General features: G+C 32.4%; 3 protein-coding genes across 3 annotated transcripts in view; 2 read left to right on the top strand and 1 right to left on the bottom strand.

The window, feature by feature from the left end:
• Positions 1-1,464, top strand: part of LOC8263726 (argininosuccinate synthase, chloroplastic) — a 4,599-nt gene extending 3,135 nt beyond the window's left edge. The window contains exons 9-10 of the mRNA XM_002528758.4: positions 541-629; positions 720-1,464. Coding sequence (XP_002528804.1) covers positions 541-629; positions 720-1,272 — 642 coding nt within the window. The 3' untranslated portion in view covers positions 1,273-1,464. The remainder of the gene's footprint in view (positions 1-540; positions 630-719) is intronic.
• Positions 1,465-31,809: 30,345 nt separating this feature from the next.
• LOC125370943 (protein DOWN-REGULATED IN DIF1 11-like) lies at positions 31,810-32,214 on the top strand. The gene has a single exon (XM_048378407.1). The coding sequence runs from the start codon at positions 31,810-31,812 to the stop codon at positions 32,212-32,214; it is 405 nt and encodes a 134-aa protein (XP_048234364.1).
• A 13,998-nt stretch (positions 32,215-46,212) lies between these two features.
• Positions 46,213-63,152, bottom strand: LOC125370942 (protein PFC0760c-like). The gene is made up of 3 exons (XM_048378406.1): positions 62,983-63,152; positions 61,600-61,780; positions 46,213-46,698 (listed from the first exon to the last, which is right to left on the bottom strand). Exons 1-3 carry the CDS (start codon positions 63,150-63,152, stop codon positions 46,213-46,215), a joined length of 837 nt encoding a protein of 278 aa, XP_048234363.1.
• Between the last annotated feature and the right edge of the window lie 8,937 nt (positions 63,153-72,089).

The raw sequence follows: 72,089 nt of genomic DNA, 5'->3' as shown, positions 1-72,089 counted from the left end.
GCTTTCTTAGACAGGATGCTGACATTTCCTATCTGCATTATTATTTAACTTAGTAATTAAAATGTTCAAAAGGCAATCTTTTTGTTTGTTTTTCTTTCTTTCGTCATACAGTTTCTATCCTCTTGTATTCTTATGAAGGTATTCCTTGATGAATGAATCTAGATTGATATTCTATTATCATTTAGTTATTGCAAATATTTATGTCTAAGAATTTCCTTGTAACCAACCTGATTTCTTTCAAATTTTTTAACATTTTAGTGAATTACTTATGGTTTATATAAGTTACTGCGTGTAGGAGGTCAGCTTTTGTAAATAATCATGGAATGTCATTAGCTTTGGAATCAGCACTCCAATTGCAAAAGCTTCCATACAAATTCAATTTTGGTATTGGCCTAAATATTAGTGAATTTTTACCTCACTTGTCAAGACCATCTAATGAAGTCATTTTATTTTAGTTATTAAAACATTGCTAAAATCCTTAGTTAGATATAAATTGGTTATTTTGCGCATCTTTTATATTTTATCGGCTTGTCTGTAAAGGGTGACATCTTGGAAGACCCAGCTAATGAGCCAAATAAAGACATGTACATGATGAGTGTTGATCCAGAAGATGCACCTAATCAACCTGAGTAAGTAGTTATATTTTCAGATCAACAAATCTTAGTCTATCTCTGATTGTATTGCTCAATTACATTTTATTTTCCATGCACTTACTCCAGATATATAGAAATTGGGATAGTATCAGGCCTCCCTGTTTCAGTTAATGGGAAGCAGCTTTCCTCAGCTTCTCTTCTTTCTCAGCTTAATGAGATTGGTGGAAGGCATGGTATTGGCCGTATTGACATGGTTGAAAATCGACTTGTTGGTATGAAAAGCCGTGGAGTCTATGAAACTCCTGGAGGAACCATTCTCTTCACCGCTGCACGTGAACTGGAGTCATTAACACTAGATAGAGAAACGATGCAAGTTAAAGATTCGCTTGCCCTCAAGTATGCTGAGCTAGTGTATGCAGGTAGGTGGTTTGACCCATTGCGCGAATCCATGGATGCATTCATGGAGAAGATCTCAGAGAAAACAACTGGTTCTGTGACTCTTAAGTTGTACAAGGGTTCTGTCTTGGTAACTAGTCGGACAAGTCCATATAGCCTGTACAGGCAAGATATCTCGTCCTTTGAGAGTGGGAAGATATATGATCAGGCTGATGCAGCTGGCTTCATCCGGCTTTATGGTCTTCCAATGAAGGTTAGGGCAATGCTTGAGAACGGAATCTGATGATTTTTTTTCCGCTCGTAATAAATGATGCATGCAGTAAATCATGCAATGTTTCTCGTGAGAGTAGTTTTTTAGTCCTTATTTTTGTAATGGACTTGGGCATACAATCCTGTTTCAACTTATTTCTACAGTTTTCTTTTATGTAATTATCTTCTTTAGTGAACTTAATCATATGCAGCTTAAATTCCATCACCTTCATTGACTGTCTTACATTTGAAAGTGACAATTCCATTACCAAGTACGTTATAATTAGGTTCAATGCACAATTACATTTGAAAGTGACAATTACATCAATGCTGTTTCTGCTTTTCTTGATTCTGATATTTCCATGTCTGAATAAGTGAGTTCTTTTTCTTTGGTAAATCAAGTGTCTAATCAGAGATCATGTCTTTTTTTTTCCTTTTTCTTTTAAACCAAATTCATTTTAATATTTTGAATGTTGACAGAAATATATATATATTTTTCATATTGATAATTTAACATGTAGATTTTGGAAAAGAAGGTAGGAGATACGCATGCCACATTAGCTTTTTATATTTGTTAACTGCATGAATTACAAGATATTTTTTTGTCACTGGAAAATTGTATTGAACCTTAATCTCAAAAAAAAAAAAAAAAAAAAAAAAAAGGAAAGAAACAGCCCTATCCAACCGAAGAAGATCTATTAATAAAGAATATTTCCTTTCCAAGAAGATCGTAGTAAAAAAGAAAAAAGAAAACAAAATTGTGTAGAAGAAGTGATAAAACGTGCTACATCAAAGCTGAATATATTAATACCATCAATCATTTTATAAAGGCCTAATTGCATATTTAAGCACCATCTTTTGCGTATTTTGTAATTTTAACAATGTCCTTCAATTTTGACAAATCGAGTCATGTGCTTGATTCGACTATAGTTTCGGCGTGAAATTGGCTACGTGTGAGGGAAGACCTATAATTATTTGTCATGCTGTCATTTTCATTAAACAGATAAGATGTCATTTTCATTTAAACATCTGGTTAAAGCAAAACGCACCTTTAATAATTTGGAGATTTAATAATTTGAAATCAAGAAATCCTAAATTGGTGTTCTCCTCCCTATTTCTTCTTTATTGGTTCCATCTTCATAATCTTAAGAGCAGGAGCTTAAAGAATCAAACATCAAGCTCCAATTTGAAAGATGTCATCCACAACCCCTCAAACCCCAAACTCAAGCTCACGAGCATCATATACGAGCTCGACGCAATTACCCTTTTGTATTGGGCATGATATGCATGTCGATATTCTGACATCCTAGACTGATGAGAACTCGACAAGACGTTTCTTTAGAGGCCATGTTAAAAAGGTGAGTTTATGTGAGTGTATTCTAAAATGATATTTTATTTGTGGGTTTTAGCATAACGATTGTGAGCATTTTGAATGGCTCGATCTGAGTTTTTTACCATTTCAGAAGGGTTGTTTTCTAAGGTTAAAGATTCAAAGAGATGGTCTACAAGAGCAGTTAAAGTGCAAGTAGAAATGAAAAAATTATTATATGAGAGAATTGATATGCAAAAAGCTGACATAGAGAGGACGAATGAACAACACAAAGAAGCTCTAAAAGTAGTCGATCAGTTGATTGAGGATAATGAGAAGTTGAAGCAAAGCAATACAACTTTGAAAAACATGGAAGGTAATTTTGCTACTTCTCTTAATGGTGGTCACTTTCTCTTCTACAATTAGTAAAGCAGCTATTGGTAGTGGGAATAAGTTGAAGCTAATGTAGCTAATGTTAGCCTGTAGCTATTTAGGGGTTAGTTATGATATTGTTTAGTGCGTATGTACTGGTGTAATGAAAATTATGAAATTTATGACATTGCTTGTTATCATTTTTATAATGAGAATTATGATAACTGTTTATGTGAGTTTATAAAGTCAAATACCAAATCTAAAAGTCAAATACAATCCAAAAATTTAACAAAATGAAATATTCCATACCTGAAGGTAGTTGAACATTGTTTTGGCTATTCAAGCCTATACAAAAACAATATAGTACCTACTGTGCTATAAGGCAACTCAAATTAAAACTGGTACATATGGTTTTACCAATTCATAAAAGACTGTCAACAAAAAATATACTATCTTTTAAACCAAGTCCAAATACATAGTTAACATTTTCCTATCAAATATTGCTCTCTTAAGTCCCTAGATTGCATTGTGTTTCTTCCTCCCCTTACAGACCTGCCACCTCTACCACTTCTTCCACCTCTATTAGTAGGGTAAAGTGGCTATGAAGATGTTGTATGCTTTGCTAATTTGGCTCAGGTGATGATGATGAAGTAGCCTTTCCAGAAGTTGATACTGCCTTAGCTACACCCTTTGCAGAATGAACTACATTCACACTCTTTTGTTGTGGCATCTGCATACATGTAATATATGTCAATTTTCACTCACATTTATATGTCAAGTAATGTATTTATAACCTTACCCTCATGTAAATGTTTTTAGTTTCTTCAAAAACCTAACACTATATCCATGTCTCACCAATGCTCTTTCTTTTGCTGTAACAGATTGATGTGTCAGTTGGCTTCCATTAGGTGGCATTTAGGTTTTCTTTCTAGTGGTCATTTTGTGTCTTCCTGTACTTTTTATCCCACTTGGTGTGGTGGTACCAATTACAGTTCCAGATGTGCCTGTAATACCCGAAATTTTTATATTAATAATGAGTTTTTATTTAAGTTAATTTTAGCTTCATTTTTATTTGGTTTAATTTGAAAAGATTTAATGGAAATTTTAATATTAGTCAATTGAATGAATTATTTTTCTATACCCAATTAGTTTGAAATTTTAAGAATTAATTAAGTAAATTATTTGAGAAATGATTATATTTTGGTTATTCAAATTTTCCCCAAATGCATATTTATATAAGTAAAATTATATATTGAAAAATTTTGAAAGAAATTGTAAAGGATGTTTTTATAAAAGAATTTTGGGAAAATTGGTATTTTAATTGATTAGTGGTATTAAATTTTAAGTTGGAAATTTATAATTTAAATTAATTTTGTGTTAGGACTAAATTGAAAATTTATTTTGGAATAAGGATTGTAAGTAATTAAGAAAGTTGAGGGACCAAATTGTAATAAGAAAAAGTTCAGGGGTCAAATGTTGATATTGAAAGAAAGGAAAGAAGAAAAGGGAGAGAGAAGCGGGGAGAGAGAGGGAGACGTCGGGAAGAGGAAGGAAGAAGCCGCAGTCGAGGTCGAGGCCGGGCGCGGAGCGCAGTCGCGTCAAGGCAGCAAGGCGTCGGCATGGAAAGCGCAAGAAAGCGGCTTCCGAGCGTCATTCCGACTGTTTCCGGCCGATCTCGGTGGCGATCGGCTCCCCTTGGAGAGAGCTTCCTTTTGGCGGTGACGGCGTCAGTTTTGGTGGCCGGAGGAGGGAGTTCCGGCGAAGTGGTGGCAGCCATGTTTTCTGAATTTTTCGGCGAGCTCCGACGGAGGATGGACGATCAGAGGACATATCCCGACTCTCCTCAGCTCAAGCTTCGCAATGGCACCGGTTTCGTGGCGATCGGGCTCCGTTTGCAAATTGACGGCTGAGATCGTCCGCAAATCTCTCCGGACGATCGGGTGTCAGATCGGAAAATTGGAAGTAGGGATCGTCGTCAGCGCGTCATTTCGAGTTCGATGGTGAGTTTGGATCGTCGATCGGACTCTGGCGTCCGGAGTCGAGTCCGTTGATCTTGGAAATCCTTTGATTTAAAATTGTGCTTATTATTTTGTGTTGAGTATTTAATATTTGTGAGTCAAAAAAATAATTGTCTGTCAGTTGCCTGCCTCGTGTTTTGTACTGTGTAGCGGAGTCGGGAAAATAGTGAAGTTTGGGGGACCCGACTCAAAATTGTTGGATATTTGAAGTGTTTTTCTGGCAGGTCCTGGACTCGTTTTACGGGGGGTAAATGTCCGTGTTGTAGGGGAGGTTCTGCCGAATTTTCGGTAGAATTTACCCGAGTCGAGATTCTTAGACAGTCAGTACTAGGAGTCTAGACCTAGGATTAATGATCGATTCTTTCAGCGTAATTGATAAATTGTTTTTCCGTGATTAGATGATCTGTCTGTTCGGCTCGCTCCAACCGAGGCACCGGAGCAGAGCTAGGAGGTCGCCCAATTCTGTGAGTTAAAGTCATTTAATCATTGCACTATTGCTAAGTCTGATTTTAATATGCTGTTTTAGAATTTGTGCTTAATATGATTATTAGTATCGCAAAATAAATGATTTCACTTGATTATTAATTATTGAAAATAATATAAATATTATTATTAGTAATGTTATAATAATACAAACGTTATTATTTTCCCTAACGAATTGCACGTTGCTATACCCTAAATGTTTAATCTTTACTTCGATAGGTGTTGGATGATTTCATTAGACAATGATATTTATTAAATGTGATGATTGCGACTTGGGAATGTGGCTTTCATAGAACATGCCACCTGATGGGTTACATCAGGACCGGTGCACACCGGTGATGATCATGGACGGGTAATAAGATTTTTATGAGTTCGCCCTGGTCGAGCATGGCTCTCTGGGCTGATTTGAGTAAATTGCGGTAATAAGATTATTATGAGTTTTGCCCTGGTCGAGCATGGCTCTCTGGGCCGATTTAAGTGAGATGCCAGAGTAAAGGACCCTGGTCGAGCTTCGCTCTTTGGGCGCCGGCTTATTTGAATATTAAGTGACCGGACTGGAGTTAAGGGCCCAAGTCGAGCTTCGCTCTCTGGGCGCCAGTCCTATTGGAATGAGATGCCGGAGTAAAGGTCCCTGGTCGAGCATTGCTCTCTGGGCGCCGGCTTATTTGGATACTTAAGTGACCAGACTAGAGGTAAGATCCCTGGTCGAGCATTGCTCTCTAGGCACTAGTCTTATTGGATCAAGAGAGCCAAAAGGCTACTAGAATTTGGGGATTAGGGTTCTACTGAGCCACTCGTCCCGTAAAAGTAAAAATATATTTTATTTATTTATTTATTTGGTATGATTATAATATGAGTTGTATTTACGTGCATGGTTTGATATTACTGATTCGAATAATTAATATTTTCTGTGAAGACTGCAATAGTCTCTAGATTATTTGATTTTAACTCACTCTCGAGACTGACAGTCTCCATTTACTGTTTTTCAGATTCGTGACTGTTAGTCTTCCCACGACTCTTATTCAGTAACCCGATTCCTTCATCATCGGGTGGTGTTTGATTTGGTATGTAAATTGTAAAAATCTTATATCCTCCGCAGTAGTAATAGTAGGGATATCAGTGGTAATTTTCTGTAGTTTCGGGTCTCGCCTAATTCTTCTGGCAGACCGATTTAATTGTGTTAAATTTAATGTTACTGTAAATTGTGATATTAATAATAGTAAAATTTGAGTTGAGATTTGTTTGAGTTGTGAGTATCAGGCTTATTACGGGATTCGGTGGCCTTACGCCTACCCATTCCCTAGTGCCGGTCACGGGCCCACAGGTGGGGTCGTGACAGTGCCTGCGGTAGTTGTTGAATCTTGGTGACCACCTCTCTTTGGTGGTCTTCCTCTCCTTACATATGACAAATTTAATGACTAAATGAACATTCAAAACCAAAATTGCATGTATACAATTACAAAAGAAATATCAATACTTACACTTACTTTGGGTGGTCTTATACTTGGTAGATTGATACAACTCCTCTTGTTGCGGCCTACTTGGATGCACTTTTAACTAGTCATTAGTATGTCGATACTTCTCAATTTCTTTGCATTCTTAGGCTCTTCTTTAAGTGCCCTTTTCCTACTCTTTTTGGGCCTTCTTGGCATTTTTCTGAATGGGGGTGGTTGGATTGGATTGTCAGGGGCTTCTGGCCATATCTTCTTACTATTTAATGGCTCTAAAGCATTCTGATATGTTTCAATGTACTTGTTTACTGTGTAATAAGGGTCCTAAAGTCTACAAGATCTTTTTCATGAAGTGTATACATGAACATGCACGAATACAAAGGATGCCAGTTATATCCTAAGATCTATAGGTGCATATGCATTTGTTTAAGTCAACCACAAATTGGTCATCACCTATGACTACTTTGAATTTGTACCCAATTGTTGGCTTAGAAAAACACAACCTACTGTTGAACTTATTTTGCTCTAACTTAGCGCTAATCCTAGGAACAATAGAGTTTTTGGTACTACTCATTTGCATTAATTTTGTATGTTGCCTTTCCATTAATGCAGTCATAATGTCCTCAAGGATATCAATTATAGGTCTACCTATAGCTTTTACTATATAACCATTGAAGTTTTCACTCACATTATTATCGATCATATCACATTTAGGTAAGGTAGAAATGAAAGCCTTACAAAATTTGGATGGGTCTCTTTCTTGAAAATTCAAGTATGCAGCCTCATTTTCTGCCTTCAATTCATCAAGAGCTATCTTCAACTCAGCCTCATAAGTGCATTTAGCAGCTCTCCAAAATATATACTTCAGTGCTTGGACTTGAACTCCTTTTTCCAATTACAAAAAATATGCCTCGCACAATTTCTATGTTCATCATAGGGAGTCAAATCTCTGATTGCATTTATGAGTCCCTAAAAATAAAAAAAGCAGTCATTAATATTCAATTGGTACATAAAGTAGCAAAACCTATAATAGACAATAAGTGAATTAAGTCACTGACAAAAGTCCAGCCTAGCCCATCTGTAATATTCAATTCTTCCAATAATATCTTTAAGAACCAAGACCATAAAACTCGTTCTCAAACTGGACTACTGCCCTAGCAATTGGGAAGATCTGGTTGTTCCTATCCTTGGCAATAGCATACAATAAGGCCCTTACTAAGAAAAGTCTTAAGGAAACACCCATCAAAGCCAATAATGGTCTACATCCCTTTAAGAAATCCTTCCTAAGTGCACTAAAACCAATAAAAAGGAGCTCTAAATACAACTATCATTCTCTAGCAGAAAGTTAAACCTCCCTTCTCTATCCACCCTAATAAACTCAGCCTTATAGCTCCTCAAACCAGCATAGTGATCATAGTCTGACTCTCTTAATAGCTCTATTGCCTTAGATTTGGCTCTATAAAGTTTTTACTTTGATAGTTGAATAATATACTTCTCCATTACATCATCTTCCAAATTCTGAATAGTCCACTTTGGATTTCTTTTAAATCGATTTAGATACTCCTCTGTAATCCAAGCTGAAGTAGCTTGTCTGTTCTTCATTTCTCTATGGCACATAAGATCACCATTATATGTTTTAATTGCAAATGAGTTCTCCCTTGGTATCATACTACCATACAATCTCTAACTACATCCTACAACATACTTAGCTTTCAACTAGTTCGTGTTACTCCTTACTATTTGTATATTGTGCCCATTTAATATTACATGTCTTTATACAGCTGCTTTACACTAGTTTCCATCTTCAAATTTCATCCTAAGCACAAAATTTAGTGCCTTATGATCACATTTAGGATCATAAGTAACCTTTTTTTTCTTCTTCATCTTACTTGACCCCTTTTCGTCTGCATCTTCATCAGTTGTTCAGTCTGAGTTGATATCAACGTTAGAATCTTCATACTCTGATTGCCATTTCTTATCATAATCAGCTTCAGTATTTTCATTAGCTTTCTTTGACAGAAAACCATTGAAGTTATTGACTCTACCTGTAACTTCATCTACAACCACATATTTCCTATGCTTTGCCTTATATTGCCTAGCTTCTATATATTCTTCATCATCTGAAGCTAGGTCATGATTAAATAGACCATCATCAGTATCACTTACACCAATTGAGTTATAGCCCAGATCTTCTTGTTCATCTTCTCCGTGTTTATTACAAACATCTCCCTCATCATTGTCACACTCACCTTCTTATGCCACATCAACATCAACTCCTTCATACTCCCTTTCCAATTCAATTCCTCAGCCTCATCAACATTATTGATTGTCTCCATATTACTAGGAACTGTCTTCTCTATAAACTTTCCACCTTCTACAAACAAGTTTATCATCATATATTTTTACAAACTGAGTAATATTGTTGAGTTATTCAATTAATTATAAAAAATATATTTTTATTAAAAAAATAAAACAATTGTCTTTTCTCTGTAAAGCAGTCCATTAGAATATTACTTTATAGGAAATCTTTCAGTAATTAAAAATCTTGATATATAAAGAGTGCTAATAGAGGTGTGTTTTCTTAAATATGCTATAAAGATTGCATTGGACTGAAACAAAATTTTTTACTCTTAATATTTAAGTATTTCTTAAAATTCTTGTTCTTTAAAATAAAGCGTACAAGCTTTGAGAAGTCTTCTACAACTTAAAAAAATTGGAAGTTGTGAGTTTGAGATGTCTTATACAACCTAAAACTAAATTTAAAGGGAACTTCGAGATATCTTATGCAACCCAAAAAGAAATTGAAACATGTGATTTGAGATGTTTTATATATCCTAAAAATAAGTTATAACCCGTCGACATACTGAGACACGTATCCTTATATGCTTATGTAAGCATTTTAATTTATGTATATGTATTGAGATGAATGAAAATAAGCTACTACTTGTCATCTCAAAATTATTCGACAACTAACTTATCTTGCTAAGGTTATTAGAAAATTATTCGAAAACTAAATTATCTTATTGAGATATTCAATTAATAATATAAATATATTTTCATTAAGAATTAAATAATTTGCCTTTTTCTCTATAAAGCAGTCCATTAGAATCTTACATTATAGGAAGTCTATTAGTAATTAAAGAACTTGATATATAAGTATAATTTGAAATGTTTTATACAGCATAAAAAATAAATTTAAAGACCACATACTTCGAGATATCTTATGCAACCTAAAAAGAAACTTTAATATGTGATCTTGAGATGTTTTATGCAACCTAAAAAGAAATTAAAAACCGTGGATGTACAGATATACATATCCTTATATGCTTATATGAGTACTTTAATTTATGTACGTGCATTGAGATGAATGAAAATAAACTACTACTTGTCATCTGAAAATTATTCAAAAACTGAATTATCTTGCTGAATTATTGAATTATTAGTAATAAATATATTTTCATTAAGAATTAAATAATTTTTCTTTTCTTTATAAAGCAGTCCATTAGAATATTACTTTATAAGAAGCCTTTCAGTAATAAAAAAAACTTGATATATAAAGAATGTAATGGAGGTGTGTTTTATTGGATATGCTCTAAAGATTGCTTTGGATGGAAACAAAATTTTTAACTCTTAATATTTAAGTATTTCTTAAAATTCTTGCTCTTTAAAGTGAAGAGCACAAACTTTGAAAATCTTATTCAACCTAAAAGAATTGGAAGTTGGGAGTTTTAGATATCTGATGCAACCTAAGAATAAATTTATAGAGCACAAACTTCGAGATATCTTATACAATCTAAAAAGAATATGTAACATGTGATTTTGAGATGTTTAATGCAACCTAAAAAGAAGTTATAAACCGTTGACGCATAAATACACGTATCCTTATATGCTTATATGAGCACTTTAATTTATGCATGTGTACTAAGATGAATGAAAATAAACTACTACTTGTCATCTGAAAATTATTCAAAAACTGAATTATCTTATTGAGATCATCTAAAACTTATTCGAAAACTGAATTTTTTTGTTGAGTTATTCAACTAATAATACTAAATATATTTTTATTAAGAATTAAATAATTTTCCTTTTCTCTATAAAGCAGTCAATTAGAATCTTACTTATAGGAAGTCTTTTAGTAATTAAAAAACTTGATATATAAAGAATGTAATGAGTTGTGTTTTTTTTGGAGACGCTCTAAAGATTGCAGTGTACTGAAACAAGACTTTTTACTCTTAAAAGTTTAAGTAGTTCTTACAATTCTTGCTCTTTAAAATAAAAAGTACAAACTTTGAGAAGTCTTATACAACCTAGAAAGAAATTATAACCTGTGAGTTTGAGATGTTTTATAGAGCATAAAAATAAATTTAAAGAGTTTGAGATGTCTTATGCAACCTAAAAAGATATGATAACTTGTGATTTTGAAATGTCTCATAAAATAATAAAATAAATTGTAACCTGTCGATGCACAAATGCATTTATTCTTATATGCTTATATGAGTATTTAATTTATGTACGTGTATTTAGCTGAATGAAAATAAGCTAATATTTGTTATCTGAAAATTATTCTAAAACTAAATAATATTGCCGAGTGATTCAATTAATTATAACAAATATATTTTCATTAAGAATTAAAACATTTGCCTTTTCTCTGTAAAGCAGTCCATTAAAATATTACTTTATAGGAAGCCTTTTAGTAATTAAAAGACTTGATATATAAAGAGTGTTAATGGAGGTGTATTTTCTTGAATATGCTCTAAAGATTGCATTGGATTGAAATAAAACTTTTTACTCTTAATAGTTAGGTATTTCTTAAAATCCTTGCTCTTTAAAATAAAGAGCACAAGCTTTGAGAAGTCTTCTACAACCTAAAAGAATTGGAAGTTATGAGTTTGAGATGTCTTATACAACCTAAAAATAAATTTAAAGAGCACAAACTTTGAGATATCTTATGCAACCTAAAAAGAAACTGCAACATGTGATTTTGAGATGTTTAATGCAACCTAAAAAGAAGTTATAAACCGTTGACGCACAGACACACGTATCTTTATATGCTTATATGAGCACTTTAATTTATGCATGTGTACTAAGATGAATGAAAATAAACTACTACTTGTCATCTGAAAAATATTCAAAAATTGAATTATCTTGCTGATGTCATCTGAAAATTATTCAAAAACTAAATTATTTTGTTGAGTTACTCAACTAATAGTATTAAATATGTTTTTATTAAGAATTAAATAATTTACCTTTTCTCTATAAAGATTGCAAGTACTAAAACAAGACTTTTTACTCTTAAAAGTTTAAGTAGTTTTTACAATTCTTGCTTTATAAAATAAAAAGTACAAACTTTGAGAAGTCTTATACAACCTAAAAAGAAATTATAACATGTGAGTTTGAAATGTTTTATACAACATAAAAATAAATTTAAAGACCACATACTTTGAGATGTGTTATGCAACTTAAAAAGATATTGTAACCTGTGATTTTGAAATATCTTATAAAAGCAAAAAAGAAAAAATTGTAACTAGTCGATGCAAAAATACACGTATTGTTATATGCTTATATGGGTATTTAATTATGTACATATTTATTTAGCTGAATGAAAATAATCTAATACTTGTTATTTGAAAATTATTCAAAAACTAAATCTTCTTGCTGAGTTATTCATATAATAATAATAATAATTTTAATAATAATAATAATAATATATTTTTTATTTAAAATTAAAAAATGTCTTTTCAGTATAAAGCAGCCCATTATAATCTTACTCTACACAAAGTCTTTTAGTAATTAAAAGCTTGATATATAAAGAATGTAATGAAGTTGTGTTGTTTTGGAATGCTCAAAAGATTGCATTTGATTGAAATAAAACTTTTTACTCTTAATAACTACTTCCAATTCCTGCTCTTTAAAATAAGGAGCACACACACATTGAGAAATCTTATACAACCGAAAAACAAATTATAACCTTTGAGTTTGAGATGTTTTATACACATCAAAATAAATTTAAAGAGCATATACTCTGAGATGTCTTTTGCAACCTGAAAAGATATTGTAACCCGTAATTTGAAAATATCTTATAAAATCAAAAAAGAAATTGCAACACGTCGATATATAAATACATGTATTCTTATATGTTTATATGAGTATTTAATTTATGTATATATATTTAGCTAAATGAAAATAAGCTAATACTTGTTATTTAAAAATTATTTCAAAACTGAATCATCTTGCTGAGTTATTCAATTAATAATAATAAATATACTTTCATTAAGAATTAAAACATTTGCCTTTTCTCTATGAAGCAGTCCATTAGAATCATACTTTATAGGAAGCCTTTTAGTAATTAAAAAGCTTGATGTATAACGAACGTAATGGAGGTGTGTTTTCTCGAATATGCTCTAAAGATTAGATTGGACTAAAATAAAACTTTTTAATCTTAATATTTAAGCATTTCTTAAAATTTTTGCCTTATAGAGCACAAACTTTGAGAACTCTTATATGACCTAAAAAAATTGTAACTTGTGAGTTTGGGATGTCTTATACAACCTAAAAATAAATTTAAAAAGCACAAACTTTGAGATGTCTTTTACAACCTAAAAAGAACCTGTAACATGTGAATTTGAGATATTTTATGCAACCTAAAAAGAAATTATGACCCATTGACGCACCAATATACGTACATTTATATGCTTATATAAGAATTTTAATTTATGTACGTGTATTCATATGAATGAAAATAAGCTACTATTTGTTATCTGATAATTATTCAAAAACTGAATTATCTTCCCGAGTTATTGAAATAATAACAATAAATATATTTTGATTAAGAATTCATAATTTTCCATTTCTCTATAAAACAGTTCATTAGAATCTTACTTTATAGGAAGTGTTTTAGTAATTAAATAATTTGATATATAAAGAATGTAATGGAGTTGGGTTTCTTTGGAGATGTTCTAAAAATTACATTGTACTAACATAAAACTTTTCACTCTTAATATTTAAGTATTTCTTAAGTATTTAAGTGTTTCTTTGGAGATGCTCTAAAGATGCTTTCTAAAATTTTTCCTTTCTTAACTTTGAGAATTCTTATACAACCTAAAAGAAATTATAACCTGTGAGTTTGAGATATTTTATACAGCATAAAAATAAATTTAAAGAGCACATACTTTGAGATATCTGATGCAACCTAAGAATATATTCTAATGTGTGATTTTGAAATATCTTATAAAATAAAAGAATTTACAACCCGTCGATGCACAAATACATATATCCTTATATGCTTATATAAATATTTAATTTATGTATGTGTATTTAGTTGAATGAAAATAAGCAATACTTATTATCAGAAAATTACTCGAAAATTGAATTATCTTGTTGAGTTATTCAAAAAATAATAATAAATATATTTTTTATTAAGAATTAAAATATTTGCCTTTTCTCTGTAAAGCAGTCCATTAGAATATCTTACTTTATAGGAAATCTTTCAGTAATTAAAAAACTTGATATATAAAGAATATAATGGAGGTATGTTTTCTTGGATATGCTCTAAAGATTGCATTAGATGGAAATAAGACTTTTTACTCTTAATATTTATATATTTCTTAAAATACTTGCTCTTTAAAATAAAGAGCACAAACTTTGAGAAGTCTTATTCAAACTAAAAGAAATTGTAACCTGTGAGTTTGAGATGTTTTATACAGCATAAAAAATAAATTTAAAGAGCACATACTTCGAGATATCTTATGCAACCTAAAAAGAAACTTTAACATGTCATTTTGAGATGTTTTATACAACCTAAAAAGAAATTATAAACTGTGGACGCACAGATACACATATCCTTATATGTTTATATGAGTACTTTAATTTATGTACGTGTATTGAGATGAATGAAAATAAACTACTACTTATCATCTGAAAATTATTCAAAAACCGAATTATCTTGCTGAATTATTAAATTATTAGTAATAAATATATTTTCATTAAGAATTAAATAATTTTTCTTTTCTCTATAAAGCAGTCCATTAGAATATTACTTTATAAGAAGCCTTTCAGTAATAAAAAAAACTTGATATATAAAGAATGTAATGGAGGTGTGTTTTATTGGATATGCTCTAAAGATTGCTTTGGATGGAAGCAAAATTTTTAACTCTTAATATTTAAGTATTTCTTAAAATTCCTGCTCTTTAAAGTAAAGAGCACAAACTTTGAGAAGCCTTATTCAACCTAAAAGAATTTGAAGTTGTGAGTTTTAGATGTGTGATACAACCTAAAAATAAATTTAAAGAGCACAAACTTCGAGACATCTTATGCAATCTAAAAAGAAGTTATAAACCGTTGACGCACAAATACACATTTACTTATATGCTTATATGAGCACTTTAATTTATGCATGTGTACTAAGCTGAATGAAAATAAACTACTTGTCATCTGAAAATTATTCAAAAACTGAATTATCTTGCTGAGATCATCTAAAACTTATTCGAAAACTTAATTATTTTGTTGAGTTATTGAACTAGTAATACTAAATATGTTTTTATTAAGAATTAAATAATTTACCTTTTCGCTATAAAGCAGTCAATTAGAATCTTACTTTATAGGAAGTCTTTTAGTAATTAAAAAACTTGATATATAAAGAATGTAATGAATTGTGTTTAAACATTGCATTATACTGAAACAAGACTTTTTACTCTTAAAAGTTTAAGTAGTTCTTACAATTCTTGCTCTTTAAAATAAAAAGTACAAACTTTGAGAAGTCTAATACAATCTAAAAAGAAATTATAACTTGTGAGTTTGAGATGTTTTATACAGCATAAAAACAAATTTAAAGGTCACACACTTTGATATGTCTTATGCAACTTAAAAAGATATTATAACCTGTGATTTTGAAATGTCTTATAAAAGCAAAAAAAAAAAAATTGTTACTCGTCGATGCACAAATACACGTATAGTTATATGCTTATATGAGTATTTAATTTATGTACGTGTATTTAGCTGAATGAAAATAAGCTAATACTTGTTATCTGAAAATTATTTAAAAACTGAATCTTCTTGGTGAGTTATTCAATTAATAATAGTAAAATATATTTTTAGTAAAAGTTAAAAAAGTTGCCTTTTCTGTATAAAGCAGTCCATTAGAATCTTACTTTATATGAAATCTTTTAGTAATTAAAAACTTGATATATAAACAATATAATGAAGTTGTGCTGATTTGGAATGCTCTAAAGATTGCATTTGACTGAAACAAAACTTTTTAGTCTTAATATTTAAGCAGTTCTTACAGTTCTTGCTCTTTAAAATAAGGAGCACAGACTTTGAGAAGTCTTATAGTTTATTGTGGCAAATTAGAGATTGATTGTTTTAAACCAATATTGCCTTAAAACTTTATTATGTTGGTGCCATTTGACGATATGAATACATATTAGCAGTATTACAGCTCGCCATATATCATGACCATGTAAGCAGTCAGCTAGAAGGCCCTAATGACCTCATGTGTGTATGGCTCCCATATAATCTATTAAGAAAGATGGAATGTTAAAAAGATAATTTATAATCAAATACACAATACAAATATACTTAAATATTGTAGGAATGCAAGACTATAAGTTTGAACACACCTCATCTCTGCGAGATACATTAAACCTAAATCGGATCTCATGGATCACATGTATGGCTACTCTATGAACTATGTGATCACCGATCCATCTAGATTTTATTATGTAGGTAGAATTATCAAATATGTATATAAATAATTGGGTACACAATTTAAAAATGAGTAAAGTTAAATTGGGGGTGATGCAATATTGGTGCAATGAATGGAAATCTCTTCCATGCCTATAATTGCAATAGAAAGAGTGCACCCCCAAGTTATGAAACAAGAGGATATCTTGATACAGTACACAACTCTTTGTACAAAAATGTCAAACATGCACCTCCCCAACTGTATTGATGAATAGTCCCAATATTTTCTAAATATAGTAAGTAGACTAATGATACTCGTCCGATACTTTTATCTCAAAATAGGGTCCCCAAAATGAGCTGTAAGATGTAAGCCCTAGCATGACAATGAACTGTTTCCTCATTAGCTTCATATGGTATATTGCCAAAGTTAGCGCGAATCCATGACAGTCGAAGCCGTGACCCTTTAATTGACTTTGCAGTTGGGCGCAACCCAAGCAGTCTCTCACATTATGCAGGCCAATCATATCTATTAGACCCAATCAATGCATAACCGTCAATAGAAAATCTAGTTAAAATGGTTACATCTTGCAATATTATAGTACATTCCTCATCTAGGAGATGGAAGGTATGAGTTTCCAGCCTCTATCTCTCTACAGGTGCTGTTATTAGGTGCCAATCTAATTGAAAAAATTCCAACTGGACTAATCCATATAAAGCCGTTTGTTTGAGTATATCCTGTAAACGGTCGTTAAGCTCAGGTCCATCATTTAATTTATGTGTAACTTTATTGTTACGTCTACAGCTAGCACCTCATCCTCAACTTGTATAGTTAAAAGATAAAGTTATATAAAAAAAGAATTCATGAAAATAATATTAAAAGTCACCGTATGTATATTTTAATGTATACCTCATCGAGCCATATGGCTTGTGACCTGTGTTGTGCCTGTAAATATAATAATGATGGATCGAGCAGACCAAGCTTGATGTAATCATGTTGATGAGCTGCCATACCTACAATACCAACAAAAAAATATCACATTCACTGATGCGTAACTATTAGTTTGACAAGACTACACATCACTATGATGACTTCACTATATATAAATTATTTGATATGACTACGCAATAGATTTATTTCATATAATACATTATTGTCCTTATGGATTCCTTTTCTATGATATATTTACAAAAGTTCACATGACATTCATGCCTATATTATTGTCCTTATGGATTTCTTTTCGATAATAATTTAAAGAAGTCACATTAAATTTATGACTGTATTATTCTCTTTATGGATTCCTTTTCAATAGTATAAAACCATATTGCAACCAAATCCTAAATATCATATTGAATTTGAGTATGGGTGGTTCGTCAGGTTATAGAAAAACTGAAAGAGTTTGGGTTCTATCGCAATTTGATGAGCAATATCATTTTGAGAATATATAGATCCGAAAGAGTATTATGCTGGTTTGTGTCGTGAATGGAACTTTAGAGCAGTGTGGAGTTCAAAGATAGTATCATGTGAATTTTATAAAGCTCTAAATATTCTAGCTTGTTGGTGATCCCCATCTTCAATGGCCTTATTACTCGCTGACGAAAATACTCTCTATTAAGAGGAATTTTAATTTGATTATTCTCTTTCCTAATGCGATATAAAGCAGTGTGGAGTTCAAAGATAGTAGATCAACTTATATTAATAGCAATCGCACGCGGTACTCTTATTTGAAGTTCCAATGCTTCTTCACATAGAATTTACGATTGACGTAATCTAAATTCCCACTCGTTCATTAGTTGATTGCGTACCTCCTTACTATTATACTTTTCTAGATCCATTGGATATAAAAAAGCATCATCTAGTGCTCAATGACATCCAGTTCCTCTAGATATGTCACCAAGATGTACACATTGGTCATGCTACCTACTAGTAAAATTATTAACATTGTTAGAATATTAAATAAAATATCCTTTAACAATATTTGGGTAAACATGAAGGAAGATATTTGATAAAGTTATTGTCATCAGTATCACTATAATTTAAAACACCCTCTTCATCTAAAGGTATTGCAATAGTAATTGGAAGTTCCATCCTAAATGGATCATGCTTATTGTGGTATTGTTTTAATCGATAATTCATTAGGTTAATCTCCCTCCTTAGTTGTTCCATCACAACTCTAACTTCTTCTGAAGTATGTCTAGGTAACGTTGCTAAAATAGCTCGTGGTATTGGTAGATCATGATATCCGCAATATCCCTCTATCCTACACCTTATTTAACAAAGTTTACTCCATTTTAATTCTTAACTAACAATCACATTACCAAGCTCTTTCAAGTTAGTTGTGTGACGACCTACAAAAATATGATTTGCACAACTCTGATTCAATGTTGCATGAGTTTGTTGATTTACAAATGATCTCTTCTTACCATACCAAACATTGCCACCAAGATCTGTATATTTATCAAACCACAACCACAGTATGAAACTCTTGTTTACTAGTGCTACTTCCTTCATCCTTCTTTCATTTCATTATAGAAATATAACCTAGTAATTGATTACAACAATAATGTGGCCTAAATATTCAGTGATAAAAATATAAAATTATCTTACCAATACAAAGTAAAATATATAAAATAATATAGCAATACTTAAAAAACTAGTAAATAAATTAAGATGTACGACATGTTCTAGCATTATGCCTAGTTTGACCCCATTTGCTACAAAAATTGGTTCTTGCATCTTCTATATTTTTCCAATCCATTTCATTCTAAATCCTTTTTTTTTTGTCTCCCTTTCTTTCGCTTCCATTCAGGGTTAGGCACTAAAGGGAGTTCAGTGAATTTTTGCCAGTAATCTTGATGTCCAAGGTGTACAAAATTGATAGATCAACATTGAAGTGCCTCTTGTAGATTGTACCACTTTTCAATGAACATTATGTAATCAATTCCAAGTTTTATGCATGCAGCAAATGCATTTGAGCACGGTATTTGACTTTGTTTAAATTTTCCGCATGTATAGGTTTGTTATACTAGGTTAACCGTTTGATTATGTCTGCCTTTTCTTTGCATCATTATATACAGTAGTAATCGAGCACATACTAGTCTCCCTATTAAAGGTTCTAACTTGATGTCCATTTGCCTTCTACACATGATGCTCCAATATTCAGCAATTGCATCAGTATACTTTATTTGGTGCTTATTAAACATGTTGAGCAACTTTAGAAACAGCCCATGCATCATAGTTGTTATAGGCATTCCCCTTATAGGTCTTAAAGTAGAGTTTAAAGATTCAGTATAGTTAGTTGTCATAACATCATTGTCGATGGTCTTCATCAAATGACAACGTCCATTTTTTCTTTGGTATACTATCAAGCCATATAGCTGTCTTTGGATGCCTAGCTTTAATTTTTTTCCATTCACCTCTTAAATTTTCTCTTTTGATGTTTGCAACCTTTCCATAAGTCAAACTGCGATTACAGAAATACTATTATGACTAAAAAGATAGAATATATTAATCTCATCATAGAAAATTACAATAATATATTATGTACCTGATTTCTCAACAATTGTTTTATTCCCAGATTCTTGGATTTTGTGTTGCAGTTGCTGGCAATATCGATGCAGATTTTCACGCTACAACTAATGTGACATTGCATGTTTTATACTAATATGGCGATTCGAAATGACTCAAATATCATCTCGATCATCACATATATGATATCGAACCATCATCATGAAATACTCCCAGTTATCCTTGCTTTCCTTTTCAACAATAGCAAAGGCAATTGGTAATATCTTGTTATTACCATATATTACTTCAGTAGTAAGTAATACGCTCTTGTATTTTCCAAACAAGAATGTACCGTCAATATAGAATACAGGCTTACAGTGCTTGAATCCTTCAATGCAGGGCTTGTATGACCAAAAGATCCTCTTAAACTGTTTGACACTACGAATTAGTCGATTATTCATGCAATGCTCCTTACTTTCAATGTCCCATACAGACCTTTTATTCAAGGTCACTGAGATGTATTTTTTCATCGAGATTCAACTCAAATCACGACGACATTATCTTGTTCCTGAATGGGTTTCTTCAATTCTTTTAGGTTTGTGCTCTACTCCGAGTGAAGATTTGCCCGATTTTTATTTGCACATCTTGTATTTGTATCTTATAAAATCTTTTAAGAGAGATAAAATTGAAATTTAAATGCTAGAAATGAAACCCTTCTACTTCTAATATTTAATTACTTCTAATATTTAATCGAATATTTATTTTTAAATAGAGTTATAGGATTAGGGGCGAATGTAGCCAAGTGGATCAAGGCAGTGGATTGTGAATCCACCATGCGCGGGTTCAATTCCGGTCATTCGCCTATAGTCATAATTTTTTTAATGTTATAAATAAAGTAATAATTTTAATGGATGCGAAAAGTCAGAAAAAGTGCATGAAGTCACAGAGTTTCTTTTATGACTCATTCCAGTCTCCGAAAGCATTAGCAATAACCTTTTGCTTTGCTTTCCATACTTTCTTATATGTTGCCGTTATACTAAATCTTTTTACCAAATGTGCTAGTATAACTTTCACCTTAATATCTGGCTGTTCGACTAACATATTTTGAATATATCCTAATATCAAATATGAGTCAAAATTTCTATGATCTTGTGATTTAGCTGGGGCACTACATGTGTGTGGGCCATTTATATCTAGTAATCTCCCAAAATCCACTTACTTTCTTTGCTATTGCACGTAATCTCCATGAGCAGCTTTCCGAACAATTGCAAATTATTGTAATGGTGTTGTTCTTCTCTAAACTTTGAAATTGTCAGTGTACTCCCATTGAGTATATTTTTGCAACTGCTTTTACCGCATCTCTTGATTCAAAAAACATGCCAGTATAAAATTTAAATGACGGATCCCACAGCACACCATCTGCATCTGATCCATCGTGAGGGAGAGTCGCCTCTTGTATATTGACGCTTTTAAACCAGTTTAGATACATTTGTTTACTCATACTTTTGAAGCTTTGTGAACTTGTACCAATATGGTCATACAATACTATTGTCATATTGTCATCATCTTCTTCGTCCTCATCGTAGTAGTTTTCTTCATCGTCCTCATCTACTATTTCATTTTCATAACTACCACCATCCTCATCCTCCTCATTAATCGCGTTACATTCAGTCTTAGAATTTTCATCATCATCTGAATCGTCATCAATGTCCTCATCCTCGTTATTATTCCCAGCGTTAGATTTGACTACAACCACCCATTTCACTAAGATTACGGCGTGGAGGTTCACCTGGTTGTACTACTTATTTTGTATATCCGCCATCGTTATATTTGAAAAATAACTCCACAAATTACAACCTTGAAAATTGATTAGCAGTATGATGGATAATCGCAATATCATCTTCCATCCAAATTTGACATGTTGTAAATATAAAATTCCCACCATATTTAAAATATAATACTCTAAATAAAATTTTAGTAATTTTTCGCATTGCGAGTGAGTTACATAACAATACAATAAAATTTAGCTCTTAATAAAGCATCAACACTTTTTCATATTCATTAACAAAACACGCACCTGTTGGAGTATAAATGATATCACCACCTCAATAAATATGCGTCATGTAATTTTTTATGAATTTAACTACGCTTTCAAATATGTATCAAATATAAATTATTTCAAACATAACATACTTTATTAACATAAACATGATAACGATTACAAATCCATTCTATGGACAGGAATTGATTTTTTCTAATCTATCCTTATTTTTCTCGGGCAACCTTTGATATAGGGTATCATGACATATTTCACTTGCCAATAGAATAATTAGATGTCTTCCGTGCTACCTAATTCACATACTCTTTAATAAATTCTTTAACAAGTATTCTATAAGTCCCTCTACCTTCATAGTTATTACATAGACAATCAAGAATACTTTGTTCATTTGGATAACATAAATATGTTCTAAGGACTTTATATTTTTTATTATTTGTCCTTAAACCTCCTTTTCAAACGATCTCTTGTATACAATTATTAATTAGTACCGAACCTTTGATTAAAGTTATATTTTTTAAATATTTTAAAACCGAAAATAGCACCGAATCGAACTGTATTGAACCGTAAAATTAGTACAATACGGTATTGGATCCTTTTATGTTTGGTATGGTACTGGTACCTTCAATTTTAAAATAACCGAGGTTTGGTATGGTACTGGTGATTTATAAATAACCGAATTGTACTGATCCGTACTCAGCCCTAGCGGACATGACCAAAATTATTTTTTTGACTTTTAAAAATATCCTAAAAATAGATTTATTTCTAAAATTACTCTAAATTCAGAATTTTGATTGTTTCTACCCTACAATAATAATTTTTTTCCAAATACAGTAAATTAAGAAAAATCCCCAACTATATTCCCCACATCATCAGATAACCAATGAATTTTATTCCTAGCTCTCCTTTGGGAAGCTTTCCTATGAAAGAAACATGTATTGCGATCTCCCTCCTTCGGCCAAAGAGCCTTGGAACGTTGCATCCACATCACACCTTCACTCTGTGAAAGGTCAACAATTTCGGACTCAATCTGTTTACCTTGCACGATAACGTCATGAGTGGGCTGCCTTTTTTAGATATTAATCAACCTTCGTCGTTTTATATCAATATTAAGCCTTACATTGCCAAATTATTTTCTATTCCAATGGTGAAGTCCCACTAAACAACTGTTTATTTTATTACAAAGACTTGAAACACCAACTTCAGCGTTGCCATCCACCCACAAACTGTAACACCCTTAGTTGTAATAATAATCCTATATATATATATATATATATATATATATTAAAAAAAAAATCTCTTTTTTCTCCTCCCTCTCTCTCTTTCCTTCCTCCCTCTTCCTCTCCCCTTCCCCCCATTTTCTTCTCTTCCCGCTAGCAGCCCACTCTTCCCCGCCGCAGCCGCCGCCTTCCTCCCTTCCTGCCGCCTGCCTCCTTCCCTTTCCTCCTTTCCGTCGGGCGTTGTCAAGAAATTTCTCGCTTCGTGTGTTTTCGGCGATCCGACATCGGAAACGAGTTCCTCACCCCCAAAACCCCGGAAGCAACCCTCCTCCGTCGGAAAATCCTTGCCGGCAGCCTTGGAAAGTGTCGCGTGAGCAGCGACTTTTCGGCCCCGACCGCCACTTCAAAACTCTTGTACTTCCCGACTCCCGCAACTTGAGCTTCACAGAGGCGCTCCGGACCCACCCCTGTTTTCTCGACGCTGAATATTTTAATTTTTAACTCGTATAATTTTATTAGACTCGAAAATTTTGTTATAATATTAGAAAGTTATTGTGGCTATTAATTGCTTGTGTTGGGTAGTTAAAAATAAATCAAATTAAATTGTTTGGGTTGTGGTGTTTTGGAGTCGGAAAATATTAGTGCGATTCTTGTGGCCTCCTGTTATTAAATTCCAAAGCATGTCCGATATGTTTTTGGCAGTCCCGGACCCGTTTTACGGGGGGTAAATATCCGTAATTTAGGAGGTTTCACAAATTTTCGATGTAATCCTCGAGTCCAATTTAATTCTAAAATGACCTTGTAGGGTCTAAGTTTAGGAAAAATTTCGAATGTCTATTAATTGTATGTCTTTTGTTATTAGATAATTCAGCCTTCCCGCCAGCTCCACCCGAGGCGAAGATCGCGAACGCTAGATCGATGAGTTAAAGTCATTTAATCATTGCACTATTGCTAAGTCCGATTTAATATGCTATTTTGAAAGTTCATGCATAATATGATTATTAGTATCGCAAAATAAATGATTTCACTTGATTATTAATATTTGAAATAATATAAATATTATTATTAGTATGTTATAATAAGATAAACGTTATTATTTTTCCCTCACAAATTTCACGTTGTTTTACCTTAAATCTTTAATCTTTATTTCCGATATGTGTTGGTTGAGTTCATCGGATAATAATATTTATTATATGTGATGATTGCGAATTGGGAAATGAGGCTTGTAGAACATGCCACCGACGGGTTACATCAGATCCGCACCTAAGAATGATCATGGATATAAGGTTATTATGAATTTGTCTGCCCTGATCGAGCTTGCTCTCTAGGCTGAGTTCAGTTGATTGCCGGAGTTAAGGTCCCTGATCGAGCAATGCTCTCTGGGCGCCGGCTTATTTGGAATTCAAGTGTTCAGGCTGGAGGTAAGGACCCTGATCGAGCTTGCTCTCCGGGCTTGCACTGTTGGATTAAGAGAGCCGAAAGGCTACTAGAATTTGGGGTTTAGGGTTCTACCGAGCCACTCGTCCCGAAAAGAAAAGAAACAAAGATATTTTTTATTTATTTATTTATTTATTTATTTCATTATGGTATGATGACATCATGATTTCTGTTTATGTTCAGGGTTTGATATATGGACTCAAATAATTAATATTTCCTGTGAAGACTGCAATAGTCTCTAGATTATTTGATTTTATCTCACTCTAGACCCATACCCCGCTTGTAATTTTTTTCAGGTGATAGTTAAAGACCTTCGCCATCGCACATCTCGACAGTCCGACTTCTTCTTCTTGGACTTTTGTAATTATCTTGTACTTATATACTTGTCATTTTTACTCTGGGAGTATCCGCAGAGGAAATTTTAAAATTTATATAACTATTCCGACTCCCGCTGGTAGTATGATGATGTATTATGCAAGACAATTATGACTACTTTATATTTGGTTAATTGTATATATGGATTTACGGGTTGGTAAGGCTTACTACGGGTTTCGGTGGCCTTAAGCCTACCCATTCCCTAGTGCTGGGCCACGGGCCCCCAAAGTGGGTCATGACAAAGTTGGTATCGGAGCTTAGGATTAGTTTTTCCTTCGACCTAGGTTAGCTTTCTAAACTACCGCGAAACTAGGATAAATTGAGTATGTCCCTTGCATGTGTCGTTGATTCTAGTATCCGCGCTATCGTTACAGTAGTCTGTTGGGTTAATAGCTTGTTGTTCATTTTCGGCTCTTGCCAATGCCGAGAACCCGAGCGACCGTACTGCAAAGATCGGCCCGTGAAGGCGAAGATGAGTTTTCTGCTCGGACGGCTCCTCCCTGGACCCGACCCATGGTACCGGCGAGGTAGGCCTCGAGCAACGCCCAACCGGATCGTGGCGAGGCTCGGGAGGTACATGGTGCCGGCAGTGAAATTCCAAAGGAGGCTTTTGTGTCCGGATGACCGGGATGCAGAGGGCTTTAGAGCATTGCTAGCCTTTCAAGAGAAGAGCAGGTCCTGAGCGGTGAAGTCGTGCTAGTGGGTCCTAGATAGGAATCCGGACGATGTCCCTATGTCTGAGTATACCAAGTTAAGACCTGTGGAGTTTGATGGGACAGCTGGAGACCCTCTGGACTTTTTGGATGAGGTTGAAAAGAGGGCGTCTGATTTGCACTGTTCTGACAGGAGGACCATCGAGATGGCCGGGTTTTCCTTGAAGGGAATAGCATCCCAGTGGTTCAGAGATTATATCCGCCCTTTTCTGGATGGGTTGTCGTGGAGGCAATTCAGAGACAGATTCGAAGAGTACTTCATCCCTTTCAGTGTAAGGCAGGAGTACAGGGAGAGGTTTGAAAGGTTAGTCAAGGGAGAATCATCTGTGGCTGAGTACACCAGGCAATTTGTTCAGCTGAGTAGGTATGCACCATATGCTGTGGGGACTGAGGAGCAGAAGAACAACAAATACATTTCAGGGCTCGGCCCAGAGTTTGTTTCCTTGGTTCAATCTAGGAGGAGCAGCTTCCTAGAAGTTACTGACATGGCGAGGCAGATGGAGATGACGCTACGAGGGTTTAGTCAAGGGACTGACGATTGTAGGAAGAAGAAAACTGTGGTTGAGGGTCACCCGGCACTGTCAGGCCGTACTATGGTAGTGGAAGTTACAGGTATCGACTGTGCACTGCATGAGAGGTCACCATGTCCAAAGAAAGGGTAGGCATAATCGGAGGAGTAATCGAGTATTTCGACTCGGTCGTGGCTTCAGTGGGCGTAGTTGCTACAAGCTGCAAAGAAGACTAGTTCTCCGGGGCCGCACTTGCCTGATGTGTGGTAGGTCATATCAGGGACCGTGCCTAACGTCCAGTGGAGCCTGTTTTAGGTGTGGTGAGATGGGACATATGGCTCGAGAGTGTCCTCGCTATTTCGACCGACTTTTCCGCGAAGGCTCGTCCGCGACCCGACCAGCTTTTCTTGCAACCCCGGGACATTTTCAAGATAGATCTCAGTTTGTTGGCCAGCAGGGCCGTAGTTTTGGAGGTAGATCTTCAGGAGGCCGGTCTGGGGGCAGGGTTCAAGGTCGAGCTCTGTGGTCTCAACAAATGGGGGGCAAGCTAGAGTGTTCACCCTCACTCCTCAAGATGCGCGAGCCTCAAATGCTGTGGTGTCAGGTACTATTCTTGTTTGTCATTCTGAGGCTAGAGTTTTGTTAGACCCTGGGGCTACCCATTCTTTCGTGATCGCCTAGTTTTGCCTTAAGATTGGATGTCCATTGCTAGGGCTTCCGGTCCGATCGTCACTACGCCAAGTCGAGGCCTTGAGACCGATGTCGTATCCGCCGGTCCTGTCCGCTGAGGGTCGAGATTTGGTTCACGACCTAATTCTTTTTAGATGTGATGGATTTTGATGTGATTTTGGGAATGGATTGGTTAGCTTTGCATTTCGCCATGTTGGACTGCCGGGAGAAACAAGTGACTTTTCGAATTCCCCGGAGACTCGAGTTCTATTTTAAAGGTGAGGATACCTTCTCCCACCGAATCTCGTGTCAAGGACATACTAAGCGGATGCTTCGCCCTCGGATGTCGGGGATATTTGGCTTTGGTTAGGGATACCTCGCAAGGAAAGGTTGCGTCAAGACGCTCCTATGGTTCATGAGTTTCCCGATGTGTTTCCGGAAGAACTACACCGGATTGCCACCCAATAGAGAGATAGAATTCTGTATCGACGTGATACCGGGTACAACACCTATTTCTTTACCGCCCTATCGAATGGCACCGGCCGAGTTAAGAGAGCTAAAGGAGCAGTTGCAAGACCTCCTAGGTAAGGGTTTCATTAGACCTAGCACGTCTCCTTGGGGTGCTCCTGTTCGCTCAGAAGAAGAAGGATGGTACCTTGCGCTCTGCATCGATTATCTAAGAATCGAATAAGGCGATGATTCGTAACCGGTATCCGCTTCCTCGCATCGATGACCTATTCGATCAGCTTCAGGGAGCTGTGTATTTCTCCAAGATTGATTTGCGATCGGGGTATCACCAGTTGAGGATCCGTGGTGAAGACGTGCCAAAGACGGCGTTCAGGACGCGTTATGGGCATTATGAGTTTCTGGTGATGTCGTTTGGACTCACTAATGCCCCTGTGGCTTTTATGGATTTGATGAATCGAGTGTTCAAGGAATTTCTGGATCGTTTTGTCATCGTATTCATTGATGATATCTTGGTTTATTCCAAAAGCGAAGAGGAGCACGCGTGGCACTTGAGGATAGTACTTCAGACTTTGAGGGAACATCAATTGTACGCTAAGTTCTCCAAGTGCGAGTTCACGGGAAAGCGTTGTTTTCTCGGGGCACATAGGTGTCTAAAGAGGGTATTCGTGCAGACCCTAAGAAAGTGGAGGCGATCGATTGGCAGAGGCCAACTCTGGGATCAAGTACTCTAGGAGTCGTGCTACTACCGTCGATTTGTGCAAGACTTTTCGAGGATAGCGCCTTTGACTAAGTTGACTCGGGAAGAATGTCGCTCAAAGGATCACGCGTGTGAGAGAAGCTTTCAAAAGTTGAAGGACTGTTTGACTTCAGCTCCGGTGTTGACCTTACCTTCTGGGACTGGTGGATTCACGGTGTATTGCGACGCTTCTAGAGTGGGTTTGGGTTGTGTTCTGATGCAAAATGGAAAGGTAATAGCTTATGCGTCTAGGCAATTGAAGAAGCATGAACAAAATTACCCGACCCACGATTTGGAGATGGCAGCAGTAATTTTTGCATTAAAGATTTGGAGGCACTATCTCTATGGAGAGACGTGCGAGATTTATACGGATCATAAAAGCTTAAAGTATATTTTTCAACAAAAGGATTTGAACCTGAGGCAGAGAAGGTGGTTAGAGCTTCTGAAGGACTATGATTGTAATATTCTCTACCACCCGGGTAATGCGAATGTTGTGGCTGATGCTTTAAGCAGGAAGTCGGTAGAGAAGAGACCGCTGGCTGAAGGGTTGCATAAACTGTATGATCAAGGGTTTCAGGTGGAAATATTAGAATCGGGTGTGTTGTTAGCACATTTCAGGGTTAGGTCTCAGGCTTGCGTCGTGATTCAGATGGCTCGAATCGGGACCCACATGCAGTAAAATCTTGGAAGATGTGCGAGCGGTCGAGCTAATAACTTTGTTATAAATGATGATGGCACCCTCATGATGGGCTCTAGGCTGTGTGTTCCCGATGTGGATAATCTCAGGAAGGAGATTTTAGAAGAAGCTCACTGTACAACTTACAGCGTGCATCCGGGCTCCACAAAGATGTACCATGATTTGAAAGGAAATTATTGGTGGAGCGGGATGAAGAGAGATGTAGCAGAGTTTGTAAGGTTATTATGAATTTGTCTGCCCTGATCGAGCTTGCTCTCTGGGCTGAGTTCAGTTGATTGCCGGAGTTAAGGTCCCTGATCGAGCAATGCTCTCTGGGCGCCGGCTTATTTGGAATTCAAGTGTTCAGGCTGGAGGTAAGGACCTTGATCGAGCTTGCTCTCTGGGCGCCAGACCTGTTGGATTAAGAGAGCCGAAAGGCTACTAGAATTTGGGGTTTAGGGTTCTACTGAGCCACTCGTCCCGAAAAGAAAAGAAACAAAGATATTTTTTATTTATTTATTTATTTCATTATGGTATGATGACATCATGATTTCACATTTATGTTCGGGGGTTTGATATGTGGACTCGAATAATTAATATTTCCTGTGAAGACTGCAATAATCTCTAGATTATTTGATTTTATCTCACTCTCGGTGACCCAGTCTACCCTCGGCTTGTAATTTTTTCAGGTGATAGTTAAAGACCTTCGCTATCGCATTCGACAGTCCACTTCTTCTTCTTGGACTTTTGTAATTATCTTGTACTTATATACTTGTCATTTTTACTCTAGAGTATCCATGATAGAGGAAATTTTAAAATTTATATAACTATTCCGACTCCCTGTTGGTAGTATGATGATGTATTATGCAAGACAATTATGACTACTTTATATTTGGTTAATTGTATATATGGATTTGCGGGTTGGTAAGGCTTACTACGGGTTTCGGTGGCCTTAAGCCTACCTATTCCCTAGTGCCGGTCACGGGCCCCCAAAGTGGGCGTGACACAAACGTTTAATCTCTTGTTCACATTCCACATGTCGAGCTCACGTAGCTTCGGATCTTCATGGTTTAGCAGTCTTTTTCACAGGTAAATGCATGTCCACCGAATCATTCAACAATAATGGTGCATGGTCTGACCATTCACAGGCTAAAATATCAACTGAAAAATTAGGAAATAATTCACACCATTTGTCATTCCCAAATATACGGTCCAACCTCTCTATTATGGCCCATACCTCCACTGCAACCCCTAGCCCAAGTAAATTTATTACCCAAAAAGCCTAAATCACGAAGACCCACTCTATTAGAAGCATCATAGAAATAGAGCATCATGTGTGGATCTCTGGACAGCCTTCCCATCTGCTCATCACTACTCATGATTTCATTAAAATCATCTCCTTACATTTAGTCTGAACACTTGATTTCCAACTAAGCCGACCAGAAACCTTTCTCCCAAGAAATAACTTTCATGTACCGGAGAGTTATACTTGACCAGGGCAAAAATCCATAATAACCTTGTTACCTATCTCTAATCATTAATGCAGACACGCCAGTCCCGATGTAACCCATCAGGTCGCATGTTCTACTATAGCCTTATCTCAATATCACAATCAACACATATATATTAATCATAGTCTAACATAATCATTCAACACATACCGAAATAAAGATTTTAAAATTTGGGGAAAGCAAACATACAGTTTGTGTGTAGAAAAAATAATAATAATTGTATTAATATAACGTTAAGTATGATATCAAAATATCGATATAACATCGCTGATAATAATATTAAAATTATTCTTAATAATTAATAATTAAATAAATCACAAAAGAGCGTGGAAAAGAAATTTTAACTTCGCGAGTAATTCCCCACAAACAGAATCCGCATTATATAAGGATCCTATATTCTATTTTTTTTCATCTTCCTAAATGATTTACTCTTACCGAAGATCCTTTAATATTTAATATATTTACTACTATTGACGATATCCAGATAGAAAAGAAATTACAGTTTATACGATCGAAAGATATTTATGCAATATTCGTAGTCCAATAAAGCTTTTCAAAAGGACTAAATGATAAGGTGAATGTTACCGAAGTTAGTTATTCAACTGTATTTAAAATTTTAAGACATCGTTTTAAATTTTAACTCAAGTCTCTAAAATATTTTCGAGATGAAAGTAACAAAGAATGATTATTAAATACATCAAAGCTATAGATAGAATGTCATTTATCCAAGCTTAGCTTTTAAAAAATTTATTTATTATAACTTGTTTGTCCGCTAATTTATTTTCCTTAATTTCTTATAATTTACAGAACGCTGATTTTCTTTTTCCGTTGTAGCTTGAAAAAATAACTCACCAGAATATTTATTCTTTTTACACATACTATCTTTGTATAATGGTAAAAGAATATATAATCCAGTACGGCATGAAGGCGATGCAACTGATACCTATCACGTCCACCACTTGGGTAATTACAATTACTCTAAACTTTGGAAGTGTAACTTTAATAGTAGTGTATAAGTAAATGAAATGTTAATTCCAAATGTAACATACTCTCTATTAGCGTAATGGAATATGAATTTTTCCTTAAAAAGAATCTATTAGTGAATAAAAGAATTGAATTTCGTGCACCATAATAAAAGCATCAGTTATAAAACAAACTCATGCTCAAGAAAGTTTGAGTTTAATTTCTACTGTTCAATTATTAATGTTTTAGTGTCATATAAATGTCCTTAACTTATTAGAAAACTGAATAAAAATCTTGATTAATTCTTTTATAACTTGTTACGTCATGTGACTATAAATGCATGCTTCACTAACTATTCAACTCCACCAACAAACATATCTTTATAAAACCGAGAAGAAAATAATTTCCATCGATTCGCAATGGCAAGACGTAACAACATTTTTATCTCGGTACTTTTGATCCAAGCTAGTGTTGCAATAATCAATATTTCAAAGTTTGCATCTGCACTTGATTTTGGAGCACCAACGCCGTCACAAGAGCCGCTCCCGGGACTATATAAATTTTTGGATGAATGTGAAAAACAAATCACAAAAGAGTATGGAAAAGAAATTTTCAAGTCAGTATTCTTGAAGGGTATTGTTGCTAATGATTGTTGTGTTGAACTAGTTTCGATGGGAGAAACCTGCCATAATGAAATGGTGAAGTACATTGCCCATGGACCACAATTCAAAGCACAGTTAGAAATGTATTTAGCTAAGGGTGAGGAAGTGTACAAGAACTGCGTTGGTACACCTGTACGACTTGCGCGCTCAATCAAAATCTAGAAAGTTTACTATTGCCGGATCTATTGATAATGCGTGACGATCGATTAGTGTCATCGCCTCGAATAAGGAATTGAAATAATTGTACTAGAAGATTAACATCACAGATGTTCAAAATATTTTTCATATCCTTGTTTGATAGGGAATTATGAATCTCATTTTCTTAGTTTGGTCCTTATATTCATATTGTTATTTCCACGTAATTCTCTTTTTCTCTCTTAGAACTAATATGCACGTGCGCTACATATACGTCCAATTACTTTTCATTGGGTGTAGAAAAAGACAAATGTTATTAGACATTGCTACTCTAGCAGTGATTTGCATCCATTCTTAGATAAGTAAAATAAAAAAATTGCAGTATAAATAGTTTTGAAAATTATAAGTTTTTATGTTTCCAAAATGGCTTATTATCTGAGAAAAAATATAAGAGAAGTTTAACATAATATAAACATAATGAGAACGGAAATAAGAAAAATAATGTGGGCATTGGCGACTCTGGTGCCATTATTCAGTGGGGATAAAGTGAGAAAAATAAGAAAAACTAACATACATGAGATATAAAGAAGAACAATTAATACATAAATGAGGCAAACTTAAAAATATTTTTAAGGGCTTGAATTGATTGTTTTAAGTAATTGATAGGACATTACATAAAAATTGGAGCGAACTTGCACAAACTATTAAGGTATTAAATTTTAACTTCGAGAGTAATTCCCCGCAAATAGAATCGCCATTATATAAGGATCCTATATTCTATTTTTTTTTCATTTTCCTAAATGATTTACCCTTACCGAAGATCCTTTAATATTTAATATATTTACTACTATTGACGATATCCGGATAGAAAAGAAATTACAGTTTATACGATCGAAAGATATTTATGCGATATTCGTAGTCCAATAAAGCTTTTCAAAAGGACTAAATGATAAGGTGAATCTTACCGAGGTTAGTTATTCAACTGTATTTAAAATTTTAAGACATCGTTTTAAATTTTAACTCAAGTCTCTAAAATATTTTCGAGATGAAAGTAACAAAGAATGATTATTAAATACATCAAAGCTATAGATAGAATGTCATTTATCCAAGCTTAGCTTTTAAAAAATTTATTTATTATAACTTGTTTGTCCGCTAATTTATTTTTCTTAATTTCTTATAATTTACAGAACGCTGATTTTCTTTTTCCGTTGTAGCTTGAAAAAATAACTCACTAGAACTCATGTCTCTAAAATATTTTCGAGATGAAAGTAACAATGAATCATTATTAAATACATCAAAGCTATAGAAATGATAAATATAAAATAGTGACTAAGTAAAATAAAAAAATTGCAGTATAAATAGTTTTGAAAATTATAAGTTTTTATGTTTCCAAAATGGCAGATTATCTGAGAAAAAATATAAGAGAAGTTTAACATAATATAAACATAATGAGAACAGAAACAAGAAAAATAATTTGGGCATTGGCGACTCTAGTGCCATTATTCAGTTGGGAAAAAGTGAGAAAAATAAGAAAAACTAACATACATGAGATATAAAGAAGAACAATTAATACATAAATGAGGCAAACTTAAAAATATTTTTGTAATACCCGGAATTTTTATATATTTAATAATGAGTTTTTATTTAAGTTAATTTTAGCTTCATTTTTATTTGGTTTAATTTGAAATGATTTAATGAAAATTTTAATATTAGTCAATTGAACGAGTTATTTTTCTATACTCAATTAGTTTGAAATTTTAAGATATTAATTAAGTAAATTATTTGAAGGGTAGAATATATTTTTGGTTATTCTAATTTTTCTCCAATGTATATGTATATGTATAAATAAAATTATATATTGAAAAAATTATGGTAGAAATTGTAAGAGATGTTTTTATAACAGAACTTTGGGAAAATTGGTATTTTAATTGATTAGTGGTATTAAATTTTAAGTTGGAAATTTATTATTTAAATTAATTTTTGTGTTAGGACTAAATTGGAAATTTATTTTGGAATAAGGATTGAAAGTATAATTTTATTTTTATGGGGGTTCTAATGGAAATTTGTGAGTTTGGTATTTTTGTAAATAAATATGTCGGTCAGGGGTATTTATGTAATTATATATTTTCAATAATTCGGATTTGGCCCAAATTAATTAGTTAAGGGTTTAATTGAAAGGCTAAGGAAGAGTTTAAGGGTTAAATTGGAATTTTGCTGGATGAAATTGTAAGTAATTAAGAAAGTTAAGGGACCAAATTGTAATAAGGAAAAGTTCAGGGGTCAAATGTCGATATTGAAAGAAAGAAAAGAAGGATCGGGGAGAGAGAGTGAGGCGCGGGAAGAAGAAGAGGGAGGCAGGAGTTGCGGCGTCTGGGCAACCATCGAGGGCGTACACAACCGGCAAGAAGTGCAAAGCTGTGTTGCAGCCCACGGCATCCAGGCGCGATCGCGAGAGGTGCGGACGAGGCATGGCGATGCGTGGGCCTTACCGATCTTGGTGGCGATCGGCTCCCCTCAAGAGAGCTTTCTTTTCGCAGCTGCAACGCTTGTGGTGGCTCGAGACAAGATCCGGTGGAGAGAGAAAACAAGCCGCATTTTTGGGCATTTTCATGAGCTCCCAGCGAGCTATGGACGATCGGAGGGCGTGTATCCCGACTCTCCTCACCAAGCTTCAAATGGCACCGCTGTGGCGATCGACTGCTTAGGAATCGATCGAGATCGTCCGAAAATTCTCTCCTAATGATCGGGAGTCGGATCGGAAAATCAAGCAAGGATCGTCAGGCGCTGGAGCCTGATGATGTGTTCGGATCGTCGATCGGACTCGTCGAGATGCAGTATTAATCGAGCGATCGGCCCTGCAATTTTCTCCGGCCTGAAATTTTGGAAATTCTTGGTTTAGTTTTGTGTCTATTGGATTATATTGATTATTTGATGATACTGTGAGTCAAAAATAATTGTCTCCTCTTTGCCTCGTGTTCAGGTCTTTGGCGAGTCGGAAAATAATGAAGTTCGGGACCCGACTCCCATTGTTTAAATTGTTGGATATTTGAAGTGTTTTTCTGGCAGGTCGTGGACCCGTTTTTACGGGGGGTAATGTCCGTGTTGTAGCGGAGGTTCTGCCAGATTTTCGGTAGAATTCTCCCGAGTCGAGATTCTTAGACAGTCAGTTCTAGGAGTTTAGACCTATGATTAATGATCGATTGTTTCAGTGTTTTGATAAATTGTTTTCCGTGACTAGATTGTCCGTTTGTTCAGCTCGCTCCAACCGAGGCACCGAAGCAGAGCTAAGAGGTCGCCCAATTCTGTGAGTTAAAATCACTTAATCGTTGCACTATTGCTAAGTCTGAATTTAATATGCTATTTTGAAAGTTTATGCTTAATATGGTTATTAGTATCGCAATGTAAATAATTTCACTGGATTATTAATTATTGAAGATAATATAAGTATTATTATAGTAATGTTATGATAATACCAAATATTATCAGTTTTCCACATGAGTTGCATGATGTCTTACTCTAAATTGTTAATTGTTATTTTGATATGGTTGAATGACTTATTTAGACAATAATATTTATTAAATGTGGTGATTGCGATTTGGGAAATGTGGCTTGTAGAACATGCCGCCTGATGGGTTACATCAGGACCGCGTGCGCACCGGTAATGATCATGGACGGGTAATAAGATTTTTATGAGTTCGCCCTGATCGAGCATGGCTCTCTCGGCTGATTTGAGTAATTGCGGTAATAAGATTATTATGAGTTTTGTCCTGGTCGAGCATGGCTCTCTGGGCTTATTTGAGTGAGATGCCGGAGTAAAGGACCTTGGTCGACTCGCCTCAAATGCCGCTTATTTGAATATTAAGACCTGACCGGGGTGGAGTAAAGGACTTAGTTGAGTCAGCTCTTCAGCGCCAAATTCCTATTGGAATGAGATGTCGGAGTAAAGGTCCCTGGTCGAGCATTTGCTCTCTGGGCGCCGACATACTTGGATACTTAAGTGACCAGACTGGAGGTAAGGTCCCTGGTCGAGCATTGCTCTCTAGGCGCCAGTCTTATTGGATTAAGAGAGCCAAAATGGCTACTAGAATTTGGGGTTAGGGTTCTACTAGGCCACTCGTCTCGTAAAAATAAAAATATATTTTTATTTATTCATTTATTATGTTATGATTATAATATGGGTTGTATTTACGCGCATGGTTGATATATTGATTCGAATGATTAATACTTTCTGTGAAGAAAGTAATAGGGTATGATTATAATATGGTTGTATTTACGTGCATGGTTGATATATTGATTCGAATGATTAATATTTTCTGTGAAGAAAGCAATAGTCTCTAGATTATTTGATTTTAACTCACTCTCGAGACTGACAGTCTCATTTTTATTATTTTTTTTCAGATTCGTGATTGTTAGTCCTCTCGCAACTTTTATTCAGTAACCCGACTCCTTCATCATCGGGTGGTGTATTCGATTTGGTATGTTAATTTGTAAAATCTTAGATTCTCCGCAGTAGTAATAGTAGATGTATCAGTTGTAAATTTTCTGAGTTTCGGGTTTCCCCAAATTCTTCTGGCAGATCGAATTAGTTATGTAAAATTTAATTTTTGAGATATTTGTGGCATTGTTACTAGTAAAATTTGAGATGAGATTTGTTTAAGTCAATGAATGTTAGGCTTACTACGGGTTTCGGTGGCCTTACGCCTACCCATTCCCTAGTGCCGGTCACGGGCCCACAGACGGGGTCGTGACAATTTTTAAGGGCTTAAATTGATTGTTTTAAGTAATTGATGGGACATCATATAAAAATTTGAGCGAACTTGCACAAACTATTAAGGTATTAAATTTTAACTTCGGGAGTAATTCCCCGCAAACAGAATCGCCATTATATAAGGATCCTATATTCTAATTTTTTTCCATTTTCCTAAATGATTTACCCTTACCGAAGATCCTTTAATATTTAATATATTTACTACTATTGACGATATCCGGATAGAAAAGAAATTACAGTTTATACGATCGAAAGATATTTATGCGATATTCGTAGTCCAATAAAGCTTTTCAAAAGGACTAAATGATAAGGTGAATTTTACCGAAGTTAGTTATTCAATCAGATTTAAAATTTTAAGACATCGTTTTAAATTTTAACTCAAGTCTCTAAAATATTTCGAGATGAAAGTAACAAAGAATGATTATTAAATACATCAAAGCTATAGATAGAATGTCATTTATCCAAGCTTAGCTTTTAAAAAATTTATTTATTATAACTTGTTTATCCGCTAATTTATTTTCCTTAATTTCTTATAATTTCATGTAGTCGCTGATTTTCTTTTCCGTTGTAGCTTGAAAAATAACTCACTGTGAACATTTATTCTTTTACACATACTATCTTTGTATAATGGTAAAAGAATATATAATCCAGTACGACATGAAGGCGGTGCAACTGATACCTCTCACGTCCACCACTTGGGTAATTACAATTACTCTAAACATTGGAAGTGTAACTTTAATAGTAGTGAATAAGTAAATGAAATGTCAATTACAAATGTAACATACTCTCTATTAGCCTAATGGAATATGAATTTTTCCTTAAAATGAATCTATTAGTGAATAAAAGAATTGAATTTCATGCACCATAATAAAAGCATCAGTTATAAAACAAACTCATGCTCAAGAAAGTTTGAGTTTAATTTCTACTGTTCAATTATTAATGTTTTAGTGTCATATAAATGTCCTTAACTTATTAGAAAACTGAATAAAAATCTTGATTAATTCTTTTATAACTTGTTACGTCATGTGACTATAAATGCATGTTTCACTAACTATTCAACTCCACCAACAAACATATCTTTATAAAACCGAGAAGAAAATAATTTCCATCGATTCGCAATGGCAAGACTTAACAACCTTTCTATCTCGGTACTTTTGATCCAAGCTAGTGTTGCAATAATCAATATTTCAAAGTTTGCATCTGCACTTGATTTTGGAGCACCAACGCCGTCACAAGAGCCGCTCTCGGGACTATATAAATTTTTGGATGAATGTGAAAAATAAATCACAAAAGAGTGTGGAAAAGAAATTTTCAAGTCAGTGTTCTTGAAGGGTATTGTTGCTAATGATTGTTGTGTTGAACTAGTTTCGATGGGAGAAACCTGCCATAATGAAATGGTGAAGTACATTGCCCATGGACCAGAATTCAAAGCACAGTTAGAAATGTATTTAGCTAAGGGTGAGGAAGTGTACAAGAACTGCGTTGGTACACCAGTACCACTTGCGCGCTCAATCAAAATCTAGAAAGTTTACTATTGCCGGATCTATTGATAATGCATGACGATCGATTAGTGTCATCGCCTCGAATAAGGAATTGAAATAATTGTACTAGAAGATTAACATCACAGATGTTCAAAATGTTTTTCATATCCTTGTTTGATAGGGAATTATGAATCTCATTTTCTTAGTTTGGTCCTTATATTCATATTGTTATTTCCACGTAATTCTCTTTTTCTCTCTTAGAACTAATATGCACGTGCGCTACATATACGTCCAATTACTTTTCATTGGGTGTAGAAAAAGACAAATGTTATTAGACATTGCTACTCTAGCAGTGATTTGCATCCATTCTCCGATAAGTAAAATAAAAAAACTGCAATATAAATAGTTTTGAAAATTATAAGTTTTTATGTTTCCAAAATGGCGGATTATCTGAGAAAAAATATAAGAGAAGTTTAACATAATATAAACATAATGAGAAGGGAAATAAGAAAAATAATGTGGGCATTGGCGACTCTGGTGCATTATTCAGTGGGGATAAAGTGAGAAAAATAAGAAAAACTAACAAACATCAGATATAAAGAAGAACAATTAATACATAAATGACGCAAACTTAAAAATATTTTTAAGGGCTTAAATTGATGGGACATTACATAAAAATTGGAGCGAACTTGCACAAACCACCATTATATAAGGATCCTATATTATATTTTTTTTTCATTTTCCTAAATGATTTACCCTTACCGAAGATCCTTTAATATTTAATATATTTACTACTATTGACGAAATCCGGATAGAAAAGAAATTATAGTTTATACGATCGAAAGATATTTATGCTATATTCGTAGTCCAATAAAGCTTTTCAAAAGGACTAAATGATAAGGTGAATCTTACCGAGGTTAGTTATTCAACTGTATTTAAAATTTTAAGACATCGTTTTAAATTTTAACTCAAGTCTCTAAAATATTTTCGAGATGAAAGTAACAAAGAATGATTATTAAATACATCAAAGCTATAGATAGAATGTCATTTATCCAAGCTTAGCTTTTAAAAAATTTATTTATTATAACTTGTTTGTCCGCTAATTTATTTTCCTTAATTTCTTATAATTTACAGAACGCTGATTTTCTTTTTCCGTTGTAGCTTGAAAAAATAACTCACCAGAACATTTATTCTTTTTACACATACTATCTTTGTATAATGGTAAAAGAATATATAATCCAGTACGGCATGAAGGCGGTGCAACTGATACCTCTCACGTCCACCACTTGGGTAATTACAATTACTCTAAACTTTGGAAGTGTAACTTTAATAGTAGTGTATATGTAAATGAAATGTTAATTACAAATGTAACATACTCTCTATTAGCGTAATGGAATATGAATTTTTCCTTAAAAAGAATCTATTAGTGAATAAAAGAATTGAATTTCGTGCACCATAATAAAAGCATCAGTTATAAAACAAACTCATGTTCAAGAAAGTTTGAGTTTAATTTCTACTGTTCAATTATTAATGTTTTAGTGTCATATAAATGTCCTTAACTTATTAGAAAACTGAATAAAAATCTTGATTAATTCTTTTATAACTTGTTACGTCATGTGACTATAAATGCATGCTTCACTAACTATTCAACTCCACCAACAAACATATCTTTATAGAACCGAGAAGAAAATTAGAGATTGGTTGTTTTAAACCAAATTTGCCTTAAAACTTTATTATGTTGGTGCCATTCGACGATATGAATACATATTAGCAGTATTACAGCTCGCCATATATCTTGACCATGTAAGCAGTCAGCTAGAAGGCCCTAATGACCTCTTGTGTGCATGGCTCCTATATAATCTATTAAGAAAAGATGGAATGTTAAAAAGATAATTTATAATCAAATACACAATACAAATATACTTAAATATTGTAGGAATGCAAGACTATAAGTTTGAACACACCTCATCTCTGCGAGATACATTAAACCTAAATCGGATCTCATGGATCACATGTATGGCTACTCTGTGAACTATGTGATCACCGATCCATCTAGATTTTATTATGTAGGTAGAATTATCAAATATGTATATAAATAATTGGATACACAATTTAAAAATGAGTAAAGTTAAATTGGGGGTGATGCAATATTGGTGCAATGAATGGAAATCTCTTCCATGCCTATAATTGCAATAGAAAGAGTGCACCCCCAAGTTATGAAACAAGAGGATATCTTGATACAGTACACAACTCTTTGTACAAAAATGTCAAACATGCACCTCCCCAACTGTATTGATGAATAGTCCCAATATTTTCTAAATATAGTAAGTAGACTAATGATACTCGTCCGATACTTTTATCGCAAAATAGGGTCCCCAAAATGAGCTGTAAGATGTAAGCCCTAGCATGACAATGAACTGTTTCCTTATTAGCTTCATATGGTATATTGCCAAAGTTAGCGCGAATCCATGACAGTCGAAGCCGTGACCCTCTAATTGACTTTAGCCATGCAACCTGCCAGCCTCTCACATTATGCAGGCCAATCATATCTATTAGACCCAATTAGGGCTGAGCACGGATCGGTTCAATTCGGTTATTTATAAATCACCAGTACTATACCAAACCTCGGTTATTTTAAAATTAAAGGTACCAGTACCGTACCAAACATAAAAGGATCCAATACCGTATTGTACCAATTTTACGGTTCAATACAGTTCGGTTCGGTGCTATTTTCAGTTCTAAAAAATTTAAAAAATACAGTTTTAATCTCATCTTTAATCAAATACATTTAGAGAAAATATGATTACCAACCTAAAAAAAGTAGCATGAAAATCTGAATTAAAATTGCAATCACATTCTTGAACAACCTGTTTCGCAATTCAATCACTTGCAAATACAATAATTCATTCAATATTCAAATACAAACCGTTAAAATATATAGATTACTGCTAGCATAAAAATATTTTACAAATGGCAATCATTAAAATAAATAAATTTACAAACTTTATGTAGCACTAAAATACATGTCCAAAATTAGCAAAGAAATGTTATTACCTCCCCTCAAAATTAGCACTCCACATTTAATCTTGGCATAAGGGACTCACAAATCTCAAAATCTTGAATAATTTCTACAATAAAAGTAAAAGATTACGTCAATAAGAATTAACAGCATCAACAATAAACAAACATATGTAAGAAATAAAGAAAAGTTACATGACTCTATGCTTTCAATATCCTCTATTGATTCTTCTAGTTGGATAACTTTATTTGAACTTTTAAGCCAATCTTGACAACAAATGAGGACCTCCGCTGTTGTAGGAAGTAAAAAACTTCTATATTGTTAAAAGATGTTTTGATAATTTTTTCTCAAGTTTTGTTTGATCCTTTTAAAAAAATTAAATTTATAAATATAATTTAATATTTATATAAATTAATACTTTTAGTATAATTAATATTATTATTCTTAAAATAAAAATATTATATAATTAAAAATTAATTTATTAATAAATATAGTGTAAATAATAATATATTTATATAATAATATCTTTTATAATTTTTACTAATTTATATAACTTTTTATTAAATTAAGTAATTTTTTAATTAACTTGTCAAAAATTTCTAGATTGTAAATAAATTTTAAATCTATTATTATAGTATGTATACTAGATTACTAGTATCAATATACTATGTGACATATTAATATATATAACTTATATTTTTTATAAAGTATAAAGTATATTATAATATTATAGTTATTTTTAATATGTATTATTTTTGTATTTCGACAACAATTGCTTGAATTATATAAATGATAAATATAAAATAATTTTTTATAGAGTATATATATTATTTTTTTAATATATGTATTATTTATATAATATAAATAATTATTTATAAATATATGTAAAAATTCGGTTCTACGGTTTGGTCCGGATCAAGACAAGACGGATCGGTTCTAGTACTAAGCATTTTAGTTTTTACTAAAGAACCAGTACCCTACCGTAATAGTAAAAAAATTCGGATAAGTTCAATTCGGTTATAAAAACTTTCCGTTTTTTCGTACTTTTCAAGTACTTTCGACGGAATCACCAAGATCCATGCTCTAGACCCAATCAATGCATAACCAATAGAAAATCTAGTTAAAATGGTTACATATTGCAATATTATAGTACATTCCTCATCTAGGAGATGGAAGGTATGAGTTTCCAGCCTCCATCTCTCTACAGGTGCTGTTATTAGGTGCCAATCTAATTGAAAAAATTTCAACTGGACTAATCCATATAAAGCCGTTTGTCTGAGTATATCCCGTAAGCCGTTAAGCTCAGTCCATCATTTAATTTATGTGTAACTTTATTGTTACGTCTACAGCTAGCACCTCATCCTCAACTTGTATAGTTAAAAGATAAAGTTATAAAAAAAGAGAATTCATGAAAATAATATTAAAAGTCACCGTATGTATATTTTAATGTATACCTCGTCGAGCCAGATGGCTTGTGACCTGTGTTGTGCCTGTAAATATAATAATGATGGATCGAGCGGACCAAGCTGGATGTAATCATGTTGATGAGCTGCCATACCTACAATACCAACAAAAAAATATCACATTCACTGATGCGTAAATACTAGTTTGACAAGACTACACATCACTATGATGACTTCACTATATATAAATTATTTGATATGACTACGCAATAGATTTATTTCATATAATACATTATTGTCCTTATGGATTCCTTTTCTATGATATATTTACAAAAGTTCACATGACATTCATGCCTATATTATTGTCCTTATGGATTTCTTTTCGATAATAATTTAAAGAAGTCACATTAAATTTATGACTGTATTATTCTCTTTATAGATTCCTTTTCAGTAGTATAAAACCATATTGCAACCAAATCCTAAATATCATATTGAATTTGAGTATGGCTGGTTCGCCAGGTTATAGAAAAACTGAAAGAGTTTGGGTTCTATCGCAATTTGATGAGCAATATCATTTTGAGAAATATATAGATCCGAAAGAGTATTATGCTGGTTTGTGTCGTGAATGGAACTTTAGAATTGATGAAGCATCCTTATTTGATTTCAGTTTCGCATTCATTTGGAGCTCTAGTTATGAAACGTCGTTTATTAGTACTTCGTCGAAGAAATATGGCAAATTATGAGGTCGCAATAAAATGGATCTGAGAAGAAAATAATTGAATGTTCCTTCAACTATCAAGATATTACATGTTACAATTGGCAACAAAACAAGCAATGGCGATCAGTAGAGACTTAAGTGAGAATGAGGCTAACAATATCATGCATTGCAATAGGTATGCATCAGATTATGAAATGTCTGATGAAAAAGTATGAACTCATATTTCAATTATGCCTTTCAAGTTATAATAAAAAAAGTATTCTCATGATATTATGATTGTAATAATTATTTTAGAGTTTGGTTGCATCATAAACATTTGATATTAATCGTTATTAGAGAAATCAATGTCGAAAAGAAAATCATGTGAATTTTATAAAGCTTTAAATATTCTAGCTTGTTGGTGATCCCCATCTTCAATGGCCTTATTACTCGCTGATGAAAATACTCTCTATTAAGACGAATTTTAATTTGATTATTCTCTTTCCTAATGCGATATAAAGCAGTATGGAGTTTAAAGATAGTAGATCAACTCATATTAATAGCAATTTCATGTGGTACTCTTATTTGAAGTTCCAATGCTTATTCACATAGAATTTGCGATTGACGTAATCTAAATTCCCACTCATTCATTAGTTGATTGCGTACCTCCTTACTATTATACTTTTCTGGATCCATTGGATATAAAAAATCATCATCTAGTGCTCAATGACATCCAGTTCCTCTAGATATGTCACCAAGATGTACACATTGGTCATGCTACCTACTAGCAAAATTATTAACATTGTTAGAATATTAAATAAAATATCCTTTAACAACATTTGGGTAAATATGAAGGAAGATATTTGATAAAGTTATTGTCATCAGTATCACTATAATTTAAAACACCCTCTTCATCTAAAGGTATTGCAATAGTAATTGGAAGTTCCATCCTAAATGGATCATGCTTATTATGGTATTGTTTTAATCGATAATTCATTAGGTTAATCTCCCTCCTTAGTTGTTCCATCACAACTCTAACTTCTTCTGAAGTATGTCTAGGTAACGTTGCTAAAATAGCTCGTGGTATTGGTAGATCATGATATCCGCAATATGCCTCTATCCTACACCTTATTTAACAAAATTTACTCCATTTTAATTCTTAACTAACAATCACATTACCAAGCTCTTTCAAGTTAGTTGTATGACGACCTACAAAAATATACTATCAAGCCATATAGCTATTTTTGGATGCCTAGCTTTAATTTTTTTCCATCCACCTTTTAAGTTTTCTCTTTTGATGTTTGCAACCTTTCTATAAGTCAAACTGCGATTACGGAAATACTATTATGACTAAAAAGATAGAATATATTAATCTCATCACAGACAATTACAATAATATATTATGTACCTGATTTCTCAACAATTGTTTTATTCCCAAATTCTTGGATTTTGTGTTGCAGTTGTTGGCAATATCGATGCAGATTTTCACGCCACAACTAATGTGACATTGCATGTTTTATACTAATATGGCGATTCGAAATGACTCAAATATCATCTCGATCATCACATATATGATATCGAACCATCATCATGAAATACTCCTAGTTATCCTTGCTTTCCTTTTCAACAATAGCAAAGGCAATTGGTAATATCTTATTATTACCATATATTACTTCAGTAGTAAGTAATACGCTCTTGTATTTTCCAAACAAGAATGTACCGTCAATATAGAATACAGTTGCTTGAATCCTTCAATGCAGGGCTTGTATGACCAAAAGATCCTCTTAAACTGTTTGACACTACGAATTAGTCGATTATTCATGCAATGCTCCTTACTTTCAATGTCCCATACAGACCCCTTATTCAAGGTCACTGAGATGTATTTTTTCATCGAGATTCAACTCAAATCACGATGACATTATCTTGTTCCTGAATGGGTTTCTTCAATTCTTTTAGGTTTGTGCTCTACTCCAAGTGAAGATTTGCCCAATTTTTATTTGCACATCTTGTATTTGTATCTTATAAAATCTTTTAAGAGAGATAAAATTGAAATTTAAATGCTAGAAATTGAAACCCTTCTACTTCTAATATTTAATCGAATATTTATTTTTAAATAGAGTTATAGGATTAGGGGCGAATGTAGCCAAGTGGATCAAGGCAGTGGATTGTGAATCCACCATGCGCGGGTTCAATTCCCGTCATTCGCCTATAGTCATAATTTTTTTAACGTTATAAATAAAGTAATAATTTTAATGAACGAGAAAAGTCAAAAAAAGTGCATGAAGTCACAAATTTTCTTTTATGACTCATTCCAGTCTCCGAAAGCATTAGCAATAACCTTTTGCTTTGCTTTCCATACTTTCTTATATGTTGTCGTTATACTAAATCTTTTTACCAAATGTGCTAGCATAACTTTCACCTTAATACCTGGCTGTTCGACTAACATATTTTGAATATATCCTAATATCAAATATGAGTCAAAATTTCTATGATCTTGTGATTTAGCTGGGGCACTACATGTGTGTGGGCCATTTATATCTATTAATCTCCCAAAATCCACTTGCTTTCTTTGCTATTGCACGTAATCTCCATGAGCAGCTTTCCGAATAATTGCAAATTATTGTAATGGTGTTATTCTTCTCTAAACTTCGAAATTATCAGCGTACTCCTATTGAGTATATTTTTGCAACTGCTTTTACTGCATCTCTTGATTCAAAGAACATGCCAGTATAAAATTTAAATGACGAATCCCACAGCACACCATCTGCATCTGATCCATCGCGAGGGGGAGTCACCTCTTGTATGTTGACGCTTTTAAACCAGTTTAGATACATTTGTTTACTCATACTTTTGAAGCTTTGTGAACTTGTACCAATATGGTCATACAATACTATTGTCATATTGTCATCATCTTCTTCGTCCTCATCGTAGTAGTTTTCTTCATCGTCCTCATCTACTATTTCATTTTCATAACTACCACCATCCTCATCCTCCTCATTAATCGCGTTACATTCAGTCTTAGAATTTTCATCATCATCTGAATCGTCATCAATGTCCTCATCCTCGTTATTATTCCCAGCGTTAGCTTTGACTACAACCACCCATTTCACTAAGATTACGGCGTGGAGGTTCACCTGGTTGTACTACTTATTTTGTATATCCGCCATCGTTATATTCGAAAAATAACTCCACAAATTACAACCTTGAAAATTGATTAGCAGTATGATGGATAATCGCAATATCATCTTCCCTCCAAATTTGACATGTTGTAAATATAAAATTCCCACCATATTTAAAAGATGATACTCTAAATAAAATTTTAGTAATTTTTCGCATTGCGAGTGAGTTACATAACAATACAATAAAATTTAGCTCTTAATAAAGCATCAACATTTTTTCATATTCATTAACAAAACACGCACCCGTTGGAGTATAAATGATATCCCCACCTCAATAAATATGCGTCATGTAATTTTTTATGAATATAACTACACTTTCAAATATGTATCAAATATAAATTATTTCAAACATAACATACTTTATTAACATAAACATGATAACGATTACAAATCCATTCTATGGACAGGAATTGATTTTTCTAATCTATCCTTATTTTTCTCGGGCAACCTTTGATATAGGGTATCATGATATATTTCACTTGCCAATAGAATAACTAGATGTCTTCCTTGCTACCTAATTCACATACTCTTTAATAAATTCTTTAACAAGTATTCTATAAGTCCCTCTACCTTCATAGTTATTACGTAGACAATCAAGAATACTTTGTTCATTTGGATAACATAAACATGTTCTAAGGACTTTATATTTTTTATTATTTGTCCTTAAACCTCCTTTTCAAACGATCTTTTGTATACAATTATTAATTAGTACCGAACCTTTGATTAAAGTTATATTTTTTAAATATTTTAGAACCGAAAATAGCACCGAACCGAACTGTATTGAACCGTAAAATTAGTACAATACGGTATTGGATCCTTTTATGTTTGGTATGGTACTGGTACCTTCAATTTTAAAATAACCGAGGTTTGGTATGGTACTGGTGATTTATAAATAACCGAATTGGACTGATCCGTACTCAGCCCTAGCGGACATGACCAAAATTATTTTTTTAACTTTTAAAAATATCCTAAAAAGAGATTTATTTCTAAAATTACTCTAAATTCAGAATTTTGATTGTTTCTACCCTACAATAATAATTTTTTTTCCAAATACAATAAATTAAGAAAAATCCACAACTATATTCCCCACATTATCAGATAACCAATGAATTTTATTCCTAGCTCTCCTTTGGGAAGCTTTCCTATGAAAGAAACCTGTATTGCGATCTCCCTCCTTCGGCCAAAGAGCCTTGGAACATTGCATCCACATCACCCCTTCACTCTATAAAAGGTCAACAATTTCGGACTCAATCTGTTTACCTTGCACGATAACGTTATGAGAGGGCTGCCTTTTTTAGATATTAATCAACCTTCGTCGTTTTATATCAATATTAAGCCTTACATTGCCAAATTCTTTTCTATTCCAATGGTGAAGTCCCACTAAACAACTGTTTATTTTATTACAAAGACTTGAAACACCAACTCGCCATCCACCCACAAACGTTTAATCTCTTATTCACATTCCACATGTCGAGCTCACATAGCTTCGGATCTTCATGGTTTAGCGATCTTTTCACAGGATAAATGCATGTCCACCGAATCATTCAACAATAATGGTGCACGGTCCGACCATTCACAGGGCTAAAATATCAACCGAAAAATTAGGAAATAATTCACACCATTTGTCATTCCCAAATATACGGTCCAACCTCTCCATTATGGCCCATACCTCCACCGCAACCCCTAGCCCAAGTAAATTTATTACCCAAAAAGCCTAAATCACGAAGACCCACTCTATTAGAAGCATCACGGGAAATAGAGCATCATGTGTGGATCTTTGGACAACCTTCCCATCCCGCTCATCACTACTCATGATTTCATTAAAATCACCTCCTTACATTCGGTCAACACTTGATTTCCAACTAAGCCGACTGAAACCTTTCTCCCAACTTTCGAGCTAGAGAGTTATACTCGACCATAATAACCTTGTTACCTATCTCTAATCATTACCGGTGCACACGCGATCTTGATGTAACGCATCAGGTGGCATGTTCTACTACAGCCTTATCTCAATATCACAATCAACACATATATATTAATCATAGTCTAACATAATCATTCAACACATACCGAAATAAAGATTTTAAAATTTGGGGAAAGCAAACATACAGTTTGTGTGTAGAAAAAATAATAATAATTGTATTAATATAACGTTAAGTATGATATCAAAATATCGATATAATATCGCTGATAATAATATTAAAATTATTCTTAATAATTAATAATTAAATAAATCACAAAAGAGCGTGGAAAACAAATTTTAACTTCGGGAGTAATTCCCCACAAACAGAATCCGCATTATATAAGGATCCTATATTCTATTCTTTTTCATTTTCCTAAATGATTTACCCCACCAAGATCCTTTAATATTTAATATATTTACTACTATTGACGATATCCAGATAGAAAAGAAATTACAGTTTATACGATCGAAAGATATTTATGCAATATTCGTAGTCCAATAAAGCTTTTCAAAAGGACTAAATGATAAGGTGAATTTTACCGAAGTTAGTTATTCAACTGTATTTAAAATTTTAAGACATCGTTTTAAATTTTAACTCAAGTCTCTAAAATATTTTCGAGATGAAAGTAACAAAGAATCATTATTAAATACATCAAAGCTATAGATAGAATGTCATTTATCCAAGCTTAGCTTTTAAAAAATTTATTTATTATAACTTGTTTGTCCGCTAATTTATTTTCCTTAATTTCTTATAATTTACCGATTTTCTTTTTCCGTTGTAGCTTGAAAAATAACTCACTGTGAACATTTATTCTTTTACACATACTATCTTTGTATAATGGTAAAAGAATATATAATCCAAGATCGCCATGAAGGCGGTGCAACTGATACCTCTCACGTCCACCACTTGGGTAATTACAATTACTCTAAACTTTGGAAGTGTAACTTTAATAGTAGTGAATAAGTAAATGAAATGTCAATTGCAAATGTAACATACTCTCTATTAGCGCAATGGAATATGAATTTTTCCTTAAAAAGAATCTATTAGTGAATAAAAGAATTGAATTTCGTGCACCATAATAAAAGCATAAGTTATAAAACAAACTCATGCTCAAGAAAGTTTGAGTTTAATTTCTACTGTTCAATTATTAATGTTTTAGTGTCATATAAATGTCCTTAACTTATTAGAAAACTGAATAAAAATCTTGATTAATTCTTTTATAACTTGTTACGTCATGTGACTATAAATGCATGCTTCACTAACTATTCAACTCTACCAACAAACATATTTTTATAAAACCGAGAAGAAAATAATTTACATCGATTCGCAATGGCAAGACTTAACAACCTTTTTATCTCGGTACTTTTGATCCAAGCTAGTGTTGCAATAATCAATATGTCAAAGTTTGCATCTGCACTTGATTTTGGAGCACCAACGCCGTCACAAGAGCCGCTCCCGGGACTATATAAATTTTTGGATGAATGTGAAAAACAAATCACAAAAGAGTGTGGAAAAGAAATTTTCAAGTTAGTGTTCTTGAAGGGTATTGTTGCTAATGATTGTTGTGTTGAACTAGTTTCGATGGGAGAAACCTGCCATAATGAAATGGTGAAGTACATTGCCCATGGACCACAATTCAAAGCACAGTTAGAAATTTATTTAGCTAGGGGTGAGGAAGTGTACAAGAACTGCGTTGGTACACCAGTACCACTTCGCTACCAATCAAAATCTAGAAAGTTTACTATTGCCGGATCTGTTGATAATGCGTGACGATCGATTAGTGTCATCGCCTCAAATAAGGAATTGAAATAATTGTACTAGAAGATTAACATCACAGATGTTCAAAATGTTTTTCATATCCTTGTTTGATAGGGAATTATGAATCTCATTTTCTTAGTTTGGTCCTTATATTCCTATTGTTATTTCCACGTAATTCTCTTTTTCTCTCTTAGAACTAATATGCACGTGCGCTACATATACGTCCAATTACTTTTCATTTGGTGTAGAAAAAGACAAATGTTATTAGACATTGCTACTCTAGCAGTGATTTGCATCCATTCTCAGATAAGTAAAATAAAAAAATTGCAGTATAAATAGTTTTGAAAATTATAAGTTTTTATGTTTCCAAAATGGCGGATTATCTGAGAAAAAATATAAGAGAAGTTTAACATAATATAAACATAATGAGAACGGAAATAAGAAAAATAATGTGGGCATTGGCAACTCTGGTGCCATTATTCAGTGGGGATAAAGTGAGAAAAATAAGAAAAACTAACATACATGAGATATAAAGAAGAACAATTAATACATAAATGAGGCAAACTTAAAAATATTTTTAAGGGCTTAAATTGATTGTTTTAAGTAATTGATGGGACATTACATAAAAATTGGAGCGAACTTGCACAAACTATTAAGGTATTAAATTTTAACTTCGGGAGTAATCCCCCGCAAACAGAATCGCCATTATATAAGGATCCTATATTCTATTTTTTTTTTCATTTTCCTAAATGATTTACCCTTACCGAAGATCCTTTAATATTTAATATATTTACTACTATTGACGATATCCGGATAGAAAAGAAATTACAGTTTATACGATCGAAAGATATTTATGCGATATTCGTAGTCCAATAAAGCTTTTCAAAAGGACTAAATGATAAGGTGAATTTTACCGAAGTTAGTTATTCAAATGTATTTAAAATTTTAAGACATCGTTTTAAATTTTAACTCAAGTCTCTAAAATATTTTCGAGATGAAAGTAACAAAGAATCATTATTAAATACATCAAAGCTATAGATAGAATGTCATTTATCCAAGCTTAGCTTTTAAAAAATTTATTTATTATAACTTGTTTGTCCGCTAATTTATTTTCCTTAATTTCTTATAATTTACAGAACGCTGATTTTCTTTTTCCATTGTAGCTTGAAAAAATAACTCACCAGAACATTTATTCTTTTACACATACTATCTTTGTATAATGGTAAAAGAATATATAATCCAGTACGCCATGAAGGCGGTGCAACTGATACCTCTCACGTCCACCACTTGGGTAATTACAATTACTCTAAACTTTGGAAGTGTAACTTTAATAGTAGTGAATAAGTAAATGAAATGTCAATTGCAAATGTAACATACTCTCTATTAGCGCAATGGAATATGAATTTTTCCTTAAAAAGAATTGAATTTCGTGCACCATAATAAAAGCATAAGTTATAAAACAAACTCATGCTCAAGAAAGTTTGAGTTTAATTTCTACTGTTCAATTATTAATGTTTTAGTGTCATATAAATGTCCTTAACTTATTAGAAAACTGAATAAAAATCTTGATTAATTCTTTTATAACTTGTTACGTCATATGACTATAAATGCATGCTTCACTAACTATTCAACTCTACCAACAAACATATTTTTATAAAACCGAGAAGAAAATAATTTCCATCGATTCGCAATGGCAAGACTTAACAACCTTTTTATCTCGGTACTTTTGATCCAAGCTAGTGTTGCAATAATCAATATGTCAAAGTTTGCATCTGCACTTGATTTTGGAGCACCAACGCCGTCACAAGAGCCGCTCCCGGGACTATATAAATTTTTGGATGAATGTGAAAAACAAATCACAAAAGAGTGTGGAAAAGAAATTTTCAAGTCAGTGTTCTTGAAGGGTATTATTGCTAATGATTGTTGTGTTGAACTAGTTTCGATGGGAGAAACCTGCCATAATGAAATGGTGAAGTACATTGCCCATGGACCAGAATTCAAAGCACAGTTAGAAATTTATTTAGCTAAGGGTGAGGAAGTGTACAAGAACTGCGTTGGTACACCAGTACCACTTGCGCGCTCAATCAAAATCTAGAAAGTTTACTATTGCCGGATCTGTTGATAATGCGTGACGATCGATTAGTGTCATCGCCTCAAATAAGGAATTGAAATAATTGTACTAGAAGATTAACATCACAGATGTTCAAAATGTTTTTCATATCCTTGTTTGATAGGGAATTATGAATCTCATTTTCTTAGTTTGGTCCTTATATTCCTATTGTTATTTCCACGTAATTCTCTTTTTCTCTCTTAGAACTAATATGCACGTGCGCTACATATACGTCTAATTACTTTTCATTTGGTGTAGAAAAAGACAAATGTTATTAGACATTGCTACTCTAGCAGTGATTTGCATCCATTCTCGGATAAGTAAAATAAAAAAATTGCGATAAATAGTTTTGAAAATTATAAGTTTTTATGTTTCCAAAATGGCGGATTATCTGAGAAAAAATATAAGAGAAGTTTAACATAATATAAACATAATGAGAACGGAAATAAGAAAAATAAGTAATTGATGGGACGTTACATAAAAATTGGAGCGAACTTGCACAAACTATTAAGGTATTAAATTTTAACTTGAGAATTCCCATAAAATGTGAATCGTCATTATATAAGGATCCTATATTCTTTTTTTTTTTCATTTTCCTAAATGATTTACCCTTACCGAAGATCCTTTAATATTTAATATATTTACTCCTATTGACGATATCCGGATAGAAAAGAAATTACAGTTTATACGATCGAAAGATATTTATGCAATATTCGTAGTCCAATAAAGCTTTTCAAAAGGACTAAATGATAAGGTGAATTTTACCGAAGTTAGTTATTCAACTGTATTTAAAATTTTAAGACATCGTTTTAAATTTTAACTCAAGTCTCTAAAATATTTTTGAGATGAAAGTAACAAAGAATCATTATTAAATACATCAAAGCTATAGATAGAATGTCATTTATCCAAGCTTAGCTTTTAAAAAATTTATTTATTATAACTTGTTTGTCCGCTAATTTATTTTCCTTAATTTCTTATAATTTACAGAACGCTGATTTTCTTTTTCCGTTGTAGCTTGAAAAAATAACTCATCAGAACATTTATTCTTTTTACACATACTATCTTTGTATAATGGTAAAAGAATATATAATCCAGTACGCCATGAAGGCGGTGCAACTGATACCTCTCACGTCCACCACTTGGGTAATTACAATTACTCTAAACTTTGGAAGTGTAACTTTAATAGTAGTGTATAAGTAAATGAAATGTTAATTACAAATGTAACATACTCTCTATTAGCGTAATGGAATATGAAATTTTCCTTAAAAACAATCTATTAGTGAATAAAAGAATTGAATTTCGTGCACCATAATAAAAGCATCAGTTATAAAACAAACTCATGCTCAAGAAAGTTTGAGTTTAATTTCTACTGTTCAATTATTAATGTTTTAGTGTCATATAAATGTCCTTAACTTATTAGAAAACTGAATAAAAATCTTGATTAATTCTTTTATAACTTGTTACGTCATGTGACTATAAATGCATGCTTCACTAACTATTCAACTCCACCAACAAACATATCTTTATAGAACCGAGAAGAAAATTAGAGATTGGTTGTTTTAAACCAAATTTGCCTTAAAACTTTATTATGTTGGTGCGATTCGACGATATGAATACATATTAGCAGTATTACAGCTCGCCATATATCATGACCATGTAAGCAGTCAGCTAGAAGGCCCTAATGACCTCATGTGTCCATGGCTCCCATATAATCTATTAAGAAAATATGGAATGTTAAAAAGATAATTTATAATCAAATACACAATACAAATATACTTAAATATTGTAGGAATGCAAGACTATAAGTTTGAACACACCTCATCTCTGCGAGATACATTAAACCTAAATCGGATCTCATGGATCACATGTATGGCTACTCTGTGAACTATGTGATCACCGATCCATCTAGATTTTATTATGTATGTAGAATTATCAAATATGTATATAAATAATTGGATACACAATTTAAAAATGAGTAAAGTTAAATTGGGGGTGATGCAATATTGGTGCAATGAATGAAAATCTGTTCCATGCCTATAATTGCAATAGAAATAGTGCACCCCCAAGTTATGAAACAAGAGGATATCTTGATACAATACACAACTCTTTGTACAAAAATGTCAAACATGCACCTCCCCAATCAGATTGATGAATAGTCCCAATATTTTCTAAATATAGTAAGTAGACTAATGATACTCGTCCGATACTTTTATCGCAAAATAGGGTCCCCAAAATGAGCTGTAAGATGTAAGCCCTAGCATGACAATGAATTGTTTCCTCATTAGCTTCATATGGTATATTGCCAAAGTTAGCGCGAATCTATGACAGTCGAAGCCGTGACCCTCTAATTGACTTTGCAGTTGGGCGCAACCCAAGCAGTCTCTCACATTATGCAGGCCAATCATATCTATTAGACCCAATTAGGGCTGAGCACGGATCGGTCCAATTCGGTTATTTATAAATCACCAGTACCATACCAAACCTCGGTTATTTTAAAATTGAAGGTACCAGTACCGTACCAAATATAAAAGGATCCAATACCCTATTGTACCAATTTTACGGTTCAATACAGTTCGGTTCGGTGCTATTTTCGGTTCTAAAAAATTAAAAAAACACAATTTTAATCTCATCTTTAATCAAATACATTTAGAGAAAATATGATTACCAACCTAAAAAAAGTAGCATGAAAATCTGAATTAAAATTGCAATCACATTCTTGAACAACCTGTTTCGCAATTCAATCACTTGCAAATACAATAATTTATTCAATATTCAAATACAAACCATTAAAATATATAGATTACTACTAGCATAAAAATATTTTATAAATGGCAATCATTAAAATAAATAAATTTACAAACTTTATGTAGCACTAAAATACATGTCCAAAATTAGCAAAGAAATGTTATTACCTTCCCTCAAAATTAGCACTCCACATTTAATCTTGGCATAAGGGACTCACCAATCTCAAAATCTTGAATAATTTCTACAATAAAAGTAAAAAATTACGTCAATAAGACTTAACAGCATCAACAATAAACAAACATATGTAAGAAATAAAGAAATGTTACATGACTTTATGCTTTCAATATCCTCTATTGATTCTTCTAGTTGGATAAGTTTATTTGAACTTTTAAGCCAATCTTGACAACAAATGAGGACCTCCGCTGTTGTAGGAAGTAAAAAACTTCTATATTGTTAAAAGATGTTTTGATAATTTTCTCTCAAGTTTTGTTTAATCCTTTTAAAAAAAATTAAATTTATAAATATAATTTAATATTTTTTTATAATTTAATATTAATTTATAATATTTTAAACGTTAATAAATTAATTATTTCTAAATATTTAATTTTTAAGTTTTATTAGTATAATATTATTTTTAAAATATTTATTTCTTAATTTTAATATTTATATAAATTAATACTTTTAGTATAATTAATATTATTATTCTTAAAATAAAAATATTATATAATTAAAAATTAATTTATTAATAAATATAGTGTAAATAATACTATATTTATATAATAATATCTTTCAATAATTTTTACTAATTTATATAACTTTTTATTAAATTAAGTAATATTTTAATTTACTTGTCAAAAATTTCTAGATTGTAAATAAATTTTAAATCTAGTATTATAGTATGTATACTAGATTACTAGTATCAATATACTATGTGACATATTAATATATATAACTTATATTTTTATAGAGTATAAAGTATATTATAATATTATAGTTATTTTTAATATGTATTATTTTTTGTATTTCGACAACAATTGCTTGAATTATATAAATGATAAATATAAAATAATTTTTTATAGAGTATATATATTATTTTTTTAATATATGTATTATTTATATAATATAAATAATTATTTATAAATATATGTAAAAAATTCGGTTCTACGGTTTGGTCCGGATCAAGACAAGACGGATCGGTTCTAGTACCTGTTTCAGACGGTTTTTACTAAAGAACCAGTACCATACCGTAATAGTAAAAAAATTCGGATCAGTTCAGTTCGGTTATAAAAACTTTCGATTTTTTTCGGTTCTGGTACTTTTCGGTACGGTTATTCGGTTCGGACGGGAATCACCAAGATCCATGCTCAGCCCTAGACCCAATCAATGCATAACCGTCAATAGAAAATCTAGTTAAAATGGTTACATATTGCAATATTATAGTACATTCCTTATCTAGGAGATGGAAGGTATGAGTTTCCAGCCTCCATCTCTCACAGTCGTTATTAGGTGCCAATCTAATTGAAAAAATTCCAACTGGACTAATCCATATAAAGCCGTTTATCTGAGTATATCCTGTAAACGGTCATTAAGCTCAGGTCCATCATTTAATTTATGTGTAACTTTATTGTTACGTCTACAGCTAGCACCTCATCCTCAACTTGTATAGTTAAAAGATAAAGTTATAAAAAAAAGAATTCATGAAAATAATATTAAAAGTCACCGTATGTATATTTTAATGTATACCTCGTCGAGCCAGATGGCTTGTGACCTGTGTTGTGCCTGTAAATATAATAATGATGGATAGAGCGGACTAAGCTGGATGTAATCATGTTGATGAGCTGTCATACCTACAATACCAACAAAAAAATATCACATTCACTGATGCGTAAATACTAGTTTGACAAGACTACACATCACTATGATGACTTCACTATATATAAATTATTTGATATGACTACGCAATAGATTTATTTCATATAATACATTATTGTCCTTATGGATTCCTTTTCTATGATATATTTACAAAAGTTCACATGACATTCATGCCTATATTATTGTCCTTATGGATTTCTTTTCGATAATAATTTAAAGAAGTCACATTAAATTTATGACTGTATTATTCTCTTTATGGATTCCTTTTTAGTAGTATAAAACCATATTGCAACCAAATCCTAAATATCATATTGAATTTGAGTATAGCTGGTTCGTCAAAGTTATAGAAAAACTAAAAGAGTTTGGGTTCTATCGCAATTTGATGAGCAATATCATTTTGAGAAATATATAGATCCGAAAGAGTATTATGCTAGTTTGTGTCGTGAATGGAACTTTAGAATTGATGAAGCATCCTTATTTGATTTCAGTTTCGCATTCATTTGGAGCTCTAGTTATGAAACGCCGTTTATTAGTACTTCGTCGAAGAAATATGGCAAATTATGAGGTCGCAATAAAATGGATCCGAGAAGAAAATAATTGAATGTTCCTTCAACTATCAAGATATTACGTGTTACAATTGGCAACAAAACAAGCAATGGCGATCAGTAGAGACATAAGTGAGAATGAGGCTAACAATATCATGCATTGCAATAGGTATGCATCAGATTATGAAATGTCTGATGAAGAAGTGTGAACTCATATTTCAATTATGCCTTTCAAGTTATAATAAAAAAAGTATTCTCATGATAATATGATTGTAATAATTATTTTAGAGTTTGGTTGCATCATAAACATTTGATATTAATCGTTATTAGAGAAATCAATGTCGAAAAGAAAATCATGTGAATTTTATAAAGCTATAAATATTCTAGCTTGTTGGTGATCCCCATCTTCAATGGCCTTATTACTCGCTGACGAAAATACTCTCTATTAAGACGAATTTTAATTTGATTATTCTCTTTCCTAATGCGATATAAAGCAGTGTGGAGTTCAAAGATAGTAGATCAACTCATATTAATAGCAATCGCACGCGGTACTCTTATTTGAAGTTCCAATGCTTCTTCACATAGAATTTACGATTGACGTAATCTAAATTCTCACTCGTTCATTAGTTGATAGCGTACCTCCTTACTATTATACTTTCTTGGATCCATTGGATATAAAAAATCATCATCTAGTGCTCAATGACATCCAGTTCCTCTAGATATGTCACCAAGATGTACACATTGGTCATGCTACCTACTAGTAAAATTATTAACATTGTTAGAATATTAAATAAAATATCCTTTAACAATATTTGGGTAAACATGAAGGAAGATATTTGATAAAGTTATTGTCATCAGTATTACTATAATTTAAAACACCCTCTTCATCTAAAGGTATTGCAATAGTAATTGGAAGTTCCATCCTAAATGGATCATGCTTATTGTGGTATTGTTTTAATCGATAATTCATTAGGTTAATCTCCCTCCTTAGTTGTTCCATAACAACTCTAACTTCTTCTGAAGTATGTCTAGGTAACGTTGCTGAAATAGCTCGTGGTATTGGTAGATCATGATATTCGCAATATGCCTCTATCCTACACCTTATTTAACAAAGTTTACTACATTTTAATTCTTAACTAACAATCACGTTACCAAGCTCTTTCAAGTTAGTTGTGTGACGACCTACAAAAATATGATTTGAACTCTGATTCAATGTTGCATGAGTTTGTTGATTTACAAATGATCTCTTCTTACCATACCAAACATTGCCACCAAGATCTGTATATTTATCAAACCACAACCACAGTATGAAACTCTTGTTTACTAGTGCTACTTCCTTCATCCTTCTTTCATTTCATTATAGAAATATAACCTAGTAATTGATTACAACAATAATGTGGCCTAAATATTCAGTGATACAAATATAAAATTATCTTACCAATACAAAGTAAGATATATAAAATAATATAGCAATACTTAAAAAACTAGTAAATAAATTAAGATGTACGACATGTTCTAGCATTATGCCTAGTTTGACCACATTTGCTACAAAAATTGGTTCTTGCATTTCTATATTTTTCCAATCCATTTCATTTTGAATCCTTTTTTTTTGTCTCCCTTTCTTTCAGCTTCCATTCGTGGTTAGGCACTAAAGGGAGTTCAGTGAATTTTTGCCAGTAATCTTGATGTCCAAGGTGTACGAAATCGATAGACCAACATTGAAGTGCCTCTTGTAGATTGTACCACTTTTCAATGAACATTATATAATCAATTCCAAGTTTTATGCATGCGGCAAATGCATTTGAGCACGGTGATTGACTTTGTTTAAATTTTTCGCATGTATAGGTTTGTTATGCTAGGTTAACCGTTTGATTATGTCCTTTTCTTTGCATCATTATATGCGAGTAATCGAGCACATACTAGTCTCCCTATTAAAGGTTCTAACCTGATGTCCATTTGCCTTCTACACATGATGCTCCAATATTCAAAGAATTGCATCGATACTTTATTTGGTGCTTATTAAACATGTTGAGCAACTTTAGAAACAGCCCAAGCATCATAGTTATTATAGGCATTCCCTTATAGGTCTTAAAGCGAGTTTAAAGATTCAGCATAGTTAGTTGTCATAACATCATTGTTGATGGTCTTCATCAAATGACAGCGTCCATTTTTTCTTTGGTATACTATCAAGCCATATAGCTATTTTTGGATGCCTAGCTTTAATTTTTTTCCATCCACCTTTTAAATTTTCTCTTTTGATGTTTGCAACCTTTCCATAAGTCAAACTGCGATTACGGAAATACTATTATGACTAAAAAGATAGAATATATTAATCTCATCACAGACAATTACAATAATATATTATGTACCTGATTTCTCAACAATTGTTTTATTCCCAGATTCTTGGATTTTGTGTTGCAGTTGTTGGCAATATCGATGCAGATTTTCACACCACAACTAATGTGACATTGCATGTTTTATACTAATATGGCGATTCGAAATGACTCAAATATCATCTCGATCATCACATATATGATATCGAACCATCATCATGAAATACTCCTAGTTATCCTTGCTTTCCTTTTGAACAATAGCAAAGGCAATTGGTAATTTCTTGTTATTACCATATATTACTTCAGTAGTAAGTAATACGCTCTTGTATTTTCCAAACAAGAATGTACCGTCAATATAGAATACAGGCTTACAGTGCTTGAATCCTTCAATCCAGGGCTTGTATGACCAAAAGATCCTCTTAAACTATTTGACACTACGAATTAGTCGATTATTCATACAATGCTCCTTACTTTCAATGTCCCATACAGACCCCTTATTCAAGGTCACTGAGATGTATTTTTTCATCGAGATTCAACTCAAATCACGACGACATTATCTTGTTCCTGAATGGGTTTCTTCAATTCTTTTAGGTTTGTGCTCTACTCCGAGTGAAGATTTGCCCGATTTTTATTTGCACATCTTGTATTTGTATCTTATAAAATCTTTTAAGAGAGATAAAATTGAAATTTAAATGCTAGAAATTGAAACCCTTCTACTTCTAATATTTAATTACTTCTAATATTTAATCGAATATTTATTTTTAAATAGAGTTATAAGATTAGGGGCGAATGTAGCCAAGTGGATCAAGGCAGTGGATTGTGAATCCACCATGCGCGGGTTCAATTCCCATCATTCGCCTATAGTCATAATTTTTTTAATGTTATAAATAAAGTAATAATTTTAATGAACGAGAAAAGTCAAAAAAAGTGCATGAAGTCACAGAGTTTCTTTTATGACTCATTCCAGTCTCCGAAAGCATTAGCAATAACCTTTTGCTTTGCTTTCCATACTTTCTTATATGTTGCCGTTATACTAAATCTTTTTACCAAATGTGCTAGTATAACTTTCACCTTAATATCTGGCTGTTCGACTAACATATTTTGAATATATCCTAATATCAAATATGAGTCAAAATTTCTATGATCTTGTGATTTAGCTAAAGCACTACATGTGTGTGGGCCATTTATATCTAGTAATCTCCCAAAATCCACTTGCTTTCTTTGCTATTGCACGTAATCTCCATGAGCAGCTTTCCGAACAATTGCAAATTATTGTAATGGTGTTGTTCTTCTCTAAACTTCGAAATTGTCAGCGTACTCCCATTGAGTATATTTTTGCAACTACTTTTACCGCATCTCTTGATTCAAAGAACATGCCAGTATAAAATTTAAATGACGGATCCCACAGCACACCATCTACATCTGATCCATCGCGAGGGAGAGTCGCCTCTTGTATATTGACGCTTTTAAACCAATTTAGATACATTTGTTTACTCATACTTTTGAAGCTTTGTGAACTTGTACCAATATGGTCATACAATACTATTGTCATCATCTTCTTCGTCCTCATCGTAGTAGTTTTCTTCATCGTCCTCATCTACTATTTCATTTTCATAACTACCACCATCCTCATCCTCCTCATTAATCGCGTTACATTCAGTCTTAGAATTTTTATCATCATTTGAATCGTCATCAATGTCCTCATTTTTCTCGGGCAACCTTTGATATAGGGTATCGTGATATATTTCACTTGCCAATAGAATAACTAGATGTCTTCCTTGCTACCTAATTCACATACTCTTTAATAAATTCTTTAACAAGTATTCTATAAGTCCCTCTACCTTCATTGTTATTACATAGACAATCAAGAATACTTTGTTCATTTGGATAACATAAACATGTTCTAAGGACTTTATATTTTTTATTATTTGTCCTTAAACCTCCTTTTCAAACGATCTTTTGTATACAATTATTAATTAGTACCGAACCTTTGATTAAAGTTATATTTTTTAAATATTTTAGAACCGAAAATAGCACCGAACCGAATCAGATTGAACCGTAAAATTAGTACAATACGGTATTGGATCCTTTTATGTTTGGTATGGTACTGGTACCTTCAATTTTAAAATAACCGAGGTTTGGTATGGTACTGGTGATTTATAAATAACCGAATTGGACTGATCCAGTACTCAAATTTCTAGCGGACATGACCAAAATTATTTTTTTAACTTTTAAAAATATCCTAAAAAGAGATTTATTTCTAAAATTACTCTAAATTCAGAATTTTGATTGTTTCTACCCTACAATAATAATTTTTTTTCCAAATACAATAAATTAAGAAAAATCCACAACTATATTCCCCACATTATGAGATAACCAATGAATTTTATTCCTAGCTCTCCTTTGGGAAGCTTTCCTATGAAAGAAACCTGTATTGCGATCTCCCTCCTTCGGCCAAAGAGCCTTGGAACATTGCATCCACATCACCCCTTCACTCTATAAAAGGTCAACAATTTCGGACTCAATCTGTTTACCTTGCACGATAACGTTATGAGAGGGCTGCCTTTTTTAGATATTAATCAACCTTCGTCGTTTTATATCAATATTAAGCCTTACATTGCCAAATTCTTTTCTATTCCAATGGTGAAGTCCCACTAAACAACTGTTTATTTTATTACAAAGACTTGAAACACCAACTTCAGCGTTGCCATCCACCCACAAACGTTTAATCTCTTATTCACATTCCACATGTCGAGCTCACATAGCTTCGGATCTTCATGGTTTAGCAGTCTTTTTCACAGATAAATGCATGTCCACCGAATCATTCAACAATAATGGTGCACGGTCTGACCATTCACAGGCTAAAATATCAACTGAAAAATTAGGAAATAATTCACACCATTTGTCATTCCCAAATATACGGTCCAACCTCTCCATTATGGCCCATACCTCCACTGCAACCCCTAGCCCAAGTAAATTTATTACCCAAAAAGCCTAAATCACGAAGACCCACTCTATTAGAAGCATCACAGAAATAGAGCATCATGTGTGGATCTTTGGACAACCTTCCCATCTGCTCATCACTACTCATGATTTCATTAAAATCACCTCCTTACATTCAGTCTGAACACTTGATTTCCAACTAAGCCGACCAGAAACCTTTCTCCGGCAGTCAACTTTCACAGCCTAGAGAGTTATACTCGACCATAATAACCTTGTTACCTATCTCTAATCATTACCGGTGCACACGCGATCTTGATGTAACGCATCAGGTGGCATGTTCTACTACAGCCTTATCTCAATATCACAATCAACACATATATATTAATCATAGTCTAACATAATCATTCAACACATACCGAAATAAAGATTTTAAAATTTGGGGAAAGCAAACATACAGTTTGTGTGTAGAAAAAATAATAATAATTGTATTAATATAACGTTAAGTATGATATCAAAATATCGATATAATATCGCTGATAATAATATTAAAATTATTCTTAATAATTAATAATTAAATAAATCACAAAAGAGCGTGGAAAAAAATTTTAACTTCGGGAGTAATTCCCTACAAACAGAATCCGCATTATATAAGGATCCTATATTCTATTCTTTTTTCATTTTCCTAAATGATTTACCCTTACCGAAGATCCTTTAATATTTAATATACTTACTACTATTGACGATATCCAGATAGAAAAGAAATTACAGTTTATACGATCGAAAGATATTTATGCAATATTCGTAGTCCAATAAAGCTTTTCAAAAGGACTAAATGATAAGGTGAATTTTACCGAAGTTAGTTATTCAACTGTATTTAAAATTTTAAGACATCGTTTTAAATTTTAACTCAAGTCTCTAAAATATTTTCGAGATGAAAGTAACAAAGAATCATTATTAAATACATCAAAGCTATAGATAGAATGTCATTTATCCAAGCTTAGCTTTTAAAAAATTTATTTATTATAACTTGTTTGTCCGCTAATTTATTTTCCTTAATTTCTTATAATTTACGTAGACTGAATTTCTTTTTCCGTTGTAGCTTGAAAAATAACTCACCGAACATTTATTCTTTTTACACATACTATCTTTGTATAATGGTAAAAGAATATATAATCCAGTACGCCATGAAGGCGGTGCAACTGATACCTCTCACGTCCACCACTTGGGTAATTACAATTACTCTAAACTTTGGAAGTGTAACTTTAATAGTAGTGAATAAGTAAATGAAATGTCAATTGCAAATGTAACATACTCTCTATTAGCGCAATGGAATATGAATTTTCCTTAAAAAGAATCTATTAGTGAATAAAAGAATTGAATTTCGTGCACCATAATAAAAGCATAAGTTATAAAACAAACTCATGCTCAAGAAAGTTTGAGTTTAATTTCTACTGTTCAATTATTAATGTTTTAGTGTCATATAAATGTCCTTAACTTATTAGAAAACTGAATAAAAATCTTGATTAATTCTTTTATAACTTGTTACGTCATGTGACTATAAATGCATGCTTCACTAACTATTCAACTCTACCAACAAACATATTTTTATAAAACCGAGAAGAAAATAATTTCCATCGATTCGCAATGGCAAGACTTAACAACCTTTTTATCTCGGTACTTTTGATCCAAGCTAGTGTTGCAATAATCAATATGTCAAAGTTTGCATCTGCACTTGATTTTGGAGCACCAACGCCGTCACAAGAGCCGCTCCCGGGACTATATAAATTTTTGGATGAATGTGAAAACAAATCACAAAAGAGTGTGGAAAAGAAATTTTCAAGTCAGTGTTCTTGAAGGGTATTGTTGCTAATGATTGTTGTGTTGAACTAGTTTCGATGGGAGAAACCTGCCATAATGAAATGGTGAAGTACATTGCCCATGGACCACAATTCAAAGCACAGTTAGAAATTTATTTAGCTAAGGGTGAGGAAGTGTACAAGAGCTGCGTTGGTACACCGGTACCACTTCGCGCTCAATCAAAATCTAGAAAGTTTACTATTGCCGGATCTGTTGATAATGCGTGACGATCGATTAGTGTCATCGCCTCAAATAAGGAATTGAAATAATTGTACTAGAAGATTAACATCACAGATGTTCAAAATGTTTTTCATATCCTTGTTTGATAGGGAATTATGAATCTCATTTTCTTAGTTTGGTCCTTATATTCCTATTGTTATTTCCACGTAATTCTCTTTTTCTCTCTTAGAACTAATATGCACGTGCGCTACATATACGTCCAATTACTTTTCATTTGGTGTAGAAAAAGACAAATGTTATTAGACATTGCTACTCTAGCAGTGATTTGCATCCATTCTCAGATAAGTAAAATAAAAAAATTGCAGTATAAATAGTTTAGAAAATTATAAGTTTTTATGTTTCCAAAATGGCGGATTATCTGAGAAAAAATATAAGAGAAGTTTAACATAATATAAACATAATGAGAACAGAAATAAGAAAAATAAGTAATTGATGGGACGTTACATAAAAATTGGAGCGAACTTGCACAAACTATTAAGGTATTAAATTTTAACTTGAGGAATTCCCGTAAATGAATCGTCATTATATAAGGATCCTATATTCTTTTTTTTTTTTCATTTTCCTAAATGATTTACCCTTACCGAAGATCCTTTAATATTTAATATATTTACTCCTATTGACGATATCCGGATAGAAAAGAAATTACAGTTTATACGATCGAAAGATATTTATGCAATATTCGTAGTCCAATAAAGCTTTTCAAAAGGACTAAATGATAAGGTGAATTTTACCGAAGTTAGTTATTCAACTGTATTTAAAATTTTAAGACATCGTTTTAAATTTTAACTCAAGTCTCTAAAATATTTTCGAGATGAAAGTAACAAAGAATCATTATTAAATACATCAAAGCTATAGATAGAATGTCATTTATCCAAGCTTAGCTTTTAAAAAATTTATTTATTATAACTTGTTTGTCCGCTAATTTATTTTCCTTAATTTCTTATAATTTACAGAACGCTGATTTTCTTTTTCCGTTGTAGCTTGAAAAAATAACTCACCAGAACATTTATTCTTTTTACACATACTATCTTTGTATAATGGTAAAAGAATATATAATCCAGTACGCCATGAAGGCGGTGCAACTGATACCTCTCACGTCCACCACTTGGGTAATTACAATTACTCTAAACTTTGGAAGTGTAACTTTAATAGTAGTGAATAAGTAAATGAAATGTCAATTGCAAATGTAACATACTCTCTATTAGCGCAATGGAATATGAATTTTTCCTTAAAAAGAATCTATTAGTGAATAAAAGAATTGAATTTCGTGCACCATAATAAAAGCATAAGTTATAAAACAAACTCATGCTCAAGAAAGTTTGAGTTTAATTTCTACTGTTCAATTATTAATGTTTTAGTGTCATATAAATGTCCTTAACTTATTAGAAAACTGAATAAAAATCTTGATTAATTCTTTTATAACTTGTTACGTCATGTGACTATAAATGCATGCTTCACTAACTATTCAACTCTACCAACAAACATATTTTTATAAAACCGAGAAGAAAATAATTTCCATCGATTCGCAATGGCAAGACTTAACAACCTTTTTATCTCGGTACTTTTGATCCAAGCTAGTGTTGCAATAATCAATATGTCAAAGTTTGCATCTGCACTTGATTTTGGAGCACCAACGCCGTCACAAGAGCCGCTCCCGGGACTATATAAATTTTTGGATGAATGTGAAAAACAAATCACAAAAGAGTGTGGAAAAGAAATTTTCAAGTCAGTGTTCTTGAAGGGTATTGTTGCTAATGATTGTTGTGTTGAACTAGTTTCGATGGGAGAAACCTGCCATAATGAAATGGTGAAGTACATTGCCCATGGACCACAATTCAAAGCACAGTTAGAAATTTATTTAGCTAAGGGTGAGGAAGTGTACAAGAGCTGCGTTGGTACACCAGTACCACTTGCGCGCTCAATCAAAATCTAGAAAGTTTACTATTGCCGGATCTGTTGATAATGCGTGACGATCGATTAGTGTCATCGCCTCAAATAAGGAATTGAAATAATTGTACTAGAAGATTAACATCACAGATGTTCAAAATGTTTTTCATATCCTTGTTTGATAGGGAATTATGAATCTCATTTTCTTAGTTTGGTCCTTATATTCCTATTGTTATTTCCACGTAATTCTCTTTTTCTCTCTTAGAACTAATATGCACGTGCGCTACATATACGTCCAATTACTTTTCATTTGGTGTAGAAAAAGACAAATGTTATTAGACATTGCTACTCTAGCAGTGATTTGCATCCATTCTCAGATAAGTAAAATAAAAAAATTGCAGTATAAATAGTTTAGAAAATTATAAGTTTTTATGTTTCCAAAATGGCGGATTATCTGAGAAAAAATATAAGAGAAGTTTAACATAATATAAACATAATGAGAACGGAAATAAGAAAAATAAGTAATTGATGGGACGTTACATAAAAATTGGAGCGAACTTGCACAAACTATTAAGGTATTAAATTTTAACTTCGGCAGGAATTCCCCGCAAACAGAATCGTCATTATATAAGGATCCTATATTCTTTTTTTTTTTTCATTTTCCTAAATGATTTACCCTTACCGAAGATCCTTTAATATTTAATATATTTACTCCTATTGACGATATCCGGATAGAAAAGAAATTACAGTTTATACGATCGAAAGATATTTATGCAATATTCGTAGTCCAATAAAGCTTTTCAAAAGGACTAAATGATAAGGTGAATTTTACCGAAGTTAGTTATTCAACTATATTTAAAATTTTAAGACATCGTTTTAAATTTTAACTCAAGTCTCTAAAATATTTTCGAGATGAAAGTAACAAAGAATCATTATTAAATACATCAAAGCTATAGATAGAATGTCATTTATCCAAGCTTAGCTTTTAAAAAATTTATTTATTATAACTTGTTTGTCCGCTAATTTATTTTCCTTAATTTCTTATAATTTACAGAACGCTGATTTTCTTTTTCCGTTGTAGCTTGAAAAAATAACTCACCAGAACATTTATTCTTTTTACACATACTATCTTTGTATAATGGTAAAAGAATATTTAATCCAGTACGCCATGAAGGCGGTGCAACTGATACCTCTCACGTCCACCACTTGGGTAATTACAATTACTCTAAACTTTGGAAGTGTAACTTTAATAGTAGTGTATAAGTAAATGAAATGTTAATTACAAATGTAACATACTCTCTATTAGCGTAATGGAATATGAAATTTTCCTTAAAAACAATCTATTAGTGAATAAAAGAATTGAATTTCGTGCACCATAATAAAAGCATAGGTTATAAAACAAACTCATGCTCAAGAAAGTTTGAGTTTAATTTCTACTGTTCAATTATTAATGTTTTAGTGTCATATAAATGTCCTTAACTTATTAGAAAACTGAATAAGAATCTTGATTAATTCTTTTATAACTTGTTACGTCATGTGACTATAAATGCATGCTTCACTAACTATTCAACTCCACCAACAAACATATCTTTATAGAACCGAGAAGAAAATTAGAGATTGGTTGTTTTAAACCAAATTTGCCTTAAAACTTTATTATGTTGGTGCGATTCGACGATATGAATACATATTAGCGATACGTACCGCCATATATCATGACCATGTAAGCGATTGACTAGAAGGCCCTAATGACCTCATGTGTCCATGGCTCCCATATAATCTATTAAGAAAATATGGAATGTTAAAAAGATAATTTATAATCAAATACACAATACAAATATACTTAAATATTGTAGGAATGCAAGACTATAAGTTTGAACACACCTCATCTCTGCGAGATACATTAAACCTAAATCGGATCTCATGGATCACATGTATGGCTACTCTGTGAACTATGTGATCACCGATCCATCTAGATTTTATTATGTATGTAGAATTATCAAATATGTATATAAATAATTGGATACACAATTTAAAAATGAGTAAAGTTAAATTGGGGGTGATGCAATATTGGTGCAATGAATGGAAATCTGTTCCATGCCTATAATTGCAATAGAAATAGTGCACCCCCAAGTTATGAAACAAGAGGATATCTTGATACAATACACAACTCTTTGTACAAAAATGTCAAACATGCACCTCCCCAACTGTATTGATGAATAGTCCCAATATTTTCTAAATATAGTAAGTAGACTAATGATACTCGTCCGATACTTTTATCGCAAAATAGGGTCCCCAAAATGAGCTGTAAGATGTAAGCCCTAGCATGACAATGAATTGTTTCCTCATTAGCTTCATATGGTATATTGCCAAAGTTAGCGCGAATCTATGACAGTCGAAGCCGTGACCCTCTAATTGACTTTGCAGTTGGGCGCAACCCAAGCAGTCTCTCACATTATGCAGGCCAATCATATCTATTAGACCCAATTAGGGCTGAGCACGGATCGGTCCAATTCGGTTATTTATAAATCACCAGTACCATACCAAACCTCGGTTATTTTAAAATTGAAGGTACCAGTACCGTACCAAATATAAAAGGATCTAATACCCTATTGTACCAATTTTACGGTTCAATACAGTTCGGTTCGGTGCTATTTTCGGTTCTAAAAAATTAAAAAAATACAATTTTAATCTCATCTTTAATCAAATACATTTAGAGAAAATATGATTACCAACCTAAAAAAAGTAGCATGAAAATCTGAATTAAAATTGCAATCACATTCTTGAACAACCTGTTTCGCAATTCAATCACTTGCAAATACAATAATTTATTCAATATTCAAATACAAACCATTAAAATATATAGATTACTACTAGCATAAAAATATTTTATAAATGGCAATCATTAAAATAAATAAATTTACAAACTTTATGTAGCACTAAAATACATGTCCAAAATTAGCAAAGAAATGTTATTACCTTCCCTCAAAATTAGCACTCCACATTTAATCTTGGCATAAGGGACTCACCAATCTCAAAATCTTGAATAATTTCTACAATAAAAGTAAAAAATTACGTCAATAAGACTTAACAGCATCAACAATAAACAAACATATGTAAGAAATAAAGAAATGTTACATGACTTTATGCTTTCAATATCCTCTATTGATTCTTCTAGTTGGATAAGTTTATTTGAACTTTTAAGCCAATCTTGACAACAAATGAGGACCTCCGCTGTTGTAGGAAGTAAAAAACTTCTATATTGTTAAAAGATGTTTTGATAATTTTCTCTCAAGTTTTGTTTAATCCTTTTAAAAAAATTAAATTTATAAATATAATTTAATATTTTTTATAATTTAATATTAATTTATAATATTTTAAACGTTAATAAATTAATTATTTCTAAATATTTAATTTTTTAAGTTTTATTAGTATAATATTATTTTTAAAATATTTATTTCTTAATTTTAATATTTATATAAATTAATACTTTTAGTATAATTAATATTATTATTCTTAAAATAAAAATATTATATAATTAAAATTAATTTATTAATAAATATAGTGTAAATAATACTATATTTATATAATAATATCTTTCAATAATTTTTACTAATTTATATAACTTTTTATTAAATTAAGTAATATTTTAATTTACTTGTCAAAAATTTCTAGATTGTAAATAAATTTTAAATCTAGTATTATAGTATGTATACTAGATTACTAGTATCAATATACTATGTGACATATTAATATATATAACTTATATTTTTATAGAGTATAAAGTATATTATAATATTATAGTTATTTTTAATATGTATTATTTTTTGTATTTCGACAACAATTGCTTGAATTATATAAATGATAAATATAAAATAATTTTTTATAGAGTATATATATTATTTTTTTAATATATGTATTATTTATATAATATAAATAATTATTTATAAATATATGTAAAAAATTCGGTTCTACGGTTTGGTCCGGATCAGTACAAGACGGATCGGTTCTAGTACGATTCTGATGCAGTTTTTACTAAAGAACCGACCATACCGTAATAGTAAAAAAATTCGGATCAATTCGGTTATAAAAACTTTCGATTTTTTTCGGTTTTGGTACTTTTCGGTACGGTTATTCGGTTCGGACGGGAATCACCAAGATCCATGCTCAACCCTAGACCCAATCAATGCATAACCGTCAATAGAAAATCTAGTTAAAATGGTTACATATTGCAATATTATAGTACATTCCTTATCTAGGAGATGGAAGGTATGAGTTTCCAGCCTCCATCTCTCTACAGGTGCTGTTATTAGGTGCCAATCTAATTGAAAAAATTCCAACTGGACTAATCCATATAAAGCCGTTTATCTGAGTATATCCTGTAAACGGTCATTAAGCTCAGGTCCATCATTTAATTTATGTGTAACTTTATTGTTACGTCTACAGCTAGCACCTCATCCTCAACTTGTATAGTTAAAAGATAAAGTTATAAAAAAAAGAATTCATGAAAATAATATTAAAAGTCACCGTATGTATATTTTAATGTATACCTCGTCGAGCCAGATGGCTTGTGACCTGTGTTGTGCCTATAAATATAATAATGATGGATAGAGCGGACTAAGCTGGATGTAATCATGTTGATGAGCTGTCATACCTACAATACCAACAAAAAAATATCACATTCACTGATGCGTAAATACTAGTTGGACAAGACTACACATCACTATGATGACTTCACTATATATAAATTATTTGATATGACTACGCAATAGATTTATTTCATATAATACATTATTGTCCTTATGGATTCCTTTTCTATGATATATTTACAAAAGTTCACATGACATTCATGCCTATATTATTGTCCTTATGGATTTCTTTTCGATAATAATTTAAAGAAGTCACATTAAATTTATGACTGTATTATTCTCTTTATGGATTCCTTTTTAGTAGTATAAAACCATATTGCAACCAAATCCTAAATATCATATTGAATTTGAGTATAGCTGGTTCGTCAGGTTATAGAAAAACTAAAAGAGTTTGGGTTCTATCGCAATTTGATGAGCAATATCATTTTGAGAAATATATAGATCCGAAAGAGTAT

Source organism: Ricinus communis, chromosome 8, assembly GCF_019578655.1.
Source record: "Ricinus communis isolate WT05 ecotype wild-type chromosome 8, ASM1957865v1, whole genome shotgun sequence".
NCBI classification, from domain to species: domain Eukaryota; kingdom Viridiplantae; phylum Streptophyta; class Magnoliopsida; order Malpighiales; family Euphorbiaceae; genus Ricinus; species Ricinus communis.
Note: the sequence above shows the minus strand (reverse complement) of the source record. Positions and strands in the feature narration are given on the sequence as shown.

Coding starts and splice junctions, on each gene's coding strand:
- LOC125370942 (XM_048378406.1), bottom strand. CDS start 63,152: ATGAGTAGTGATGAGCAGATGGGAAGGTTGTCCAAAGATCCACACATG. Junction 61,781..62,982: donor CATAATGGAGAGGTTGGACC/GTATATTTGGGA, acceptor CCTATATCAAAG/GTTGCCCGAGAAAAATGAGG. Junction 46,699..61,599: donor AAGATGATGACAATAGTATT/GTATGACCATAT, acceptor CAAAATAAGTAG/TACAACCAGGTGAACCTCCA.
- LOC125370943 (XM_048378407.1), top strand. CDS start 31,810: ATGGCAAGACGTAACAACATTTTTATCTCGGTACTTTTGATCCAAGCT.